Raw genomic sequence first — 72,089 nt, forward strand, 5'->3', positions numbered from 1 at the left:
GGTGCTTACTTAACATTAAACCCATTAAAAAATAACAGAGAACTAAATTGCAGAAAATTCTCGACATAACCATCACGGAACAAAAATGTCATATTCCCAAAATCATATAATTTGATTAAGTAGAATTTTTTAAACTGAGAAAATCAAAATGTATGATTTTAGCGATTCATGTGAAATCGTTAGCACTACAAGGCTGATCTCGAAAATTTAAATTACCGTGGATTTATCTGCGCCCCCTTTTTTTTTTTTCAAGATTGCACCGAGAGAGTCTCGTTTTGCTTACTCGTAAATATTTTTTGAGTGAAAAACAAAACTACTCGATCAATTTATATGATTTTTGGAATATGACATCTTCGTTCTGTGACGGATACGTACATTATAAAGTTGTGATTTTTATTTTTAATATTTTTCTGTATTTTTGTTTTAAAAATAAGTTTAATTCTATGTAAGCACTATAATTTATTTTCGGTTCTGTTAAAAAAAAGTTTAAGGCAAGCGAATGCAGGATTGCAGGACTGATTGGATTGGACGTCGAATATTTTAGTGACAAGTCAGCAATTAAGTAGATTAAAAAAGACAAAAAAGAAAAGAAACTATAAATTAAATAAGAAAGAAAAAGTAGCAGGTGTCTGAGTGATACGGCCGCAATGATTTTTTTCTGCGTGGGTATATTGAAATAATCGAATAAACCGCCGTTAAATAAATAATCTACTTGCTTAAAAAATAAGCAATCCGTGACTGAAACTATGAACAACTGAAGAAAATAAATAAATAAATAAATAAATAAAGCAATAAAGCATGTGTCCGGTTGTTATAGAGAGGATTTAAAACACAGAGATTGTGAACTCTATTTATTTTACGGATGCACAGACGTGCTAAAAAAAAAAGAAACACAATTAGAAAACGCATTCGTTTTTAGAAACATTTAAAAAACTTTCTTTCAAATTGTAATTTTAAAAGTCATGCAAAGTTGAAGACATTTTTTTCAGTATTTATTCAGGTCGGCATTTATGGCGGCAATTAAAAATAAAGAAAATACAGAAAAAGTCTGTAGTTATGTACATACCAGTCACGGAACGAAGATGAAATGTTCCAAAAATCACGTAATTTGATCAACTATTTTTCTTTTTGTTAAAAAAATAAAATTTTACGATTAAGCGAGTAGTAGTGTTTTCGCCGGCCATGATTAATTCCGATGAAATAAAAAAGAGGACAACTCAAATTGACGTGTCAAAGTGAAAAATCAGTCTTATGTTCAATGCTGTTTAATAGGGAAATCGCTAAAAATCGTAAATTTTGATTTTCTTAGTTTTAAATAAAACAACTTTATCGATTTTCGTGATTTTTTTAGAATGTGAGATCTTCGTTCTGTAACGAGTATATACTGTGAGAAATTCCTTTCCTACACACTCAAATTCCTCCCCGCAGAAGCAAATGAATTCCACAAACAAAAGCCATACCTTTAAACTCAAAATTTATTCACAAATAACAGCAATGAAAGTTCTTTCGTTCTGGTATAGTTCTTTTGCAAAACGGTGGCCCGATTTGCTTCCATACGCATGGAGCCTTTAGTTCGAATTCCTATTGTTGGAATGTTAGTTCAGTGTTCCTTTGGAAGGATCCATGAATGTACATGGTAGATTCGGCTGGAATGTTGGCGCCTATAATTAGGCATATACGAGACACGCCGGTCTCTAGATGAATTGAGATAAGATCCATTAAACCATGAATAAACCGTGAAGAAATGATCTTTTAATGCAATCCTGTAATTCGGATAATTTCCACCTTATAAAATTGTCTCTGCTTGTAGAGATGTGATCCTTAGTTCACCGACAGTTTGGTGATACAACATGAAGGAATTGTTCCATACCGAATCTTTCTGCAGACTGAAAAATCAACGCATGAATACAAAAGAGGCGTCAGGTCAAATCACCTGACACATTCAAATTTAAACCAATCACAGACCGGCTAGCAAACCGTGTAGGCGGCCTAAAAGAAACATGGTGGTTGAATGTGGAATTTCTCACAATACATTATATAGTCTTTTAATTGCTACTATAAGTGCCAATCTGAATAAGCACCCTTTTTCTAACAAAAGTTAAATTCAACTCTTTTTCTTTTTAAATAAATGACAAGTTTCGGAAAACGTAAAACTGAATTTCACATGAAAACAATGGTATCTAGGTATTCCTCACATTTCTAAGATGATTATCAAAAAATTACGAAAATCAATAAGGTAGAAACTTGTTTATTAAAGAAAATAAAAATAGAATTTGATGCAAACGATCGTAAGACGGGTCGTAAGATGGAGAGTTCAAAAAGGAGATAATTTTCCGTGTCGATTTAAACAAAATGGCCACAATTTTTCACCTGTGTACACGATTAAAGTTGTTTTGTCTTTTTTAATAATTCAGTAATATTCAGGTAATTTCGACTGCATAATTTGGAAGCTACCATTGTAATTTATTAGAATTGACAAAAAAAAAAAAAATCATTTGAAACCATTGTTTTTTATCTGAAAACTCAATTTATCGACTACAATATTTTGTCCTAATAGTGTAGAAGCGCCCAAATGTCTTCATAATATTGAATTTAAAAAAAGGGGGGAGGTTATGGAAAATAAATAGCTTGTAGTGACCAGTTAAAGCAAATCGCTCATCACATAATCAGAAGAATTTATTTGGCCAAAATTTATTCATTTCAGGAACAATTTGATTTTCTCACCGTTCACCCATACAGTTCTGTCGGTGCACAGAAGCATGGCTGTGATGCATTCCTTTTACACATAAATCCATGGGACTATATTTTTGTCTATTTGTGTATGTAGACAGTGAACGGGTTGGAACATTCTAAAAAGCCCATATAAAAGAGCCAAAAACAAAATAGTCTAGACAGCGTTTCCATGAGTCACTATCGCCACTGCCCATAATTATCACTCACATCTGACTCCATCCGAAGGCGTTAAAACTGCACCGCCAAGTTCAAACTGCAACGGATAAATTAGTCAATCCTTTACCAATGAATCTGTTGCCAAGGTCGCTGGAAAAATGGTAGGATCCTTCTACTGCTCCAGTAGATATCTCACTGTTGATGCAATTCTCTATCTATAAGTAAGTACATCCAAGGATGGAGTACTGCTGCCATATCTGGGCAGGAGCTGCTAAAAACAGTCTATCCTGCCTTGACAGAGTACAAAATAGACTCGTAGCCTAGTGGGGGATGCCCTTTTTTCTTCCCTGCAACCTCTCTCCCACAGAAGGGACGTTGCGAGCCTGTCGTTGTTTTATCATTATTTCCATGGGAAGTGCGCGTCTGAGCTCCAATCTCTGGTCTCCCCTCGCCAATCTTTCACGAAAAACACCCGTCTAGCTGAAACCACTGTCAGTAATTTTCTCCACTATTTATCTGTGCCTAAATCAGAATGTAGATTCCATGAACAAAGCTTCTTTCTCAGAACTGCATACCTGTGGAACTCTCTTCCGTTTGCCTGTTTCCCACCTGACTACAACTTGGATGTCTTCAAGTCCAACATAAACAAATTCCTGATGAACCGCTCCCTTAAGTAAAACATTTTATCAGATTTCCATTACTAGCGATTACTATGATACTATCCCATTGATTACTGTACACGCAATAACCCTTATCCTCGAGTGGCCTCTGGGCCTTAATAAGTGGTGACTTCCTTGTAAAAAAAAAAAAAAAAAAAAATGAAGCTCACACAAATAACGAATGCTTTTCCTAGCAAAACTCTTATCTTCCTGGTATACCTTCATAAAATATGTTGACACTAACAATTTCCTCAGTCGAGGAGGATTTCCTCAGTCATGAAAGACTTCCAGCAAATACTCTTACAATTACACAAATATTATTTTGTCACTTGGATCTGTATCAGCCGAAACTTGCTACAATCACAATCACAGGTGTTCTGGAATATTCTAGCTTGTTTGTTATCACTGCGCATGGCACACAACATAGTTCCTTTATCGTATGTGTGCGACTGGGCAAACTACGACATTGTAATCCTGCGCATTCTGATAATCCACGGGCGTTGAAACGGTGATTGCTATGTTAATGTCTCTGCGGAAGATTTGTTCTGGCCGTATGTAGCGGCTGCTACACTAGGTGTATCAGAATTTTTGGGGAATTTTTGACACCCCTAACACAAAACTGCGAATAAAATATAAAAAACTCGTAATTTCTCTTTTTAAAGTGGATTGATTATTTTCTTTATGGAATATACTTCCAAAATAAACTATTAAAGTTGTTTTAAAATAATACAAATATTATTTTTTATCTTTAAAAAACAGTGTTTATAAAGTGCCGGCGCGCATTCATGCAGCCATTTTTTTTACGTAATGAAATCAACTGAATTTTACGAGTTAAATTCTTTTCAATTTTTAAACTTTAAAAATCTATCAGAATTTTTCTATTGGTTCAATTTTTAAGATATTTTCAGGTTCAGTGTGAAATTTTATGCTCTTTCCAATAAACCGAATATAATATTCTAGACAAGCGTTTTTTTTTTATTTTTAATTCACCCTCTCCCATTTTGAAATGTTTATTAAAATGAAAATAATTAATTTTCTCACCTCAAATTTATATATCACAAATTGAAGATAAAAGATCAATAAATAAAATAAGCTAATTTAAAACAAAAAAGAACAGTTATTTGCAAATTTACCTATAAAGTCCAAAGTTTAAAACCATTTTTTAAAAACCACGTTGATTTTTTTATGTGAAACGTTATAATCTTGTTATATTGTTCAGAAAATTTCGTAGAATTACGACAATTTTTTCTATTTCATTCAATGTTTTTTTTTTTTTTTAGATATTTAAAAAAAAAAAAATTTCACTCCATAAAGACGAAATAAAATATATTAAATCAAAAACTCATGTATTTCTTTAAGAGAATAAAAAAAAAAAATCAGTCGACTGTTTTTTTTTTTTTATCGGCAAAAACTGATAAGTGAAATGGGACTATTTTTAAACTACGGTGGCCCATATTTACTAACTTTTGTTTACAGCCAGCAATATAAAGGGAGATTAATTCTGGCGCTTAAGACCGTCAAAGTTCTCAGCTGGAAGAAAAGGCAGAGTTTGTCTCCCTTTATTCCAGTTGTGAAACATCTCATGTCGCAGTATTTTTTAATACTTGCTTAAAAAAGTATTTTACTTAAAACATGGAATATAAAATATAAATATGGATAAATTCTTAACAATGAAGAATGGAAGTACCCATTGAATAGTATTTTTTATAGGTAAGTTATTTTTTGGAATTTATATATGCATATATTTTATTGAAGTAAGTTAAAATTTGTTGATTTTCCTTAAATCTTTTTTAAAGAAAACCGATTTAAAAAAACAAATATTGCATGATTTGCTATTAAATCTGTTATTTTTTTTTAAATTTGGTCTTTGCTCCGTTAACTGAAAAAAAATTAGGGTTTGAATTACATTTTTCAAATAGTTGTAAGCTTCGAAAGATAGGAGGTCGAATTATTCAATTTTTTATCACGCATTTTTAATGGCGATTTCTGACACTGCAATCGCTACACTTGTTTGCATGCTGAAGAAACATATATGACTGGACCACGTGAAGGTTGCCAACATCTGCTTTTGTAAGAAAGGATTCAATTTATTTGTTGACCATTCTTCTCTGGTCGTGACCTTTAATATTGACCTAAATGCTTTCTCAAGACTGGCTAGCTGGTAGTCAGTAAAAAGAAAGGTTTCCCCATTCAAGGTTGTTTGTAAACAAAATGTTAACAGTAAAATATTAAATGACCAATTTTGTTAATCTTGTTAATTCAACATCGATGATAACTGCAACAAAAGGAAATACAATGAGGTCTAAATATTTTTTAGACTAATTCTAAGCTGGTTTTGCATTTATATGCTTTAATGTCGCCTGCCCTTTTCCATTATTTATTTATTTTTCTGCTATTTTTATTTATTTTTTTGCTATTTTTATTTATTTATTTATTTTTCTGCTATTTTTATTTATTTATTTATTTTTCTGCTATTTTTATTTATTTATTTATTTTTCTGCTATTTTTATTTATTTTTCTGCTATTTTTATTTATTTATTTATTTTTCTGCTATTTTTATTTATTTATTTATTTTTCTGCTATTTTTATTTATTTATTTATTTTTCTGCTATTTTTATTCATTTATTTCGCGATTTTTATTTATTTATTTTGCGATTTTCTGTTATTTTTATATATTTATTTTGCGGTTTTTATTTATTTATTTTGTGATTTTTATTTATTTATTTTGCGATTTTATTTATTTATTTTGCGATTTTTCGGCTATTTTTATATATTTATTTTGCGGTTTTTATTTATTTATTTTGCGATTTTTATTTATTTATTTTTCCATTTATCTGCTATTTTTATGTATTTATTTTGTGGTTTTTATTTATTTATTTTTTACTATTTTTATTTATTTAAATATTTTCTGCGATTTTTATTTATTTATTTATTTTTGCGATTTTTATTTATTTATTTACTGCGATTTTTATTTATTTATTTTTTGCGATTTTATTTATTTATTTTCTGCGATTTTCATTTATTTATTTTTTTGCGATTTTTATTTATTTATTTTCTGCGATTTTTATTTATTTATTTTGCGATATTTATTTATTTATTTTGAGGTTTTTATTTATTTTGCGATTTTTATTTATTTATTTATTGCAATTTTTATTTATTTATTTTCTGCGATTTTTATTTATTTATTTATTTTGCGATTTTTATTTATTTATTTTGCGATTTTTATTTATTTTTCCATTTATCTGCTATTTTTATATATTTATTTTGTGGTTTTTATTTATTTATTTTGCGGTTTTTATTTATTTATTTTTTGCGATTTTATTTATTTACATATTTTCTGCGATTTTTATTTATTTATTTTCTGAGATTTTTATTTATTTATTTTTTGCGATTTTATTTATTTATTTTTTGCGATTTTTATTTATTCATTTTTTGCGATTTTTATTAATTTATTTATTTTCTGCGATTTTTATTTATTTATTTTTGCGATATTTATTTATTTACTTTGCGGTTTTTATTTATTTTGCGATTTTTATTTATTTATTTATTTATTGCGATTTTTATTTATTTATTTTCTGCGATTTTTATTTATTTATTTTCTGCGATTTTTATTTATTTATTTATTTTTTGCGATTTTTATTTATTTATTTATTTTGCGATTTTTATTTATTTATTTATTTACGGTTTTTATTTATTTTATTTTCTGCGATTTTTATTTATTTATTTATTTATTTTCTGCGATTTTTATTTATTCATTTTTGCGATTTTTATTTATTTTTTGCGATTTTTATTTATTTATTTTTTTTTCGATTTTTATTTATTTATTTATTTTCTGCGATTTTTATTTATTTATTTTTGCGATTTTTATTTATTTATTTTTGCGATTTTTATTTATTTATTTTGCGGTTTTTATTTATTTATTTTTGCGATTTTTATTTATTTATTTTGCGGTTTTTATTTAGTTATTTTGCGATTTTTATTTATTTATTTTGAGATTTTTATTTATTTATTTCCTTTGCGATTTTCACGTAGTAAACTACTGTCATTTCTGGTTTGCTTCGTAAATCGTAATCTAAAACATTCGAGTCTATACCGCTCCTTTTCTAGAGAAAAGCAACCAAAGATTTTAGACGGAAGAGTTTGCAATTTGCATTTTATATAATACACCTTGTATGAAACGATTATTACTGTTTTGAGCTTCCGTAGCAAGCAAAAAGCACAGTTGTCGCGCTTTTCTGTAACTTGATTCTGTGAAAAAAAAAAAAAAAAAAAAGTCTCACAGAAGACTTCAACACGGTCACAGCCAAACAGTGAGTTATGTTTGCTTTTCTTTTGATTAGATTTCCGAAATAACGATTTATTTCCTTTTTACAACGATAAGTTATGGCGAAGATTTATGTTTTGTTTTGTTAAATGTAGATTTAAACTCTTCGACGATTTAAGCAGTTTATTTTAAAAGAAAATATGGGTTGTTATTTAAAAGTGTTTTCGTTCGATTTCGCTGGATGTAGAATTATTTCTATCGCACCGTTTGCTTTTCCCAATATTTTCTTTTTCCCTTTATATATATAATATATATATATATATAGGAAAAAGTTTTATAATTTTTTCCTGTTTTTTTCCTAAAAAAGAGAGAGAGAGAGAGAGAGAGAGAGAGAGAGAGAGAGAGAGAGAGAAAAAGACTTAAGTTAAAATAAAAAAAAGTCCGTCTTTTTTCATTTAAATCTATCAAGTTTCCTTTTTAATGTCCAAACTTCAAAAATGAATTTAATTCTAATTTTATCAACTTTAAATTTATTTCACTTCATTTAAATCTTAACGATTTCTGATTTTTCTGTTCCGTGATTTACGAGTTGTTGTGACAAAAAAGAAGACCATATGTTTTGTGTTTCTAGACTTTTTTTTTCTTTCCTTTTAAGTTTTTATTTCCTGTGATTTTTTTTCTTCTCTTTCTTCTTCGTACTTTTGCAGTTTACAGACCGAACTATTTTATTTAGATATGATTTTCAAGTTAAATTAAATTTTTACGCTATCTTGCTTTTTTATGAAATTGTTAGGTGAAAGTACAGAATAGTTTAAAAAAAAAAATCCCCGGTATTTTTTTACGACCTGCCCCAGTGCCCCATCGCCCCAATATAGTATAAACACCCCCCTCAACCTCCCCATGTAAAGAACGGCTTTCGGAATAAACACCCACAACCTTTCCATGTTAAGAACGGCTTTCGAAGTTGGGGGGGGGGGTTAATTCCGAAAGCCGGTCTTAACATAGGGAGGTTGGAGGTGTTTATACTACGCTGGGGCAGTGGGGCTGGGGCACTGGGCAGGTTGTAAAAAATACCCAAAACCCTTCTCCACATTAAGAATGGTTTTCTAAATTACGCAGTATGGTCCGTAAACTGCACACATACCCAAATTAAATTCGTTCGTATTATTACAGTTTGAATATTTTCAAAATCATTTCACATTTCAATACTTGTGCAGTTTATGGACCATGCATGCCTTTTTTTTTTTTTTTTAAGGATTTTCAAATTAATTAATTCATTAATTAATTCAATTTTTATGGCATCTTTGTTTATAAAATTGTTAGGTGAAAGTATATAAAGTTACAAAACCCTCTCCTCATATTAAGAATGGTTTTCTAAACAATAACGTTACTGTTTCAGTATCCTGAATAAGTACCCTTTCCGGCGGACCTGAACGAGAACCCCCCCCCCTATATTAGTGTCCAATCAAAAATAATCCATCGAAAAAAAAAAAAAAAAAATAGCAAAAAGTTGAAAGCCGTTCTTAACATGCGGAGATTGGGGGTGTTTATTCCGAAAGCCGTTTTGGGGATTCTCGTTCAGATCCGCCCCCTTTTCTTTTCGTGATTTTTATTCGTTTACCCTGACACCCATTTTTAGATAAAATAAAACCTTAAATTTCTCGGTTTATGTTTTTTTTTTTTTAATCTTTATTTATTTATTTATTTGGTGCATGTTAAGATGGTCGACAGATCGATTTTTTTTAAAAATATGTTGTTTTAAGCAAAAACAGCAGTATTTGTTTTGTCGAAAATTATGATATATTAAAACATTACGGAAATTCACAGAGTAGAAAATTATAGTTAAAAGTAATTTTTACGGAAAATTGAAGAAATAGCATTTTCCCTAGATGTGAACACCTTGAATATGGCGAATACCGGGGACATACTTATCTCCCCTTTCGCTACCGTAATGGCTGATGTTTTGTTTTAGCCAATAGCGATGAACTTTTTTTAAACAAAAAACACAATCGCAGTTGTTCTACTCGAATTTTCGTAATTTTTGGATATATTACTATTTTCGACATAACAATTAAGTAAATAGTGTTGTTTTTGCTTAAAACCACATATTTAAAAATCGATCGGTCAACTCTATCTTATCAAGCATCATTTATTTTAGTGAAATTCATTTTTTTTTTTTTTTTTTTTTTAGGAGGTCGAGATGTATGAAAATCGACCTTACAACTAAAAAAGTAGACACAAAGGCAAAACAATAACGGCAAATAGCAAATAAGAATAACAAACACTAATATTTGTTTAAAGACGATGGATATTGTTTTTTTTATTTACCGAGAAACGAAATAGTACATTGGTAGGAAATGAAGATCGTATTTTCAGGATCGGGCTCTGGAAACTGGTAGCTGGACACTAATGGGCTCTGGAAACTGGTAGCTGGACACTAATGGGCTCTGGAAACTGGTAGCTGGACGTTGGTGGGTTCTGGAAACTGGTAGCTGGACGTTGGTGGGTTCTGAAACAGGTTGCTAGATGTAATATGCAAGCAATCCGGAATAATTTTGTTCATGGTTTTGTATCTCGTGCTGAGCAGAAGGTGCCTTTTGGTATAATGGTCAGAACAATCCCCTATTTATGTAGGTCAGGCTTAAGTAGGTTATTATACTCTGGAAAGGGTAGCCAGATGCGAGCGGGCTCTGGAAACGGTAGAGTCTGAAGAAGGCGCTAGAGGGAGCTGGAGTTCGCTAGTTGTAGAGAGTAGTCTCAGAAGGCAGGTAGTAGTAGTTTGCATATAGGTAGTTTGTCGTAGTTCGCCCTAGAATCGGGTTGTTTGATTCGCAAATAGTAAGTTATTGTAGTTTATCCTAAAAAGCGCAGTGTGAATTACTACTGCTACTGAGATCCTATGTCTGCTGGGCTAAAATGATTTGCCTAGGTACATCACAGTCACAATTTTGGATTCTTGGGACTACTGTTCTCATCTTGAGTGTTATTTTCACGTTTCGGTTGATGTAATCCGAATATATATACTTGCACCTTTTTGTTTTGTTTTTTTCATCCACAAAAAAAAACTGTATTTTTCTTATAGATTTATATGGATCTCTGAGGAGTTGTTGGTCAATCTATACCGTTTAACGAAACGCATGTAAGACGTACCATACAGCCTATGAAATAACGTGAATATTATTTGAATATGTTTGTGGTATTGGAATTCTTTACTAATGATATATATGCTCTGAATCTACAAATCCATTTTTATTGAGCTTAAATAATTGTGGCATTTTTTTTTTTTTTAAATAACTGTATTGAATATATACATTAAAAGTATATATCTTTTAATATCAACACGTGTGTGTGTGTATGTGTGTATATATATATATATATATATATATATATATATATAATATAGTATAAAGCTGAACGTCTGTGTGTGTGTCTGGTCACGAATAGGCTCATATATGGTTGACTATTATAGAAAACTTATCACATATAATGATAGAAGATGTATCGAGACAGGAATGGGTTTGATCTGGTATAATGATGATTCATTAAAATTGTGGGGTCTGCGTACGCGCCTGGTCCACAAAGTATGGAAATAAAAAATTTAAACATTAAAAAAAAACGTTTACAAGTGTTTTTGATATAGATGTACAAAATAATACTTTGATAAGTATGTTTTAACTTAAATAGGGATGATATAATAAAATTGTGAGGTCTGCGTTCACGCCTGGCCTCCATAGAATGGAAATAGGCACAAACTTTAATGATGACTTTTCATATCTATCTGCGTAAGTATACTTTGATAATTATGTTTCAGTTTAAAGAAATATGGTATAATAAAATTATGGGGTGTTTGTTTGCGCCTGACCTCCATAGAAGTGAAATATGTCACAAAGTTTAACAAAGTTTTTTAATATAGATCCACAGAATATTGTGATAACTATTTCAGTGTGGACAGGTATGGTATAATAAATTATGGGGTTAATCTATTTTATTTTTACTTTCATCATATTTTGCTTTGGTTTTGATACCCCTAAATTCGAAGCTATCTCTTTACAACTCTTCCTTTTCATGACCTATCATACTTTCATAAATCAGAGTCCATTTTCTGTAGACTGTTTTTGAACCGAGTCAACGACGGGTACTTTTGCTAGTATATATATATATATATATATATATATATATATATATATATACTAGCATTTACATATAGAAACAAAATAGCTTTAAGGCTCCTAATTCTTTTACTAGAATTGTCCGCAAGATAGAGTACTTTCTAAAATTAAATTGTGAAAGTTGCACTCTGCTTCAATTCTCAGTGCGGGTGACACTCAAAATACAATTGCAAATTATTGCTTAGGATTTGTACCCAGTCACGGCTGATGGAATGAGAGCATGCTACCCCCATGGATTGAATAAATTTAATTAAAAATTAAATAAAGGCTTAAGTTCGAAATTCGAAGTCTGCCTGAAATGTGAGAATAACACTCAAGATGAGAACAGTAGTCCGAAGAATTGAAATAATACGAGGAGGTATTATAGAATTTTATTTATGTAACAATATATATATATAATATATATATATACATATATATATATATATATATATATATATATATACATATATAAAAATTAAAATTACAATAAGTTTACCAAGATAATCAAAATGGTAAACTTAAAATATATTATAAATATTAAAGAGTTAATATTTACAAGTAAAGTAATCTCATGGATTGAATAAATTTAATTAAAAATTAAATAAAAGCTCAATAAAACCGAAAAGGAAATAGAGCTTATAATATGAACAAATGATTAATAAAACATGTTAAAAGACATCTTGAAAAAGAGTTAAAAACATATTTAATTTTAAAAAGGAAGCACAAGATAAGTGGATAGTCCTTAATCCGCGGAGTTTCGAAGAAATACTCTCCTTCTCATAAGAGGGCAGGAATTAGCAAAATGCGGGATCGGATTTTGCATGTAAAAGTATTTAATGAAACTACAAGTAAGTCACAGATCTTACTTGGTTAAAAAAAGGGTGAGGTAAGGGGAATAGGAGGTAAAAGAAAAATGATAAAAAGATTTCACATGAATGAATAGTCCGGTGAAGGGATTCATTCTTGGATTTTTTACCCTTCACCGGACTATCCATTCATGTGAAATCTTTTTATCATTTTTCTTTTACCTCCTATTCCCCTTACCTCACCCTTTTTTTAACCAAGTAAGATCTGTGACTTACTTGTAGTTTCATTAAATACTTTTACATGCAAAATCCGATCCCGCATTTAACTCTTTTTCAAGATGTCTTTTAACATGTTTTATTAATGATTTGTTCATATATATATATATATATATATATATATATATATATATATATATATATATATATAACTTTTGCTTTCTTAAGAAAATACTTGCTATCATGTTGATTCTTATTTTTTTTTGTTTATTAATGAAAATTTTATTTTTGCTGTATTTCATGTAAAATTATAAATTGGCATAAACCCAAACCAAAGAAACACACCAAAGATTTCATTATTAATCAATAAGGTGCTTATTTATATTAGTGATCTTGAACTAACGCATTTCAGGTGAAAACAGTATTGCATACTTATGCCTCATGTTGAAATTAGTATAAATTCCAAAAAGGACGAAAAATAAACCAGTAGTAGATGTGCTAGATGTATTTTTAACAAAATATCATCCACAATTTACATCCTGTTTAAAAATGGTGTGTCCTTAATTTAAATCAAGGGAGATAAGTCATACTGGATTGCCCGCACAACTTTTCCACATTAAAACATACAGTAAAACCTGATAATTTGATAAATTCTATTTTTACAGTCATTTTTTGTAATTTATACTAACTAGCAGTTCAGTCCGGCTTTGCTCAGGCCCTATGTACTCTTCATAAGTTTATGTGCATACGTGTATATATTTATATATATATATATATATATATATATATATATATATATATATATATAGATTAAAAAGTTTGACTCCTGTCCAGGTAACCTGTATCTAAAATTTCAAGTGTTTAGACCCAAAATCGGTGAAGGAGTTTGGTAGAGTCTACAAAGGTCAACTCTTTCAACTTTGACCTCTTGCCAGCCAAATTTTCCCCAAAAAACTGATTAAAAAGCTTGCTGCATGTCTAAATACCCTTTATGCAAAATTCCAAAATTGGCTGAATAGTTTGCTAGAGACTGCAAAGGTCAAATCTTTTGAACTTTGACTACTTGGCAGCCAAATTTTCAGTCAGAAACCCTATTAAAAAGCTTGCCGATATCTGAATACACTTTATGTAAAATTTCAAATGTTTAGACCAAACATTGGCTGAGCAACTTGCTAGAGACCGCTGAGATCAAAGTTTTTTTAACTTTAACCCTAATTTTGATCTCTTAACATTTATTGTTTTTGGCTCAAATCAAATTAAAAAGTTTGATCCATGTCTAAGTAACCTACATCTAAAATTTTAAGTGTTTAGACCCAAAATTGGCGGAGGAGTTTGGTAGAGTTTTCAAAGGTCAAATCATTGAACTTTGACCCCTTGACAGCCAAATTTCTGGCCAAAAACCGATTAAAAAGATTTTCCCAAATCTCAATACCCCTTATGTCAAATCTCGAGTCTGTAGACTGAAAATTGACAGAGTAGTTTGGTAGAGAAATGAACACACACAGAAAGACAATTTCACTTTTATAGATATATAGATTTTGTCGTCATGATACGTAAATATGTAATGTTTTCACCTGAAATGCGCTGGGTTAAAAAAAATCACTAATTTAAACAAGTAGCATAATCACCCATTCTTAAAAGTGTTTGTTAAATAAATTCAGTGCTTCAACAGGAGAGGACCCATATTGACCTGAATGTTTCCGACTGCGATTTTCAAAACATACCGGAATGGGAACAAAAATGGATGGCTATATTTAATGCTGCCAAGACTAAGCTTCTTTCCTTTAATAATTACTAGAAACCTTCTCAACCACTAATAGCTCTGGCTAAAGATACATTACCTGAAACTACTTCGTTCAAAATCCTCGGCTTAACGTTCACAGGGAACATGAGTTAGAACAGATACATCATGAGCATTGCCAAGGCTGCTACGAGGAAGGTAGGTTCTTTCTACCGTGCTAGGAAGTATCCTGTATCTCTACAAGGCCACCATGCGCCCATATATGGAGTATTGTTACATTTTGGTTGGTGCATCTGCTACTAGTCTCTCACTCCTGGACAGGGTTCAAAAGAGAGTCACCAACCTAATAGGTCCTGAACTGTTAGCTCGGCTTCAGCCATTGTCCCATCGACGAAATGTTGCATCCCTCTGCCTGTTTTACAAGTATTTTAATGGTGGATGCTCTCACGAACTACAAGCTCTTGTACCTCCTCAATGTAAATACCCCCGACAAAAACCTGACAAGCAGCAAAATCCCACCCCTACACAACATTAGAGATCCCCAGATGCCAGAAAGCCTTCTACTCTAACATTTTCCTCCTCAGAATTGCTAGACTTTGGAATTCCCTTCCAGGTTCCTGCTTCCCCAACTGTACTGACATGCAGAAATTCAAGTGTAACGTGAACTGACATCTTGCTGCCCAAATCCCTACATAGTACCCCTGCAATCATGTCCTAGATAGTAGCCCCCTTATATCCAAGTGGCACGGTGCCTTGTTTGGGTTGAAAATACAATACAATAGAAAAAAAAATGTGTCTGTTTCCATCTCTTCAAACTGCATCTCCTCTGAGCCGCAAGGTTGCAGAGTACCGCAAGGCAGATCGAATGATTGTAATTTTGTGGACTCTTTTTCAGTTTTTTTTATTTATGGCTTTTAGTCGATAAAAATAGCTGCTAAAGAGTTTAAAAAATTTTTTTTTAAATTAGAACTTTGCTGGCATAAGTCAACTTAGTGTTCTCTTATGCATGCACAAATATACATTTATACGTTAAAGTTGGTTCATTTTTAAGTATTTCTTATCCGTCTGACGATAACTCAAACGGTAACGACTAGGACTGGAGTGTTAAATGTTTTGGTTTCAATTTTAACTGATGACACAGAAGTCATTTTTTCTTTTTTACTTGTGACATTACTACTACATATGGAGTACAAATATAATAATCAATAGAGAGTTGATTCTTGTGATAAGGTAGAGAGCTCTTTAATATAAGTTGCCTCCCTTGGATTGATGTTTGGGTGGACATCGATTATCTTCTCTTCTCTATCTCTTCTTCTCTTCTCTTCTCTCTCTATATAAATAAAATGAACTCATTTTTTCCCGTCTGATTTTGACATTAATAGGATTAAAAATCAAGATATTTCATGCAAATATAATATGCACAAACGGCAGAACAATATCTGAGGTGTGTTATAGGCTTATTATTTCTCAAATTCCTCGATAATCTTAGATTTCTATACTTTTTCTGCTGAGAAGTCACGGCCAAAATCGGTTAAGATCAATGGAAGTGGTAAAATATTTTCTCTCTAATAAATTCCTCCTCCCCCTGCCACCACTTAACACCGTTTGGGGATCGTTCACAAGGAACAGTTGAGAAGAGAACACCGGTTTGGCTTCGTAGTTCTTTCATGTGAAGTTATTTAAAATCACTAAACTAAGCTGCAGTGCTCTGTGGCGTAGTGGTTAGCGTGCTGGACAATTCACATTATATTTTCACGTTCGCGCCGACCTACCGTAGTCGTTTTTTTTTTTTTTTTTTTTTTTTTCCTAAACAACTGGAATGGACTTTTCTTGGTGGCCGAACTGTTAACGTTGCAGATGTTTTTTTTTGTTTGTTTTTTTTCACACTTTATTTTCCTACTTTTACTCATGACTCCGGGTTTGATCCTTCCTACTTACCTACCATAACATTTTTTAAAACTCCCCCCCGTCCCGGAAACAAACACTCGGGCAACGCCGGGTACCCCCGCTAGTGGTTGAATAAAAAGACCAAGTAAAACTCTCCTGGTGCATTCACTGTTATAATTATTTTTCGATCCACTGTAAAATATTATAGCTCTATAATCTATAATATAAATTTCACCTGTTTGTTTAAATGTATGTTTGTATATCTGCCTAAAACTTTTGACAGAGGCGCCGGATTTTCACGAGATCAGTATTGTTTTGAAGCTCGACCCTTCGGATGACAAATATCGAAAAATTGGCTAAAAATATTAATTCCTTCATCCTCAATTGGGCCCCTTTCTACAGGGAGGGGTCGCTTTTTTCGCTGATATTTTTGAAAGTCATCCCCTCTTTTTGATTGGCTAGCTTTAATTTAAACCTACGTCACTTCCGGTTTGGTGATGGGCGCAACAGCTAACATGTCATGATATTTTTTTTTTTTTTTTTTTTCACTTTCTTTTCATCCTTTGCGGTATGGGTTCGAGCCTGCCGACATACTACCACTTGCTGGGCACCCAGGCTATTAATAAATAAATGAAAATTGCATAAATTAAAATATCATATTTAAGCATATTTTACAACCGAGCAACGCTAGATGCCCTGCTAGTTTGTTGATATATTTACTTTTCGTTGTGATTTTTATTTTTATGGTTAAACATATGCTATAAACAACGTTTATGATTTTAAAATGTATATAAATAATTTTTTTTTCGGTAATTGTGGCACAAAACACAAAACCTACCTTTTTAAAATCTTGATTTCTAAGGGTTTTATGGTGTGCTGAAAATGAATATCACATTCAAAATTGGGGCCAGCAATTAGTTTTCATGATTCTGAAAAGATACTTTTCCGCATGTTTCATGTAGTAATGTAATGTGGCAGCCATATTTGTAAAATTTTACTTGGTTTCTACCCTAATATTTTCGTTTAAAATGACAACTTATACAAGTTTTCGGATATGCTGAAAACGAATATCGCATTTACATTTTCCACAAGTAAGTAGTTTTCCAGATATTAAGCAATGTAATCCTTTGCTATAAGTGGTGGCCGGAAAATTACTTATTTGCACAAAAGTGGTGGCCAGTGTTGTACGTGCAAGCATACACATATATATTTAAAAAAAAAAAAGAAGATTAACTCTTCATTATGTTGAAAATTCATTACGTCATTTTTGTTTTGAACAAATATGGCTGCCACGTAATATTACTGCATGAAACGTGCAGAAAAGTATCTTTTTAGTATTGTGAAAACTAGTTGCCTGCCCCAATTTTAAATACGATATTCATTTTCAGCATGCCTGAAAACCTTTTGGAAACAATTTTTTTTATTTTTTAAGGTAGGTTGTTGATTTACCAGGCCATAATTTGATAGGAATTATTTTATGTCAAGATGGGAATTTATCATGTTCGATGCAAGAAATGAGACAATCACAAAACAACAAACACACACACACACACACACACATATATATATATATATATATATATATATATATATATATATATATATATATATATATATATATATATATATATATATATACACACATACACACACACACACACAGAAACTGGTGATCGTGTAGTGTTTTCTGCTCCGTACTGCGTAATCGACGTACAGACAGACAGACTGATAAAAATTATATAAAAGAAAAGAGACAGCTCTTACGGGCAGAAGCCATTTTCATTATATTAAAGAGGGCATCATTTAATTTTATTAATGTTATAAAATTAGAATCTTTGATGTTCTCGTTTAACATTTTTATTGCAAGGTTTGTCATATCGAGTATTATTTCTGTGTGTACTCATCACCAACAGGCGGCGCTGCTTTCTTATAGAAATCAAAACTAATAAATATTCTTTTTAGATTCATATTTATTCAGTCTTATGCTCTTGATGCATACAACGCGTATTTCTTTCTCATGGTTTAGTGTTTTCTTTGAACAAACATTACAAAGAAAGAAAAAAAATTATTTTATTTATTTATTTATTTATTTTTGTTAAGAATCAACTTGTTTATCTACTCGGGCCAGGATCAAAGTGTAGTATCTGTTCTTCAGATGACACTTCAATTTCTTGTTCTCTGTCAGTCGAGGAGAAATCCTTCACGACTGAGATAATTAAAATTTTTTGTTCCTTTCTCCACATTAAAAAACGACCCGGGTGTCTAACTCTGCCCACGTGGGGAGGCAAAGTAAATAGGTACTCTACTTTTTAGTACATTGACTACTACTGCTATGTCCTTTGCTAAATACTAATGTTATGTTTTTTTTACAAGGGTGTCGCCACTTATCAATGCCCTAAAGCTACTTGAGGATAAGGTTAATAAATGTAAGTTGGTAGTGTAGTAATCATTAATGGTGCAGGTTGGGTACAATTTGATTGTTTTAAGGGAGTGGTTAAACAAGAACTTGTTTACATTGGACTTGAAGACTACACTATTGTAGTCAGCCGAGAAGCAGAACAGTGTTCCACAGGAGGGCAGTTCTAGGAAAGAAGTTTTGTTCATGGAATCTGCATTTAGATTTAGGCACAGATAGAAAGTAGGTGAAATTGTTGATAGTGGTTGTTGCTAGTTGAGTGTTTTTTGTGAAAGTTTGGCAAGGAGAGACTATATATTGGAGCTCAGACGAGCACTTGCCATGAAAATTATGATAGAACAGGGATAGGCTCACAATGTCTCTTCTGTGAGAAAGAGATTGCAGGGAAGAGAAAAGGGCATCGCCTACTAGGTTTCGAAGCTGTTTTTGAACTCTATCAAGGCAGGATAGGGAGCACCTAGCAACTCTGCTAAAGAGCTCTCACTTGGTCGTCGTTGATGGTTCATGCAAGATAATGACCCAAAACATTCGGCTAAACTGACTAAGAAATGGCTTGAGGACAATCATATTAATGTTTTGGAGTGGCCATCACAAAGCCCAGACCTTAATCCAATTGAAAATTTATGGAGAACATTAAAATTGAGGGTAATGCAAAGGAAGCCTAAGAATCTTATTCAATTGGAGGATTATTGCCAGGAAGAGTGGGCTAAAATTACTACTGAAGAGTGCAACAACTTGGTTGTAAACTATGAAAAGCGACTGAGGAAGGTAATCAAGGCCAAAGGCTATACAATTGATTATTAAATAAATCGTGCCAATAATTTTGAACAAGGGTTTTTTGCAATTATGTTTGTTGTTCCTTTGTTATTTATTTTTTCTAAAATCCGATTGCTGCATCGGAAAGGCCAGTTAAAAATACATAATATACTTTGTTATTTTCTTTAATTTAATCCCTTTTTTAGAATTTATTAGACAAAATTTAACTTTTATTTTACCGTGCCAATAAATATGATCATCACTGTACTTCGCTCTTCTACAGATAGAAGATTGCATTGGCAGTGATATACTTTCTGGAGTGGTAGAATGATCCAACCTTTTTTCACACTATTTTGACAAAAGATTTGATGTATGTGTTTCATCAGACCCAGAAACTTGTCAAGTTATGGTGCTTCCCCAAGATGAGAGCGATTCATTTCAATTGGGGCCTGATGAGGGTTCAGAGCGATTATGATGAAAGGAGAGAAGCTTGGTTTTACCCACGTTTTAACATGTAGTTAATATGTAGGGACCCAACATGTTGTAAACTCCATCACAAGAAACATAAAAGGAATAACTTGATTCGCTTTTTTCCTTAGTGAAACCACCAACATTTATTTACAGACATTTGTGCACTGGTCTTTTCCTGTTGCCCTCGGCCACCATGCGTAACATGTTTATCTGTCTTTCTCTGATGTGATTTCGAATGCGCTCTCTTGAATCTCTTTCGAGTACCACTTCTTTCTCTGATGTCATCCCCGAGTCTTTCTTTTTATATTTTTTCTTCTTCCTTGTTGTGATGCCACTTTGCACACGGCTCGGTCATTTGCATACAGATGCTATACGTGTGTCCACACTAATATCGGAGATGAATTATTTAAACTAGCAAGACCGATAGAAATTCCACAGTTGTTTCTTTCATTTGAAGTATTATTTAATGTATATATAAGAAGAAATTAAAGTTTATAGAAGGCAGAACAATGTAAAGGTGTGACGGATAGACCCAAACTGATGCAACATTTTATTACAAAAATAGACTATGGTCGGAGGGGGGGGGGAATGAGATTAAATAAAAAAAAAAAAAAAAAAAATTATGAAGATATGGAAGCGGTATCTTACACTAATGTCTAAAAATGCCGACAGAAAATACATCAATGAACAATAAGAAAATAAACTGGCCAAATTAAGGAATCACCGATTCATCGCACAAAAGAGAGAGAGATATAGAGAGAAAGCCAGAAGTAGTCAGACTTACAAATGTCCTTTATATGGAGTGTTCAACATGTATTCGCGCTTCGGATGACTGTTCATAACCTGTGGTATTTTTGCATTCAGTTTATATGCTGTTTTGGTATTCTATCTCTCCGCTCCATGCATTTTTGGTTCGCTGTGTTCCTTCATGTTTGCACTGTCGACATTATCTCCTTTTCGCTGTTCGCATGGGATTCTCCCCCATCCGTTCTCCACGGAAGCCTTGTCGAGAGTGTTGAAGGATGTCTCTTTTTTTTCCTCCGTCTCTCTCTCTCTCTCTCTCTCTCCTCTCTCCTTTGTACTTCGCTTATCCTTCCTTTTCCTTCTTTCTTCGTTAACTTTTGCCGCTAAGCACCAGGAACTAAAAGGGGTCAGAAAGTGTGCTGACCAGATGACCTCGTCAACTTGCTGACTCATCCTTAAGGGATGGGGGTGGTGTTGGTATCTGTTGAACGTTTTCTTCAACTCTCTCTTCCTTTTTCTTTCTCATACACTCTCTCTTTCTCTCTCTGTTCTTTTCCTTAGGCGATAATTAAACAACACACAAAAAAAACAAAAAAAACAAAACAAAAGATACACTCTCCATCGGCCTAAAATTAAAATTTAGAATTTTCTCTTTAAAACACATAATCTATTTTAAGGATTATGTGGCATAGGTAGTATTGAAAATTGGTCCTGGATATGACCTTAAAAGACATCCAGTGATGAGGACCCCCGTTTGGTGGCTGTGGGGAAGGTGAAGTTGCCTCTTAGTTACCATTGCTTCCAGGTCCACTTTGGCCCAGAGTGTTAATACCTGTTTGGATATTTCAGCGTTACCAGATCAGGCTGTCTGAATATACCGGTTTCTTGATGAAAAATTTACCAATATATTGATATTTTCTTTTTTTTTTTCTCTTTGCAAAACTCAATCATGTTCTGCAAAGTCAAAAACAAAAAACAATTTTCTCCTACAAAATAATCAAGCCAAACTCCATATTATATATATTTGAAAATATAAAGAACTTGAAGCATTAAAAACTTAAAAAATGACTGGATTTGGCATTAAATCTCATAATCCCACTCCTAGACAAGGTTCTAAAGAGAGCCGCCAACCTGATAGGTCCCGAACTGTCATCCAAGCTTCAGCCTCTGTCCCATCGATGAAATGTAGCATCCCTCTGTCTGTTCTACAAGTACTTTAATGGTGAATGTTCCGACGAACTGCAAGCACTTGTACCCCCTCTACGTAAATACCCCCGACAAACCCGACAAGCAGCAAAATCCCACCCCTTCACAGTTGAGATCCCTAGATGTAAGAAAGCCTTCTACTCCAGTAGTTTCTTCCCCAGAATCGCTAGACTTTGGAATTCCTTTCCGAGTTCTTGCTTCCCCAACTGTATTGACATGCAGAAGTTCAAGTGTAACGTGAACCGACGTCTTGCTACCCAACTCCCCACATAGTACCCCTGATGCTTATGTCCCTAATAGTAGCGCCCTACGTCAAAGTGGCAATGTTCCTTGTTTGGGGTGAAAATGTAATAAAAAAAAAAAAATTAAATAACCTGAAAAGTGTTGATAAACAAAAACAACCAACCAACCAACATCTTCCTGCTGTAGGAGGGAGATAAATACCACCAATCAGATCCATATATCCTCATGGAACCACAAGTGACCTCACATGACCCTAATCACTTAACTTAAAAAACTGCTGACTAATAATATGTGAGGAGTATGTATGCACTCTCTAAGTGCTTTCATTGCAGTAATGAATGCCTAATGAACACCAGCTGACCAACGGTTTATTATTTGTAATTTATTCATGGCTTGAAATAGATGTTTTTTTTTTCTTTCTGTTCTATATAATTTTTCATTTTATTTTTTATTTTTTTTCTGTTCTATATAGTTTTTCGTTTTCTATTTTTCCTTTTTCTTTTTTGTTCTATATAGTTTTTTCTTTCTCTTTCTTTTTGTTGTATATAGTTTTTTCTTTTTTCTTTCTTTCTGTTCTATATAGTTTTTTATTTTCTTTTTTCTTTCTGCTCTATATAGTTTCTTTCTTTTCTATATAGTTTTTCCTTCTTTTCTTTCTGCTTGCTATGTATAGTTTTTTTTCTGTTCTATATAGTTTTTTCTTTTCTTTCTTTCTTTCTGTTCTATATAGTTTTTTATTTTCTTTTTTCTTTCTGCTCTATATAGTTTCTTTCTTTTCTATATAGTTTTTCCTTCTTTTCTTTCTGCTTGCTATATATAGTTTTTTTTCTGTTCTATATAGTTTTTTCTTTTCTTTCTTTCTTTCTGTTCTATATAGTTTTTTATTTTCTTTTTTCTTTCTGCTCTATATAGTTTCTTTCTTTTCTATATAGTTTTTCCTTTTTTTCTTTCTGCTTGCTATATATAGTTTTTTTTCTGTTCTATATAGTTTTTTCTTTTCTTTCTTTCTTTCTGTTCTATATAGTTTTTTATTTTCTTTTTTCTTTCTGCTCTATATAGTTTCTTTCTTTTCTATATAGTTTTTCCTTCTTTTCTTTCTGCTTGCTATATATAGTTTTTTTTCTGTTCTATATAGTTTTTTCTTTTCTTTCTTTCTTTCTGTTCTATATAGTTTTTTATTTTCTTTTTTCTTTCTGCTCTATATAGTTTCTTTCTTTTCTATATAGTTTTTCTTTCTGCTAGATATAGTTTTTTTCTTTTTTTTTTTTCGTCTGTTCTATATAGTCATAACGTAAAAAGAAAAAAGAAAGACAAAAACAATGATTCCATGTCTTGTTTTACAGGTTTATATTTGTTCAAACAAAGCTTTCTTTTTTTTGCTGTTCGGGCTATCAATTTTCCCTTACTACAAGGTCAAGTTCAGATCACCCCCCCCCCCCGGGATACTTGAAGCGACATAAAAAAAAAAAAATAAGAATCCTGGGATATTTTTCTATCTACTCATACGTACATATAACGATGACAGTGTTGCATATTTTACTTATCGGTGAACATTCATTAGCTCATTTGCATATGTGAAAACTTGACTGATTTATTCCAACAAAAAAATTCTAAACCCTACCGAATCCTAGTCTAATTTAGATTTGGGGTAATTTAAATGAATTGTATAAGGCATAACATGGCCACAATCTTCCATTGAACTTTAAGGGAAAGAACATAATAATCCCACGTGCAGTGGCGAAATTTAATGAACATCCCGGGAACATCAACCTGAAAAAACAGTTGGAAATGACTTGTATACCATACTTTACTTTATTATCTGTAATATAAATCTCACCTGTCTTTTTAAATGTATGTATGTATGTATGTTTGTATGTCTGCGTGTATATTTGTGTGTGTATATGTGTATTGGGGTGGAGAGGGCTCCCGTAAGCCGTGGTAAAGGCAACCTTTCTAGGAGAAGCAAATCTCTGATTTAAAAAACCATAAAGCGGAAGACCATTACCCGCATTAAGCTGGTCTGCAGTTTAATTTGTTGCTGGCTATCTTGCTCTTGCTTGTTGTTGGATCTCAACATTTTGAACCGAGAGAGAGACTTAGCTGTCGTACAAAGCTAAGACTCTGTAACATCATATTTGTATAGATACTCCCTCAGGCATTTGGGCTCATGGATTTTAAATGTCTGAGGGAGTGGCACTCGCCTGACAAGACGTTGCAATCATCATGTCTGCCTAAAACTTTTGACAGAGGCGACGGATTTTCACGAGATTGGTATCGTTTTGAAGCTTGACCCTTCGGACAACAAGTATCGAAAAATTGGTTAAAAACATTAATTAATTCCTTCACCCTCAACTGGTCACTTTTCTACAAGAAGAGGTCGCTTTTCTTTCGCCGATATTTTCGAAAATCATTCCTTCTTTTTGATTGACTAGCCTTAATTTAAATATTCGCCACTTCCGGTTTGGCGATTGGGCGCAATGGCAAAGACGTCACTTTTTTTTTTTCACGTTTTTTTTCTCCTTCGCGGTCTTGCCTACTACCACTTTTCCTTTTTTTTTTTGCTCAACACACACCTCTAAACACCCAGGCAACGCCAGGTACCCAGGCTAGTATAGAATAAGTCAGAGAGTTGCAACCTTGGTTGAAGTCAGTGTCCCTAATGATGGAGGTCTGAACAAAGCTGAAAGGGAGAAACAGACTAAATATCAAGGTCTCATGTACGATATGAAAAGAAACTGGAATCTTAAAGAGATATCAATCATACCTATTGTTATAGGTGCCACAGGGCTTATGAAAAAGAACCTGAAGTCCTACCTAACTAATATTCCTGGTGAACCAAGTGCAAAAGAGATCCAAGCAATTGCACTTAAGAGAACAACGAGGATACTAAAAAGAGCTCTCAGTTGGTTTCAATAAAAAGCAGGGCAATGTCTCATACCCAACGTTACAATCATCAAAAGAAGAAAATTTTTAAAAAATTAAAAAAATCTAATGTAGCAGCAAGTCTTGGTAACATGTTTACCGGAAAAAACAGTTGGAAATAAGTCCTACACCATCCACTGTGAATACGAAATTCCTACAGCTATATACCTAGAAAATGTGGCTATTAAGCCTGACGTAGGGGTATGGGACAAGAAGAAGAATGTGGCAACCCTAGTTAAAGTAAGCATCCCTAATGATGCTGGCCTTAACACAGCAGAGAGGGAGAAAATAATAAAATACCAATAACTTATGTACGACATGAAAAGAAACTGGAATCTTAAGAAGATATCAATCATACCAGTCATTATAGGAGAAACCGGACTAATGAAAAAGAATTTCGAAAACTATCTCGCGAATATACCCGGTGAACCAAGTGCAAAAGAAATAGAAACAGTAGCACTTAATGGGACGGTTAGAATCTTAAAAAGATCTCTCGGTTGGAGTAACTAAACTAATGGAAGAATGTTTGGCATCCGGTAGAAAAGATAAGTGATAAGAAAATGAAAACAAGAGAGAAAAAGGGGGGGGCGGTATTTTCGTGTTTCCTGATCGGTGAACAGCCAGTAGTTCATTATCATGCGTAAAAACTTGATTACCGCCTGATATGTTGATTCCACTTTGACAAAAAAATTCTCAACTCTTCTGAACAGTGACCAAACCAGCAAAGTCTCCTGTTTTGCACACACTCTTTATATTGTCCAGATTTCTTTTTCCTCTGAGATTATCAAATCTAAATTTGCCTTTAAGACTTTCATTACATATCCATCATATCATTTGCGTATCAATTCTTTCCATGCAATGCATATCTTCAACCCTCACTGACTAGGCTTGTCAAAAAAAAAAAAACAACAAAAATGCTTACTTAGTTATAATTAACAAGGTCTCTTTTTCTCTTCCGCATCTATAAAAATGGCTCTCTTCCTCGATTCAGTTTTCCTAGTGGCACCAACGGAAGTGATTGTTTTATAATTTTTTGTTTTACTGGTCTATCACTATCCCCACACCCACCCACCCTTTTAAAAAAGAAAATCAAGGTAATCCCAGGGGGCAGGGGTTTGATATCATAACCACAGAACAGATAGTATCCCTTCGTCCTAAAAAATGGAGGAGAATGATCTCATGACTACAAAACAGATACTACACTATTTCCCCCTCCTTCCTGTCGGTGGGGCATTAGAATACACCGACTGCCCCCCCCCCCCTGCAGAGGGTAAAAGTCCCTCAATGGGGGTCCTGGATATGACCTTAAACTATATCCAGTGGTGAGGCCCCAGCTTGTGGGCTTTGGGGAGTGTGGAGCCACCCTTTAATTACCATTGCTCCCAGGTCCACTCTGACCCAGAGTGGTAGTACCTGTTAGGGTTCCAACTATGGATTAAATAGAAATCGACTTGAAAACAACAAATATATTCTATTAAAAATTTTTTCTTCAAAATCTTTGGATTCGGCATTAAATAACCCGAAAAGGGTTGATATGCCGTAAAACAAAAACAACCAACCTTCCTAAATCGAGCATCGGAAGATAGCACATTAGTCTAAAATGGTATAGTAAACTAAATTGGTCATTAGAAGATAATACAATTAATAAAGTAATAGTATAGTTTCGGCTTCAGATCTACATTAGTAATCGATTAAATGTGCGATTTTGTTTCTTTCTGGTTATTTTATGCCGAATTCAGTAATGTTTGTTTATATCATTCAAACATTACCGTGTTTGAATATATGGTTAAGTGTTAGTTTTATGCATTTAGAACTGCTTTAACGCTTCATCGCTAACTCATTTTTCGACCAAATTTCAAACAATTATTGCAGTTTATAGATAACCTTCTCAGCTATATTGTGAAAAAATATTTTCAATTTTCGTTCAGTAAAACAAAAGTTATGATGAATTTACTGGCGTTAAAAATCGTAAAAAAAAAACAAACAAAAAAAACGTAAGGAAGTGAGCAACGTTTTTTTCTGACTCGTTCCATAACAACCATAACGCTTTAGTGACTATTGTTGCTATTAATTCACTGCTCTCGCAAAAAGAGAAGTAACAAGTGAAACAGAATAAAAGCAGACGAGTGCCGTACATTGTTTTACATATGTCTTATGTTTATGGGGGCAAAAAAATAAGACTGAATTTAAACAAAGAACAAGTGAATTTACTGGAAGTCTGCAAAAATCATGGATTACAATAGAAAAATGCGAACATGAAAAGTAATATGGTTAAGCTTAAACATGGAAAAGAAAAGGACAAGATATTCTAGTAAAAAAATATAAATTTATAACTTAAAATATTGCAGCATTAAGAATTAAAAAAAAAAAAAAATTCAATTTATAACATTATATAATCATTTCTTAATGCTGCAATATTTTAAGTTATAAATTTATTATATTTTTTACTAGAATATCTTGTCCTTTTCTTTTCTAGTTTTAACAACTAGTCCTTTACTTTCCCATGTTTAAGCTTAACCATATTACTTTTCATGCTCGCATTTTTCTATTGTGATATGTAATAGTTGTATCGTTGTTTCTTCAGTAAAAATTCACTAAAACTGTGGTGTTTATCAAAAAGTGCTCAATGGAAAGCAGAGCATGATTCTAGTATATTCACCCGTCTAGCTGAATCCACTGTGAAAAATTTCCCCCACTCTATATCTGTGGCTAAATCAAAACGCGGATTCCATGAACAAAGGTTCTTTCTTAGAACTGCACGCCTGTGGAACTCTGTTCCGTCTGCCTGCTTCCCTCCGGACTACAACTTGGATGTCTTCAAGTCCAATGTTAACAAATTCCTAATGAACCGCCCCCTTAATTAAAGACCCCGAAAAAGGGTTCGTTCGCCCTTTGGAAGATCTTGTTTTTAATCCTTCAGGGAGACTAGCCACCCTCCTCACCAAACAAGTCTGGTGGGGGAGCCAGTTTAGTCGACGGTGACCCGACCATGAGGCAGGTAGTACTAGGTTACATGGTACCAGTAGCATATGATATGACCGGACACACATATATATATATATATATATATATATATATATATATATATATATATATACACAGACACACACACTCATATATATATATATACACACACACTCATATATATATATATATACACATACACACACACACTCATATATATATATATAAACACATACACACACACACACATATATATACACACACACTCATATATATATATATATATATATAAACACATACACACACACACATATATATATATATATAAACACATACACACACGCACACATATATATATATATACATATATATATATATATATATATATAAACACATACACACGGATATATATATATATATATACACACTTTATTCTGCATCTATAAATGCCTCTTTTCATCCATTCAGTTTTCCTAGTGGCACCAACGGAAGTGACTGTTTTATATATTTTTTAGTTTTGCTAGTATATCACTATCCCCACCCACCCCTTCAAAAAATGAAGGTAATCCCTGGGAGGATGATATCATGATCACAGAACAGATAGTTTCCCTTTGCTCTAAAAAAACAAAATAGAGGAGTTAATGCCTAGAATGATGGTCTTATGACAAACTTGAAGGGGAAAAATGTTATGTCAACCCAAAGTATAAAAAAGTATCGCAATTCTGATGGCAGGCGGGAAATGCCTTGTCGGCAGCATAACTCTAACAGTTACCACCTGAGTGACACCTCCCCAGACATGGTAGCAGTACTCTATATTAGGATGTCTCTGACACTTATATAGCTAGAGGATCTGACTGACTCATTCAAATTACACAATAAGCACATATAAAAACAAAACTCATTTTTATAACCAATTTCCTCAAACATTTATGACCTCCTCTCTCTGAGGGTCGTTCCAAAAGTAAAGCCTCCTATTCTTTTTCTTTTCTTTTTTTTTTTTTTAACTAAAAAAGTTGAAGAGCTACAAAGACGGGAAAATGGTACCATTAAAACTAGCGACATTTCGTTTGTTCTCCAGAATTTATTTTTAGTAATCACATAGTAATCCCAATTCTTAATGCACTCATGCCAGAAATTCAATGATGCAAGATGCATCTCTGCTTCTGATGCATGACCATGACAGGGGTGCGTTTTCAGAGTCTCACACCGTCAATATCTGCAACGGAGAGATGAAACTTTTAGGTCATGGATGCAGGAGTTCAGTCATCATGACAATGCAATTTACAATTGTCTGTGATCTATTCAGGTAGAATAAAAAAATGGGGAGAGCGGCATTATTTTGGAACGCCCCTTGTATTTTATTTTTATTTTTTGTAGATTCTGTTTTGGGTAAAGGGGACTCAAAGTCCACAGCAAACGGTGTCAAATAAAAAACAAAAATTCTATTCTAAAATAAATAAATAAATAAATAAAATAAAATAAAGGAATCTATGAATATTTCATAAAGTAAAAATTTTTAGGTACTTGTACAGTTTAATCAAGACATTTAAAAAATTAAAATATTGAGAAAAAAAATTATATTCTATGTACTTGTTATGGAATAAAGTTTTCATACAAAAAAAAACCACTTGATTTGATCAAGTAGGGTTTTTTTTTTAAAGGTAAATCAAACTTTAATGAGATTAGTCAATTGTTGCGACCATCTTGCTTATTTCGCGAACGAGAGCGAGTGCCTTTAAACGAAATAAGTCATTAAAAAAGGACAAAATGAAAAAAGGCTTTTAAAAAAGGGGCAGAGAAACTCTGTAAAATAAGTGAAAAAAGAAATTATCTAGGTATTTTCTTTTGCACATATTTCAAAATAATTTCATCAAATTGTGATAAACTTTAAGTGGTGATTGAAGTTATCTCTCCTGATGCTCCTCTCCTCATCTGCGAAATATAAAAGATGGCCGTGACAATTGATCAATTTCATTAAAATTTGATTTTCCTTTGTAAAAAAAAAAAGCAAAAATAAAAAAAAACTTGATCAAATTAACTGATTTTTCTTTTATGAAAACTTTAGTCAAAAACAAACATATAACAAATAAATGTTATCAAAGGCAAGATAAGTTACTTTTCTAACTAACTGGATATGTTTTTAGAGTTTTTATTTAATGTAACATGTTTATTCAGCTTGAAAAACATACAGTGTTTACCGATGTATTTGAAAATTAAAAATGCCGCTCGACTCTCTTTTGAACACGGTAAGTTTGGGAAAATTAGTTAAAAATAAAAAAAACTATACAAAATACTGTTAAAAACTAGCTCAATATATATTACCGTGACATATATTCGGTGGGTTTTCGAGCTGAATAAACATGTTACATTAAATAGAAATACTAAAAAATTATCCAGTTAGGTAGAAAAGTAACTCATGTTGCCTTTGATAACATTTATTTACTATATGTTTGTTTTTTGACAACTCTTTCGAATCTATGTGTACAGTAATACACATCCCAAACTTCATTCCATAACGAGTATGTACAATATATATATATTTTAAATATTTTCATTTTTTTTAATATCTTGCTTAAACTGAACAAGTACCTATTTTTATAATAGTAAAAACAAATTTAAAACGGTGAAACGATAACATTTTATTTATTATTTTATGCAAAAAATAATTAAGTATATTGTGAATTATTATATGACACTGTTTGCTGCGGACTTCGAGTCACCTGTTCTTTGGATTTACCCAAGCTTGTTTTCTCCGGAATAAATTGTATGATTGATTGGTCAAACAAATGCTGGCTGACATAGTTTGCCATCAAGATCAGGTGCTTGAAACAAGGGAAAAATGTCTTTCTAGGTCATTATTATTTACTTGCACGCTTGCGTTGGGAATTCGTGTAGATTTTTTTTTTTTAATTTTATTTTTAAATTTTTTTGTTTTATTTTTTTTTTTCGGCGGACCTGAAGGAGCTTTTTATTTTTGTCTTTTTTTTTTTTTTTTTTTTTTTCAATTTTTTTCCGTGGATTAGTCTACCAGATTATAAATATATATAAAAAAAAGATTAAGTCAATATTTAAATATTTGTAGGTGAGTGCTCAATTAGCAGTGTCAGAAATTTCGTGAAAATAGTGAATAATTCCACCCCATCTTTCCAAGCTTATAACTCCTCGAAAAATGTAATTCAAGCCCTAATTTTTTTTTTCAATTAAAGGAGTAAGGACCAAGGTTTTATTTAAAAAAAAAACCAAAACAAAACAATGTGTTTTTTTTTTTTTTAAAAGGTTTTAAACTTCGGACTTTACAGGTAAATTTCTAAAAAACTGATTTTTTTTTTTGTTTTAAATTTGAATATATTATTTATTGACCTTTTCTCTTCAATTTGTGATATATAAACCTATTAAACATAAATTAATTATTTACTTTTTAATAGACATTTCAAAATGAGAGGCGTAAATTATTCGACCCCCTATCTTTCTAAGCTTATAACTCCTCGATAAATGTAATTCAAGCCCTAATTTTTTTTTCAATTAAAGGAGCAAGGACCAAGGTTTCATTAAAAAAAAAAAAAAAAAAGACAAAAAGAAAAAATGTGTTCTTATAAAATAAGGTTTTAAACTTCGGACTTTACAGGTAAATTTCTAAAAAACTGATTTTTTTTTTTGTTTTAAATTTGAATATATTATTTATTGACCTTTTCTCTTCAATTTGTGATATATAAACCTATTAAACATAAATTAATTATTTACTTTTTAATAGACATTTCAAAATGGGGGGGGCGTGAAAATGGGGGGGCGTGAAAATGGGGGGGCGTGAATTTAAAAAAAACGTTTGTCTAAAATATTATATTCGGTTTATTGGAAAGAACATAAAATTTCACATTGACCCTGAAAATATCGTAAAAATAGAATCAATAGAAAAATTTTGATAGATTTTTAAAATTTAAAAATTTAAAAATATTGAGTTTAAAAATTTAAAAATATTGAGTTCGGAAAATTCATTACTGTTTTAAAAAAAAAAAAAAATATTTTTATTACTTTTAAAACAACTGTAATAGTTTATTTTGGAAGTATAATCCATAAAGAAAATAAATAACCCACTTTTAACAGAGAAATTACGAGATTTTTATATTGTATTCGCAGTTTCGTGTTAGGGGTGTCAAAAATTCCTACAAAAATTCTGATACTGCTAGTGCTCAATTTCTAATCCAACGATCTAGTAAATTGATCACCCATTTTAGAACCACTCAACGTTTTTAGGCCAAATTTCGCGAATTTAACCTCTTTTTTATAAGTAGTTTGGTCGCTTTTTAAAAATTTCGCTTTTTCCGATTATTTTATTCACATATTTATGATTATCTTTAAGTTTCGTCACCCGACTTTTACAACGGTTTTGCCCGAACGATTTTTTTTTTTCTTAATTTTTTCTTTTTTTAAATACGCATTCTTCAAGTTTCGTCACCTAGCATTTACAATCTAAGGGCAATAAATGTGCGCTAGAGTACCAACTAAGGACTTACCTTTAAAAGTTGATTTTTAGGGGTGTGTATTCCGTATTATTTTCACTGATCGCCATGTTTGTTTTTGCTCGGACATTCAATTTTTTGTTCAAAATCTGCTAATTTGATAATCTGTAGACGAGTGTCCATTCGGTAATAATCAACTGAAATAACTTAAAAAAAAATGAAAATATAGAGGGGTGTCTGCATTATTTTACATGCAATTTTTGGTGTTTATTCATATTGGCACTTATGGCAGTAATTAAAAGTAAAGAAAATACAGAAAAATCTGTATAGTGTACATACTCGTTACAGAACGAAGATGTCATATTCTAAAAATCACATAAATCCATAAAGAATTTTTACTTAAAACTAAAAAATCAAAATTTACGATTTTTAGTGATTTTACTACCAAACCACATTGAACATAAGATTGATTTTTCACGTCAACATAACGATTTGAGTTGTCCCCCCCTTTTCTATTTCATCGCCGACGAAAATACTACGACTCGCTTAGTCATGAAATTTGATTTGATTTTTTTTTTTAATAAAAAAAATAGATCAAATTACGTGATTTTTAGGATATGTCATTTTCGTTCCATGACTAACTAGTACGTACATCATACAAACTTTTCTGTATTTTTTTTTTCTTTTTAATTAAAAAAAAATTAATTTTATTTCTTGGATTTAATTTTTTTTTTTTTTTATATATTTTCGTTTAATTTAATTTTTTTCTTTTTGAAAAATTTTTTTAATTTAATTTAATTTAAAAATTTTTTTTTTATTTTAATTCTTTTCTCGTTTAGATTTAATTCTTTTAATTTTTGTTTGATTTAAAAAATTTTTAGATTTAATTTTTTTCTTTTAAAAATTTTTTTTAGATTTAATCTTTTTCTTTTTAAAAATTTTTTTGGATTTAATCTTTTTCTGAGATTTAAGTTTTTTCTTTTTATTTGCAATTAGTTTTTACGTCTATTTGTCCATATTTACTTCCTTCCCACGGCAGAAAGATGTGACACAAGGTCAGTAGGTGGAGAGTCAAGCCAGCACCCTTAAAGGAGGAACACTCTGACCTTTTATAAATTGTCTGGGCGGTCCCAGAACACAATACCACGGGGCTGCTTCTCAGTTAACTATAAAATCGCCGTTTTCAACACTAATGTAAACAAGTTCGTGTTTTTACCATCCTCTTAAATAAACAAACACTATCCAAGTTCCACAGTTTCCTCAATGGCTACTTGACACTCATCATTAATTTTTATCCTCAAGTGGCCTTCGAGCCTTGATAAGGAGTACCCACTCCTAATATATATATAGTCATCCACATACAGTACTATTTCCTTGTATCACAACTCATCAGTGCGGCTAGACAAGCACCTTCCCTAGCCAACCATGAACTATCGCGTTGATAGTCGGCAGTTCTACCCATCGACTCACAGGAGCATCGCCTGCAAATGTCTATTTCAAAAAAACATTCGTACACCACTTTTATAGTGCTCAAGCCGCTTGTCTTTTTATTTACAAACAAAGAATGAACCATGCATTAACAGCCAATTAAAGTAGTGGCTGAAATTATTTACGACAGTGCTCTACCCAAAAAGAGGGAGCTTAAAATATATGTAGTCATCCACATATATATTGTTTTTAAAATATAATTATCCACTGACATGTGTCGGTGGATAATGATATTTTAAAAACAATATATATGTGGCTCCCCATTCTAGGGGAACCAAATTGGTAAAAGAGAAATTTATTCCCAACTCACATTTAGGTAAAAAATGCACTTTTGTATAAATAATTGAATTCATTGAAGACGTATCGCAAAACAAAAAAAAAAAAACATAACATCTATATAGTGGACTCTGTTTATATGAATACAAAATTTTAAAAAGTAACGCTTTAAAGCCAAACAAGTGAAGAATCTCTTTCAATAAATAAAAATATTTATTTATTAGAATTAAATTTGATCAAGAAAATACAGGGTTTTTTCTTTTTTTCATGCTATGGCAATCGTAAGGTTTGGCATGTCTTCCGTGTCTGAACCTTATACTTCATCAACATCTGGAGGAAAACACCCTCGCCATAGCACGGAAGAAAAAGAAAAGAAAACCTGCATTTTCCTGATGAAGATTGTGTTGTAAATCGAAATATCGAATTTAATTTTAATAAATAAATATGTTTATTTATTGAAAATGATTCTGCACCGTTAAATTTTTAAATTTTGTACTTGGATTTTTATCTATTTGTCGATTGTTCCACCGATGCTCATGCGTGAATCGTTCCCATGATTATTTATGTTAAAAATAAGCAGGTTTAAAAAAACGCCCTTTAAAGATCGTGTCCAGCTGGCCTAACGGTTATCATACTTGACTCGCTGTCTTTAGGTTTTGGTTTCAATCTCAGCTTGAGTATGAATTAAAATGCGTATATTTTATGATCAAGCAACGCTGGGCGACCTGCTAGTATGAATAATAAAACAACTCCAATGCAAACACATTCTGTGGATGACGGTTGGGCTTTGGGTGTGTGTGACATCATCACAGGAAAGAACCCTTTTAAGGGCTAACATCCACATATACAGTTTCTCAAAGCCTTTTTGTCATCGGCTCATCTCGGTCTGCTCAGAGCCACAACTTGTCTTATACCAGAAATTGTCCTTGAGTGTCACAAACCTAAGACTGTCTGTAAATTGCTCTTCACTGTTAGACACTGTCACAAAACTCAGTGTCCGTAAATTATATCTAAATGCGTTGAACTCTACATGCTAAGGTCCACAGCTACATAATTGTCTGTCAAGGCCGTGTCTGTCAAACTGGAAAACTCTCCTCAACTGCCGCAAACCCAAAACTGTCCATAAATTGTTTTCAACTGTCGTAAACTGTCACAAAACTCATTGTCACTTCTAAAACTAACTCTAACTTGTTTGGCCCTTTTTTCCTGTTCACTTGATTAACAATCCTATTTTAGCTCTCCTTTGTGTGCGTTGGTGAACAACTTCCCATACCTTCATTCTGCTGATAAACTTATTCCTCTTTTTCTGTATAAATAAAACAGTAGATAATGTAACGTCTGCAGACCAACCCATGTTGTGTCCAGTTTCAGTCGCAAAGAAGATCAAGACAAAGAATAGGAAATAACTCCAACTCACTCGTTCTTTACAACATTTATTTCCTCATGGTTATGGCCATGACGTCATCCACATGATCTCGGACGTTATCTCATCTCTCTTGTGATCGTTCTCTTCTTTATAGTCTGTTTTTTTTCCCTACTAGTGACATTACTTCCACACTATATTACAGATGTATGTATCTGAGTGTGTGAAAATATTTAACCGATAAACTCTTAAACTACTGATCACTAGGTCTATGACAACAGAATAATCTTTTCATTGGTTTGACTCAAGTATATATCCGACACAGTTAATCAACCGAGAACCACATCACTGTATATAAAAAGCATGTAAGATATCAACGGATACACACTCGAGAGTCAAAACAATGAAAAGAATATGCTGTTGTCCGAGCCTTACTGATCACACATGACACTGAGATTAACAGGAAGTAGTAATCGTACGCTAACGATGATTTATAACGAGTAAAATCTTTGGATAGATGAATAAAGCGAACAGAAATGTGTTGGCAAGTTGAAATGCAAAATATTTGTCTTAATTTACGCATACGTAAAACTAATAGCTTAAAGTGGTTTAATTTTAAAACTTTCTTATCTGTCGGGTTAGCTCAAACAGCAGGGAACGTGGCTGGAATGCTAAATGATGGGGTTGGAACGCTATATGTTTTGGTTTTAGCTGATGACCCCCAAGTCATTTTTTGTTTTATTTTTGAAACCAGTATTATAGATTAGGTACAATATAATATTCAATAGAGAATTGGCTATGTAATAATTAATACAAGATGTGCATGAATTAAAATATATCTAAGCATATTTTACGCCCTGCAAGGTTGAGTGGCCCCTGTTAATATATATATATATATATATATATATATATATATATATACATTAGTGTTTGAACGATTAATCGGAATTAGGAATCTGAAAAATTGTAAACATTTTGGGGTATCAGAATCGGTAAAAATTGTGCATATTTTCCAATACTAAAAACGATTCTTTTTAATTGTCTTTATTATTTGAATGTGTTCAAAGCAAAATCTTCCTTTGTTGGTAATAATTACAAAATAATTATTTATTGATTTATTGATCCATTTATTTATTTATTTATTGCGGACTATTATCCTCATCCTCTAGTTGTTCTTTCACAATGTTTCGGCCAACTATTCCTCCAGCCTTCGTCAGGTGGTTAACCTTCGGGGCTTATGGCACAGTGGATAGACATTGAATCTCTACAGTTCCAGGTGAGCATTGTCTGAAGATAGCGGTTTCAATCCTGCCCAAAGCTAGCCAAAGGCTTGGTTGGCTAAAACATGGTGAGACGACAACTACTATGGATGATAGTAATTGCTGAGGATGCAGTTAGACGATTCGGAGTTCTTATACCATCGTGGTTAAGCACCTGATGAAGGCTGGAGGAATAGTTGGCCGAAACATTGTGAAACAAAAACTATTAAAAGATGAGGATAACAGTCTGCAATAAATAAATGGATAAATAATACAATAAATAAATGGATAAATAATACAATAAATAAATGGATAAATAATACAATAAATAAATGGATAAATAATACAATAAATAAATGGATAAATAATACAATAAATAAATGGATAAATAATACAATAAATAAATGGATAAATAATACAATAAATACTCGTCTCAGTAAGAATTCCAATTAATTTAATATTTATTGATTTTTAACTACTAGTAAAACTAAAATCGATAGATGATCTCCACAAATGTATTTTTTTCGTTTAGGAAAATATTTTCACACTTATGCATTTTTACAGTAAATGCGGGGGAAAATAACAACTCTAATTTTAAATATTTAGAGATTTATAAAGAATCGGAATCTGGAATTTAGCGCAGAATCTGTAATACATTGCGTGTCAAATTATTAACAAGATAACATTTTTTTTTTACCAGTTTCAGAAACTTACCCGTAGTTTCGTGTCAAAAGTTTCGGAAACGTTGACAATGCTGAGCTGCACGTACTGTGAAATTTTCGTACTGTTCTGTGCAATGTAAACAACTTGCCATCGTAATTGCTGAATCCACGGTATTTGAGGTGTGTCAAATTATTAACAAGGAAGTTTGTTTTATCAATAAAATGGGTCGTAAAGGTGGTTTAGTTAGTTCTGAAAAGCGTACTATTACAGAACAGCTAGCAAAAGGTAAAACTACCATCGAAATATCAAAAATGATAGGAAGGTACCATCAAACTGTGAAGAACTTTGTCAAGGACCCTACAAAGAGAGCTGATAAAGGTAAATCTGAAGTTGTTTCCCATCCTTCTCTACTCCAAATTAAACGTGAAATTGTTAAGAACCCTGGGCAGACAAATCAAGAAGTCTTTGACCAAGCCGATTGAAGAATATCTCAAAAAGTACTCGATGTCGCCTTCTGAAAGAAGTGGCAAAGTCTGTTAAGCCTTTGACAAAGCCTCCATTAAAGCAACAGCACATACAAAACCGATTGAAATGGGCAGAGGACAATATGAAAACGGATTTTTCCAAAGTTTTGTTCATGGATGAAGTTTGTGTCACTCTTGATGGCCCAGATGGTTGGAGCAAGGGATGGGTCCTAGATGGACGACATCGTCATCAGCGTTTAAGGCGCCAACAAGATGGTGGTGGTGGGATAATGATTTGGGCTGGGATTATCGGAGGTACTTTAGTTGGTCCATGGAGAGTCCCAGAAAGCAAAAAAGTGACGTCAAATGCTTACATAGGTTTTCTGAAGGAGCATTTTGAACCATGGCTGAAGAAGGAAAAGTTGACGTTCAGAAGAACCATTATTTTATGCAGGATAGCGCTCCCTCGCATGCAGCAAACAAAAGCAAAGAATGTTTGCAACAACTGGGATTCCCTGGGCTACAGAAGATGGAGTGGCCTGCGAATTCACCAGATTTGAACCAAATTGAGAACCTTTGGAGTATCATGAAGCGACGTCTCTATGCAAGTGGATGCCAATTTAAGAGCAAAGATAAGTTGTGGGATACTCTCCAAAAGGTACCGCGAGTTGTGGGATGCTCTCCAATAGGTATCGCGAGTTGTGGGACGCTCTCCAAGAGGTATCGCGAGGAATAACTGTTGACGAAAACACAAATTTGACTAATTCTGTGGACCAACGTCTTTTACAAGTCATTCATAAAAAACGAATCACATATTCCCTACTAATTTTGTCAATGAAGAAATTGCTATGTAGTTATTGTGTTCTAAGGATTTTTTCTAGTTCATTTAATGTTTGAAAATTATTTCAATAAACAAGTTATGGGTATATTGTGTTTTTTTTCTCAACCGCGTTAATAACTTGACACACTGAAATCAACAGATATTCCTATCTTCTGACGTAGTTTCACTAATACTGCTTTAAATACTTTTATTTTCTGACTGGAGTAGCTGAATAGTATCGTAAGCATTTTCTCAGTTTCATGGATTTTTATTCACTCGTTCCTTAAATATTTTAAAAAATGTAAACTCGTTAGTAATTTGATACGCAGTGTAGTATCAGAATTGGCCATCACTAATATATATATATATATATATATATATATATATGTAAATTATTATCTTTTTCTCCCTCTTTTAAAAAAATTTTGAACATTATATTTTTGTAATGTATTTTTAAAAAATTTTTTTTTTTTTAAATTTTTAAACAGCCAGCAAAACAGAATGAAGGTTCATTTAAAAGATCGTCTCCTGTTGGGGTTCATTTCTTGCACATACTGGGTCCATGTTCTCAGTCAACATGGCTTTCCCCCAGGGGTACCTCCTCCATCTGGTATGCCGCCACAACAATACCAGCACAATCAGCAGCAGCAGTATCAGCATCATCAGCAGCAGCAGCCACCACAATATCAGCAGCAGCCACCTCAACAAATGCAATATCAGCAGCATCCGAATATGAACCAGGGGCAGTTTCAGCAACCGCCACAGATGATGCAACAACAGTATCACCCACCTCCTGGAATGCAACAGCAGCAGCATCAGGGACAACAGCAGCATCACCAGGGACAACAACAACAACAACATCATCAGGGACAACAGCAACATCACCAGGGAGGTCATACCCACCAACCACATGACTTTAAAAGAGAATCTCATGACCGCGAGTAAGTTTGATAATTTTTATATTAATAAAATTGTATTTCCACTTTTTGTTTTAGATGTAGGAACATATGCATCTTGCAACACATGAAACAGTTAAAGTATGCCATCGTTTTCAATCTGTAGCCATTACAAATATTTTTGAGGGAAAGTAATAAGTCATCAATTAAGATTTACGTTGTTTCTTAAGATAGTCAACAGATCGATTTTTTTTTTTTTTTTAAAATGTTGTTTTAAGCCAAAACAATATTACATACTTAACTGTTATGCCGAAAACAGTAATATATCCAAAAATTATGAAAGTTCATAGAGTAGAACAACTGCTACGGTGTTTTTAGTAAAAAAAAAAAAAAAAATGAAAAAAAAGTCTCTTAAAACAATCCATCAGCCATTACACTGGCGAAAAGGGAGATAAGTGTATCCCTTGTATTCGCAATTTTCAAGGTGTTTACATCTAGGAAAAATGTAATTTCCTCCAGTTTTCTGTAATAAATTACTTTTAACTATAAATATTTTTCTACTCAATGAATTTTCGTAATTTTTGGATGTATTACTATTTTCGACATAATTAAGTATGTGATGTTGTTTTTGCTTTAAAAAATCGATTTTGTCAACTCTATCGCAACAAACACAAGATTTATGTTAAAATGACAAATTCTCAAAAATGGTGAATAGTAAAATGATTTCATTCAAGGGAGACAACTATTTTTTTTTTTTTTTTTTGATGATTGCAATTTAAAAAAATTCGTTCTTAGAATTCAATTAAAAAAAAAAAAGTTGCTTATTCGAACTAGCACTTATGGCGGCAATTAAAATTAAAGAAAATACAGAAAAATCTGTATGATGTACATACCAGTCATGGAATGAAGATGAAATATTCCAAAAATCACGTAAATTGATCAAGTAATTTTATTTTTATAAAGAAAATTATTTTTAATGGATTAATGGGAATTTTTCGGTATTAAACCATGAATCCCGTTTGAATTATTGGGTTAAGATAAAGTCAACAAATTGATTTTTAAAAATGTTGTTTTTAAGCAAAAACAATATTATGTACTTATTTGTCATACCGAAAATAGTAATATATCCCAAAATTACGAAAAATTTATTTTCAGTCAAAAAGTAATTTCAATGGAAAATTGGGTAAGATCGCATTTTTCTTAGACGTTCTAAAGCAGTGGAGGCTACACACAGGGGACATAACTCCAAAAGAATATTTTAGATTACTTGTGTCATGTGTGCAGTCAGCACCAACCCTATTCAGGGTTTAACTGGCTTCCTCCGAAGGAGGAAGTTTCATGGGAGTATGAAATTCACAAGCGGTCCCCAGTCGCATGTATATCCCCGTTAGGGGAGATGACGACGTTAGGTTTTTGCAACTTTTTGCAGGGAGGTGTTGACGTCCTCCTACATACAGCACCTGGACTTCCCAAATTGGTCACTCATTTTAGTAATGACCAGGCTCAACGTTGCTTAACTTTGGTGATCTGATGGGAACCGGTGTGTCAACGTGATTGTCGTACACTTGTGTAATGGCTGCAATATTTGTCTTTAGCAATAGACTTTTTTTTTTTTTTTTGTCACTAAAAACACAATAGCAGTTTTTTTACTCAATGAATTTTTGTATTTTTCGGATATATTTCTATTTTCAACATGACAATTAAGCATGTAATATTCTTTTTTCTTAAAACAGTATATTAAAAAAAGTCGATTCGTCGACTATAGCTTAACAAGTACCATTTATGGTTCAGTTATCTCCCTTGGTTTGACTTATTTTTTTTTTCCATAATGGTGGGCGAGATAATCATAAAATTTGCTGGTGCTACCAGATCAGGCTGTCTGAAGATATTGGCTTCCTGAGAGGAAATGCATTTCAACATTGATGATTTTGTTTTTCTACTTCCTTTTGCAAAACCATAATCATGTTCTGCAAAAATACCCCCCCCACACTCCTTTTCCTTCTTCCCATTTTCCCCTTCTCTTTCTATCACCCACTTTCCTGACTGGTTTCCTAACTTAAAATGCACCAAACATTAATACTGTGACCCTTTTCTTTCTCCCATTTCCAAACTCATTCATGTGCTGCAAGATAGGCAACAAAAATGATAAAATCCACTATAAAACAACCAAACCAAACACTACAAACTAGCGATTGAAGATACAAAAAGCTTGAAGAATAAAAACTTTCTGCAAAATTACTGGATGCAACATGAATACTATTTCCAAAATAATTTGATTTGGCATTAAATAACTCGAAAAGGGTTGATATGCCGTAAAACAGCCGAACCAAACTCTAGAAATATATATTTGAAGATATAAAGAACTTGAAGCATAAAAACTGTTTCCAACTGGATTCGACATTAAATAGCCTGAAAAGTGTTGATATGCCGTAAAATAAAACACCCAACCAAATCAATGCTTTCATTTTAACCGTACGAATGTGGCTTCTACGTCTTCTACTTACTTTGTTTTCTTCTCCTTTCTGATAATTCCTTCTGATTGACGACATATCGGCCTGTTGAGTGAACCTATCGCATCTTTATGGCGAGGAGGTTCGAGAAACACTAGAACATAAATTTTGATTTTCTTAATTAAAAATAAAATTACTTGATTAATTTACATAATTTTTTGGAATATGACCTCTTCGTTCCATGACAGGTACATATACTATTATATTTTTTCTGTATTTTCATTTTCAAACTTTTATTTTTAATTAAGTTTAATTCTAAAGAAGAACCCATTTTCTTTTATTTCTTCTAGACACATAGCTGATCATCTGAGAGACGTCGTCAACAAACCAGTGGAACAGATGACTGAGGAAGAAATGGAATTCCATTACTTTAAGTTGCATGACTACGACAACAATAACAAGTTAGACGGAACAGAAATCACAAAGGCTCTGACACATTTTGAAAGAGGTTGGTAATTTGTCAAAAAAAAAAAAAAAAAAAAAAAAATGTTCAAGGTTTTTTTTTTTTTTTTGGCCCCCACGTAGCTCTAAAATGTCAGCAACATGCCCTCTCCCTACGTTCTCTAGTCTATTTATTCGTTCCACTTTTCCTCGGAAATTACTGGGCGGATCTGACTGAAATTTCCTTATAGTTAGCTTTGCTCGGGTGTAAAATACGCCTAGATATGATATTTTAATTTTTTCAGATTTCCTATATATTATTATTATAGTCGTGATTTTAAAAAAAAAAAAAAAAGAAAGAAAAAGTGTTTGGGTGCCATCAGCTAGAATCGAAATCAAAACTAGCATTCAAAGTTGGTGACGTTACGACTGTGTCAGCGTGACACGCATATGAACCGATTAAAAATAAACTAAGATGAATGTACAGAATGTTTAATAAATTTTTCAATTTTGATCCATTAAAAAACAATTTTAACCAGCTAAAGACCCATAAAAGAACTGCCCGTAAAAAATCCAATTATTTGAGGCCCCTAACGTTGCTCTATGATTTTTAGTTTTGGAGAAATAGTTTGGAAATATGGAGACCGACCGACAGGCATATAGCTGTTTATCTATCTATATATCTATAAAAGTGAATGTGTATCTGTCTGTCTGTGTGGCTACATTTCCCTATGCAATAACTCTGTCAATTTAAAGTCTACAGACTTGAAATTTGATATGCAGGGTACTGAGATTTGGGAAAATCTATGTGATTGGGTTTCGGCCAGAAATTTGGCTGTTAAGGGGTCAAAATTCAACAATTTGACCTTTGAGAACTCTACCAAACTTCTCCGACAATTTTGGGTTTAAACACTTGAAATTTTAGATATAGGTTCCTTGGACATGGATCTAACTAACTTAATTTGAGCCCCAAACAATAAATGTTAAGGGGTTATAATAGGGGTCAAAGTTAAAAAGATTTGACCTCTGCGGTCTCTACCAAATTACTCAGACAATTTCTGGTCTAAACATTTGAAATTTTACATAAAGGGTATTCAGAGATAGGGCAAGTTTTTTCATCGGTTTGGGTCGAAAATTTTTAGTTACCAATATTTAAATGTATGTATGTTTGCATGTCTGCTTAAAACTTTTGACAGAGGCGACAGATTGTTACAAGATCAATATCATTTTCAAGTTCGACCTTCAGACGACAAATATCGAAAAATTGGCTAAAAACATTAATATCTTTATCCTCAACTGGGCTCTTTTCAACAGGGAAGGGTCGCTTTTTTTGCCGATATTTTCGAAAGTCATACTCTCCTTTCGATTGTCTAGCCTTAATTTAAACCTACGTCACTTCCGGTTTGGCAGTGGTCGTAACAGCAAAGACGTCAGGTTTTTTTTCCCATTCTTTTCCTCCTTTGTAGTCTGGGTTCAAGCCTGTCTTCCTACTACTGAAATGCTAGTATATTAGATTTCCATATACACCCGTGCAAAGAGAAAGATAGATTATTTGGGTTCTAGATGCAGGATTTTCAGCTTAAAACAATTTGCTTTCTTGTGCTTGGGGATTTCAAACTAACTCTGTGGTTCTCCATATTCACAGAGCTTGGATCTCTATGTTGGCTCAGTCGGAAGGGGGTGGGACGCAAACAGGGCAGATCCACAATCGGTTTTATGAGATCTGTAATTTTGATCCCCATCTCTTTGAGATTAGCATTTCTTCTGTCAATTGGAAATTAACATTTCTCCTTTTAATTTTCTCTCTTTTTTTTTCTTTCTTCTTTCTTTCTCTATATCTCTTTTTAATTCTCTTTCCTTTTCTAAATCTCTTTTATTTCTTCATCAAATTCTTTTTTTTTATCACCGTTATGGGAGACCTGTAACATTACAAGAACAAACAAAATGAATATTTGACTTGGCACCATTTTTTTTTTTTTTAATGCAAATGAAATGCATTTATTTGTGGTTCCGCCAAAACAATGCACTTCACTATGATTTGCAAAAATCACTTGTGCTTTTTAAAAGTCTCTCTCCTCGCGTCAGCCAGCACTTTCTCACCCTCAACTTTACACGCCCATCTTGCCCGCTTCTGTCTTTCCATATACACCCGTGCAAAGAGAAAGATAGATTATTTGGGTTCTAGACGCAGGATTTTCAGCTTAAAACCATTTGCTTTCTTGTGTTTGGGGATTTCAAACCAACTCTGAGGTTCTCCAAATTCACAGAGCTTGGATCTCTATGTTAGCTCGGTCGGAAGCGGGTGGAGCGTCCATCTTGGCACGCTTCTGTCTTTTTTGCTCAACCACATGCTGTCCTTTTTTATCTTGCGATGAAGCTTGTGCACACTTGTTAATTTGCATATGCGTTTTAACGACTGCTGCTGCTAAGATTTTCTCACACGCACTCTGTTAGGGTTCCTGTGTCGACATAAAACACAATTTATTTTTCAGATTTTTTAGATTCTGGTCGAGCAAGATTATTTATCACCAAAAATGTCCATTTTACTTTGTTGAGAAATTAGTGTTTCCCAACCCTCTGGGCATATAGTACATCTTTGGCCAAGTGTCAACACCCTCCACTACACCTAATCCTTAGCCCGTAAGGAAAGTAATTTGGCGCTGTCCGGGTGCATGAAAATACTGTTAATTTTTACAGATAGACTTTATCTTTCTTTTAACATTACGGTTCTCTCTGCAAACATGAAATCATGATAAAGATTCCAATCTTGAGCATGACAGACAGAGCCTGCTGTGCCGATGTTTAGACACTTATTTGCTTTTTTTTGTTTTTTTTTTAACTTCAGAAGGTCACCAGGATCCCAACCAACCTGTCCGTACTCTTAGCGATGACGAAATAGCTGAAATTGTCGATGCTGTGTTGAAAGAAGATGATCTGAATGGTGATGGGTATGTGGAATACTCAGAATTTGTCGTCGCACAGCGCAAGGCTCGTGCAAACGTGCCAAAAGCACCGAGTCACCAACCACAGGGTGGTCAACATTAACATTCCATATTCATTTTGTATACCATGTTTTAATAATTATATTATATATATATATACCATGTTTTAATAATTATAAAACAAAAAATGCATACAAATATATATTTTGTTTCTTTCTTTTCTATTTGTAATAAATAAACTTTTAAGACAAACTGTAAATAAAACATCCTTAATTGGTTCTCCAACAACGGAGGGATGGAACCTAATGAATTCGCTTCCGTTCATCTATTCATAATTTTCTCAATAACCATGCCTTGGATTTTTTTTTAATTTTGCACAAACATTAGTCATGGTGAAAGTAAATTTTTGCCAGAACCGATTTTCCGGGATAACTGTGTTTACCCCCTCTTAGGAACCATTATAAGGGTAAAATGGCCCCAAAATCATTCATCCGTTCATTTGTTTGTACTCTTCTCAATAAATACACTTTGGATTTTTTTTTAAATTTTGCACAAACATTAGTCATGGTGAAAGTAAACTTTTCACTCGTGGAGGGGGGACCTTGCATGCTTTGCTTATGTTTATAGTTGTATGAGATTATGGATATAGGCATCCCTCCCACTCCCATCACAAGTATTAGGAAGTGAGTCCTTGGGAAAAAAAAAAAATTTTTAATTTAAAAAAAATTTTTTTTTAACTAATATTAAAAATAAAAATAATAATTATAAAAATAATAATAATGAAATAATAATAAAAATAAAATAATAAAAATAATAATGAAATAATATAAAAATAATAATGAAATAATAATATAATAAAAATAATGAAATAAAAATAATAAAATAAAAATAATAATGAAATAAAAATAAAATAAAAATAATAATAAAATAATAAAATAAAAATAAAAATGAAATAATAAAATAAAAATAAAATAATAATTAAGTAATAATAAAATTAAAATAATAAAATAATAATAAAGTAATAATAATAAAGTAGTAATAATAATAAAGTAATAATAATAAAATAATAAAGTAATAATAATAAAATAATAAAGTAATAATAAAATAATAAAAATAAAGTAATAATAAAATAATAAAAATAATAATAATAAAATAAAAATAATAATAATAAAATTAAAATAATAAAATAAATAAAAAAAAAAAACTGCCAGGATGATAGTAAAAAAAATGATTCACCATGACTCACTGTAACCCGATGATCATCTTTGTAATAATACTATGATAAAATGTAACATTGGAAACCAACACATTGTGGCCTTAGTCGCAAAGCAGACAAAGAACAGAAGAATTTCAACTTGGGTTTTTTTGTTTTTTTGTCCCCCGACAAAAGGAGGGTTGACTTGTAAATTCACTCTTGTCTGTCTGCACTTTTCTCAATAACTATGCCTTAGAATTTTTTGAAATTTTGCACAAACATTAAACATGATACGAGTAAAAAAAAAATAACAAAACAGATTTTTCAGGAAAACTCCGGTTGCCTCCCTAGGCAACCGGGTTAAAATGACTAAAATTGACATTTTGGGCTTAAAAAAAAAAAATTGATGCCTTGGATTTTTATAAAACTTTCTGAAAAGTTGTAACTAACTGATTTCTATATAATTTAGTTTGTCCAAAATTTTCTGTGTATGTCTATTTAGCAGTTTTGCATGGTGCTGAACCGAAATTTAAATATGTTAAGGCCTTGGGGACTTTTGGAGTAAATGGACTTTTTTTTTTTTTCCATGGTGCAGAACTCAGATTTACATATGTTAAGGCGTTCGTTCATTTTCATCAAGATTTGATGTCCTCTGGGTACTTTTGGGGCTAAATGGAGGGGGGCAAATGCTGAACTTAGTCATTGTTTTTATCCCTTGTGCACTCACGGGGGACCATTCTCTCGTTACTGCTGTGACGTCCCTCAAATGTTATTCTAGTCTCTAACGTGATTTTCTTTTTAAAGTTTTCATTTTTCCCTACCGGTAACGTTATTTTGCATACGCACGTCCACTTGGTGTAAATCGATTAAGCTGTGGGGTGTGTGATACCGTCACGTAGTGTAGAAAAAGGGGCCTCAAATGTCCGTTGCTAACTGTGTGGTCATATCGATCCCCAATAATTTTCTTAACACAATCTATTCTCACACACCTTTCTCTTTACGTACTTCAAAGCTGGCAACTGTTCTCATCTTGAGTTTGATTTTCACAAAGTTTCAGTCGATCTAACCTCTGACCTTCTTCAGGTGTATCTTGTCAAACTTGGGAATTTTGAGCAGAACCCTTCATTTACTTCACGGGGGTAGCATGCTCGTGTTTCACTGGCTAGAGGTCTCGAGCAATTTGCAAATGTATTTTTTGGTCGTCCACACTGAGGATATAACCTTCAAGCTTCAGGAGAATCACTTTTACAATTGAATTTTCCCAGTACTCTTACCGCTGCGTTACGGGTCCTTGCGCACCCGTGGCGCAGTGGTTACAGTACCGGGAGAACCAATTCTCATTTCAAAAATTCAGAAACATCAACTTGGTACTTTCAACTTGCAAACCCAAGACAGTTTACAAACGCTTCCTAACAGACTAACTAAATATACTAATCTCTATTGTCTAAGCTTTTGTCATACTCACTGCCACACCTTGATTAACAATCCTATTTCAGCTTTCATTTGTGCGCCTTGCTGAACAACTTGTTCTCCATTTTATTTCTACTAACTTCACTTCCTATAACCTTTGTTTTGCTGATCAAATTATTTTCTGAAATGGATGTTTTAGTTTGCTTGAAACATTGTGCATAGTGTGAAAGGAGTTGTGTTTGAAGGCTATGTCAACGCTGTTCATAGGAAACACCATGGACACAAGTTAGCATATAAAAGACTGACAGTATTAGAAGGAATTTTCAATTATCTTGCATTTATTTGCCAACAAAATGTGTCGTATAAGATTGTGGTTAATGTTCTTAATTTTCAAGAGTAGTATTTTTTTTTTTTTTTTACAAGGTGGTCACCACTTATCAAGACCTGGAAGCCATTCAGGGGTAAGGGTTATTGTAAGTACAGTACATTAGTGTGGATATTTAAAGTGTCTACTTAAGGGGGCGGTTCATCAGGAATTTGTTTACGTTGGACTGGAAGACATCCAAGTTGTAGTTAGGAGGAAAGCAGGCAGACAGAACAGAGTTCCACAGGCATGCAATTCTAAGAAAGAAGCTTTGTTCATGGAATCTACGTTTTGATTTAGGTATAGATAAAGAGTGGGGAAAGTTTTTGACAGTGGATTCAGCTAGACAGGTCTTTTTTGTAAAAGATTGGTGAGGGGGGACTAGAGATTGGAGATCAGACGAGCACCTGCCATGGAAATAACGATAAAACAAAGATAGGCTTGCAATGTCTCTTCTGTGGGAGAGAGGTTGCAGGGAAGAGAAAAGGGCATCCCCCACTAAGCCACAAAGTCTATTTTGTACTCTGTCAAGGCAGGATAGGCTGTTTTTAGCAGCTCCTGCCCAGATATGGCAGCAGTATTCCATCCTTGGACTAACAGTGACAAAATAAAAAACATATACAACTGTTTGGTGAGTCTTTCTTGCTGAACAGTTGTATACATTTTTTTTTTCTTCTATTATCTTGGGATCTCATCACACTTGGCTGGTTCTGGTCCCTTTGCTGGAAATCACTGTTCAGTTTCTCCAGCATTAACTGCTCCAGACATCTACTGATGATAACATCTAAGACCATCTCCATTCCTGAGATTTACCTGCAAATAACCCTGGATATTGTTTTTCTCTTAAAGCAGGACTTTTCCCCATTCACCGAAGTACTTATTTTTTTATTTATTTTTTAAAAATTTCTTGGGTGATCTGACTCCGGTCAGAGATATTTTCAATTCTCTGCATCCCCCCTCTCTCCTCCCCAGCCAAGCATCTATCACTGCAACATAACGTCCACCATTCATTTGCAACAGCAAGACATGCTGTACAGCACATGCATATTTATCATATCCACTTTTTTTTTTTTTTTTTTTAAAAACCATGGAATGTAATCTATCACCACTTAATCTGGACTTTCAGCTGGTGCTTAAGGAATGCAATCAGATCCTAATTAGTAAAAAATTCAATGTAAAATATGTTTAGCGGCAGAAGATGTTCAGAATTAATGAGCTGTCACCTCACTGACATACCTTTAGTGTTATAATTAGGGCTATGACGAGAAAATATTCTTTTCATTATTTTGACTCGAGCATATATCAGTTAATATCTTATGTTTTTAGATAGTGATGTGATTCTCGATTGATTGTGTCAGATATATACTAGAGAGTCAAAATAATAAGAATATTCTCTTGTCATAGCCCTAGTTATAGCTAGGGCTATGACAACAGCATATTCTTTTTCTTGTTTTGATTGTCAGGTATATATCCATTGATATGTTATGTTTTTATGTAGAGTGATGTGGTTCTCGGTTGAGTAATTGTGTCTAACTGTCATATATATATATATATATATATATATATACACTCAGAAGCAAAAACAATGAAAAGAATACGCTGTTGTCATAGCCCTAGTATTATAACAGAACACTAGGAAAATAAAATGTTTAGAAAATATGTATTGAGAATGCTAACGAGGAATGTTAACTTGATAGAATGGAATTTTCTTCTGACAATTATGATTTCACTTGAAAGGAATTTGGAATCAAGAGGCCAGTTTGGAATGTGGGAATAATAAAGAATGGATTATGTGAAAACCATCAGGTGATGATGTAATAAATTGGAACAAATCTTAGATATAGATGTAAAGTTTAATTAGTTGGGGAACAGTCAAGTATCGGCCTTTAACAGGGCAGGACAATGTACTTGACCTTTGGACAAGATCAAAGTGTAGTATCTGTTCTTCAAGGGCTGCACTTCAATTTCTTGTTCTCTGTCAGTGGAGGAGAAATCCTTCACGACTGAGACAATTTTTATTCCTTTTCTCCACGTTAAAAAACGACCCTGGTGTCTAACTGTCCCGTGGGGAGGCATTGTAAATAGGAACAGGGCAGAACATGGAATGAGGTAATTCACTCGATAAGAGATGGAGGGGGGGGGTTAGACAATGGTGAAATTGCAACTCCAACAATAATTGAAGAATAAAAGATTATGCAATCTAACTTTGGTGGTGTTAAGAGATGACAAAAGGTATGCTGTTTATATATAAATGTAAATCACTCCTCCTCCTCCACACACAGGAACACAAATGAGACGTTATATGCACCTGAACGTTTTTGTTATGTATGTTACAAGAAAGGTCCCCTTTTCTTGCAAGAAAAACATTAACTAAGTAAAAATGAGATTAGATAGACCGAGATTCGAACCTTGTAAGCAAGGTTCAGGAATAGGGTCAGAAATGGAATGTAGAATTTCGCATTGTTCAATTTAATATAAAATAGATATGTTTGAGTAAAATGAATTTTGATTGTTCAATTCTTTTTACGAAAGCTGAATTAAAATGAGATCAGTTAAAAGAACGAACAATAGCAAATTTAAATATGTTGAAAAATAAGTTAGGTCGAAAAACAGATTCTTTGTCTGCAGAAATGGTTTGGACATGTGCGAACCATGCATGTTTAACCCACGTGAATTTCCCCACGTGTGTGTGACACGTGTTTGAAGCTATACATGACGTCATAGCAGAAAATGAATTCTCAATATAGTTTGCTAGTTTTAGGAGATTAGAGAGAGTTGGAGACAGGAGGCAGTCGAGTCCGGATCGAATCAGAAGAGGGTCCTCCCTTTGGAAGCGAAGAGTTAGAAAGTTTTAACCATGTAGTTGACTTTGAATTCCTGGAAGTCAACATCATTGTGACCGGCCGAATGTAATAAAAGAACACATCATATTTTGTAACTGCATCTTCGTGTTGTGTCATTCTTCAACAATTAAAGGTAATGTGAAACATAATTATATATGAACATTGTGTCCACTCATCGTTATAATGAACTTTGTGTATAAACCATTCTAAGTAATGTGCCCCCCCCTCTCTATCATAAGTAATGACAGCCCCCCCCCCCGTCATAAAAACTGATAACCCTCCTCCCTAAATGTTATAAGAACCACAGACTAAAATGTATAAATGTCTCTCACTCCTCTCTCTTCTCCCCCCTCACCAATATACATGTCCGCCGTCTAGTAAATATGAACGTCCTCATCCGACTCCCTCTAATAATGACAACCTATGCAACATGTAAAGACACAGCAATATATATATATATATATATACATACATACACACACACACACATACACACACACAGGATTTACATCCTTTCCACTATATTACACAAGTACCGTCCGAATTTGAAGTATTCAAATAAACCATGCTGAATCTAGAATTGTGTTGCCATGACAAGGAGGTGTAAGACAATCCAAGATAATTGTGTTTAGTTGTTAAAATGACTCAAACCTAGTGCTCAACTCCATTCAGGGTGGATCCTCTTATCCTGCCATCCTAACCATCAGATAAGTGCATCATCAGCAGCCCTCTACTAATTCTCTGGAGTTTCTTTCTACAAGACGGAGCAAGGAAGCTTTTTAAGTATAGATCAATACTTTCTGAAGAACTATATATCAACCTATGACGCCCCTCGACTAAATGGTTGGGACTGAGGTCAGGAAAGGTCCTCTTGTCCATAGCATTCCACACAGATTCTTCTAGCAAAGTTAATTTCAACTTTAGGAAAGCTAGTCTCTTGGAACTCTGGCATCCCAAAGCCTCACTCACAGACATTAAATACATACACACCTGTCTAAACCCAATGCCTCAAAAGGAAAAACAGAAAAGACCAAAAAAACAAATGACACAAAAAAAAGACAAAAAAAACAAAAACAAAAAACACAAACAAAAGACAAATAAAAAGACACAAAAGACAAAGATACAAAAAAGACAAAAAGACAAAGCCAAACAAAAAAACAAAAACGACACAAAAAAGACAAAACAAAAACAATTGAAACAAAACAAAAAAAAACAAGACAAAAACGACAAAAAACAAAGACAAAAAACAGAACATAACAATTGACGACAAAAAACAAAAAACAATTGAAACAAATCAAACAAAAAAAAACGACAAAAAAAATGACAAATAAAAAAAATGACAAACAAAAAAAACAAAAACATTATAACAATTGAGACAAGTGAATTTATTCAATCAAAATGTCCAATTATTTTCATGTTTTTTGAGATGAGTTTTTCAAGATGAAGAAATTTGTTAATAATGATTGCATGACAAACTGATGATTAAAAAATTTAAAAAAAAATTCTGTCTTTGCTGAAACATGTTTTGCATCCATTTGTTTGTTGACCATACAATCCCCCCTCCCCAATTTCTTTACAGATTCTTTTTCCCCCACAAAAGAGAGAGAAAGAAAGAGAGAGAGAAAAGTCTTCCATAAACATCGCCTTTTGTGGACAGAGAGCGTAAGTTTGGGATTGCAAAGTTAAAAGGAATCAGCATCATTATTATTCCAAAGAGGTAAAGATCAAACATGGAGATCACAGATTTGAGGAGTATCCTTCTGCCAGGACTTGAGTTTCCAGCTGTTAATCTGAATAAAAAAAGAAAAATTAACTTGTATTTTCTGAACGATTTGTTTTGATAAAAAACAAAACTAATGCAATTCAAACAACAAAAGAATTATCGGTGAAAGAAATAAATCAAAAGGTTTAATTGAAGTAATTATTTCAGAAAATGACATAAATATTCAATAGAATTTGCCAATCATATTTCTCGTTCGTTCCAGTTTTTCTAGGAAACTACTGGGTTTATTTATCTAAAATTTTGTATGCGCCTTTGTTATAAGGTACAGTGAACTAAGTATTATGACATTGGATTAATGGATATTTAGCCAGGGTGACATCAATAAAATTGGAGGCACACACACACACACACACACCAGATGGACTTTGATCTACATTCTTGTGTCCTTAAAAAATTGACCTGAACTGTAATTATCACCAACCAAAAACAAAGAACTTTTCATTTCAGGTCAGGGAGTTAGAATTATGTAACGACAAGTTCCGCCATTGCCTCTCTCTCTCTCTCTCACACACACACACACACACACACACACACCACTAAACGCAGTTGTTCTGGCCCGTCTCTCTTGTCAATAGCCAGCAATGAACTGTAAAACTTGTATGCTGACAAAATTCATGTGTGGATTTTGAGGACAATGACAAAAGAATTGTAGGGTATATAATTTCGCAAGCATTTGAAAAGTGCCAACTAGAAGATATATACACATACAATATATATATATATATTACTAGCAAAGATACCCGCACTTCGCATGAGACTTTGCTGTATGCTCGAATATAGCAAAGTCCCAACCTTGACGTCGAGAAATGGTTTGCACCATCTCTAGGTCAGAAATCATCATCATGTCAGGTTCGATTATGATCACTCCAGTGGTGTGGGCTGTAGGAGTGTGTGTGCGTGTGTCTTGGAAGTTTTTAACCTTTAAAACTATACAAAAAAAAAAAAAAAAATTTTTATCATTCGTTAGAAAACTTTATTCAGTAAGTCATTCAATCACCTGCAATCACTGCATCAACTTGCTCTCTCGAATTCACTATAGTACCAGTAATAATTTATTTTTTAAGAGATCATCAGTGGTTTACCATGAAATACTGTTTTGGGGGTTTAATATATATATAATTATTAAATACCTACAGGCACTAGTGTTTCATCCTTTTGGGAATCATCAGTGCACGGTGTCACAATTAACATCAGTTGATTGATTCGAACCCGGCGACAAATGCCATTCCTGACTTCATTAGCAATAACCGCAAGAAATACTGTTGAATTTTAAACATTTATTTTTTGAAATGGTTTTTAACATCTATCAGTGTGATCTAATCATTATATGATAATCTATGCATAAGAGCTAAATTGACCGGTTATATATATATATATATATATATATATATATATATATATATATATATAAAATAAAATAAACAACAAAAACTTTATATTCCAAAATACATGATGTTGACAATTTTATATTTTATTCCTTTACATCAATAGTTCTTGACAGTGTCTGTTTCGGAGCGCAAAATCAATCACTTAATTATTATATCAATTAGTAAATCTATTATACCCTTAACTCGTCAGAAGAAATAGCAACAATCAATCCACCAAAAGGAATTAAAATGTGATACGACATGGTGAGAATCCGAAAATTTGGAAGAGAAGCTGCAGTTACTTTTATATTTTACCATTACGCCATCTTGGATTTTAATCAAAGAAAGTCCTTGAATGCCACTCTTCGTACTAACCACTTAATTTATTTATAACTCTTCTGACAAAAAAAACATTCTATTTAATAACTAGCGGGGGTACCCGGCGTTGCCCGAGTGTTTGTTTCCGGGACGAGGGGGGGGGGAGTTTTAAAAAATGTTATGGTAGGTAAGTAGGAAGGATCAAACCCGGAGTCATGAGTAAAAGTAGGAAAATAAAGTGTGAAAAAAAAAAAAACATCTGCAACGGCCACCAAGAAAAGTCCATTCCAGTTGTTTAGGAAAAAAAAAAAAAAAAAAACGACTACGGTAGGTCGGCGCGAAGTGAAAATATAATGTGAATTGTCCAGCACGCTAACCACTACGCCACAGAGCACTGCAGCTTAGTTTAGTGATTTTAAATAACTTCACATGAAAGAACTACGAAGCCAAACCAGTGTTCTCTTCTCAACTGTTCCTTGTGAACGATCCCCCAAACGGTGTTAAGTGGTGGCAGGGGGAGGAGGAATTTATTAGAGAGAGAATATTTTACCACTTCCATTGATCTTAACCGATTTTGGCCGTGACTTCTCAGCAGAAAAAGTATAGAAATCTAAGATTATCGAGGAATTTGAGAAATAATAAGCCTATAACACACCTCAGATATTGTTCTGCCGTTTGTGCATATTATATTTGCATGAAACATCTTGATTTTTAATCCTATTAATGTCAAAATCAGACGGAAAAAAATGAGTTCATTTTATTTATATAGAGATTACTAAATTCATTAATTCTCAGTTATGTATACCTACTTACGAGAATAATATCACCACAATATACATTATAAATTACAAATCAGGATACATGCCCTTATATGAAACTAAAACTAATTTACAAAAAAAAAAAAAAAAAAAAAAAAAAAAAAAAAAAAAAAGAGAGAGAGAAAAGGAACCATGCATACTAACAATCTCCATCTTTGAATCTACTACCTAAATTTTCTATTTAATAATTAGTACATTTATTATTTCTAAGTTATATATACATACTTATGGTAATTATATCAACAAAATTCTAAACCACCAGATATTTACAAAACCTAAACTTAGCTACAAAAAAAAAAAAAAAAGAAGCCAAATATTCGTACTATCAAATTAATTTATGGTATCTTCATAACAAAATGTTTTATTTAATAATTAGTAAATTCCATAATTCTAATTATGTATGCATAATTTTGAAAATAATGTCAACCATATTATAAACTATCCTAGCTGTTTATATATACGAAACTAATTTAAGCTTCGAAAAGACCGATTTTCTTTTATAATAGCCAAATTACATGACCAAACAATCCACCCAAAATGAAAACTAAACATAATTCAGAACTATTTTAATCATACACGTCAAGACGTATACTAATAAATTTTTACTATGATACATTTCAAAAATTATGTTAAGTTGAGAATAATTTGAAAATTCTTTTACATAGTAACATCTTCACCTTTCAATTAACTTAATAAAATGCAGGCCGAGTTACTTCCTTAAAAGACATTCTGAGATTATATTTATTCATCTATTTTTCTCCAACGTCTAGACATCCATATGAGCTAATAATTCATTTTTCATTTTAATATAGTTATAATGTCTTTAATTCATTATTATTTACTAGCGGGGGTACCCGGCGTTGCCCGAGTGTTTGTTTCCGGGACGAGGGGGGGGGGGGAGTTAAAAAAAATGTTATGGTAGGTAAGTAGGAAGGATCAAACCCGGAGTCATGAGTAAAAGTAGGAAAATAAAGTGTGGAGAAAAAACAAAAAAAACATCTGCAACGTTAACAGTTCGGCCACCAAGAAAAGTCCATTCCAGTTGTTTAGGAAAAAAAAAACAAAAAAAAACGACTACGGTAGGTCGGCGCAAACGTGAAAATATGTGAATTGTCCAGCACGCTAACCACTATGCCACAGAGCACTGCAGCTTAGTTTAGTGATTTTAAATAACTTCACATGAAAGAACTACGAAGCCAAACCGGTGTTCTCTTCTCAACTGTTCCTTGTGAACGATCCCCAAACGGTGTTAAGTGGTGGCAGGGGGAGGAGGAATTTATTAGAGAGAAAATATTTTACCACTTCCATTGATCTTAACCGATTTTGGCCGTGACTTCTCAGCAGAAAAAGTATAGAAATCTAAGATTATCGAGGAATTTGAGAAATAATAAGCCTATAACACACCTCAGATATTGTTCTGCCGTTTGTGCATATTATATTTGCATGAAATATCTTGATTTTTAATCCTATTAATGTCAAAATCAGACGGGAAAAAATGAGTTCATTTTATTTATATAGAGATTAGAAATTAAATCGACTTTTTTAAAAAAAATTATTTACTAATTTTTCCGATACAAAATGATAGCATTATGGATTATTACAATCGATAATCACGAGTTATTAAGTTCTAATGTCATATCCACTAATGTTGAATTATAAATTAATTAGTTATTTCCAGTTACTCTAATTTGTTATTTAACTATTTGATCATACTATTACCAATATCAGCACCATCAATTATCTATGTATAAAGAAGTGATTTAATTTTTACATTTCAAAAATTTAACTCCATATTACATACGAACCTCTATTTTTAATAAACGTTTTGCGAAACTAATTCCTAATTTAAGTGTAATTTTTGTTATCTTCTGATGAGTTTTAAGGGTATAATAGATTCACTAATTGATATAATTATTAAGTGATTGATTTTTTGATACGAAACAGACACTGTCAAGAACTGTAAGGATCAATTGATGTAAAGAAATAAAATATTAAATTGTCAAAATCATGTATTTTGGAAGATAAAGTTTTTGTCATTTATTCTATATATTGCTCTGTATTCACATTGAGCTTCTTATATAAGGATTGATATATAATAAGAAAAATATATTTCTACAGAAATATATAACGGGGCTATAACGTATCTAACAGATTAAAAAGTCATCTGATTTTCGAAGCGATGATCGGTGACATTTTTTTTTTTTTTTACTTTTGTTTTTATTTTGCAAAATATTAATTCTTTTGGGGAAATCATATACAGGAATTTATTCAGCAATATTTTTCAGGTTCATCAATAATATAAATCTCACCTGTCTGTTTAAATGTATGCATGTTTGTTTGCCTGCCTAAAAGGCGACAGATTTTCACAGATGAGAAATATATAATAAAAAAAAAACAAAAAAAAAACTGGGCACTTTTCTACAAGGAGGGATCGCTTTTTTCGCCAATATTTTCGAAAATCATTCCTTAATTTAAACCTTCGCCACTTGCGATTTGGCGATGGAGGCAACAGCAAATATGTCACTTTTTTTTTTTCCTTCTTCGCAGTACGGGTTCGAGCCTGCCTGTCTACTACCACTTTTTATTTATTTATATATATATATATATATATATATATTTTGCTCAACACACACCTCCAAACACCCAGGCTAGTCTATATATATATATATATATATATATAAAAGCGAAAATGTGTGTGTGTGTGTTTTTATATGCTACCAAGATGATAATATCTAACACTTACAAAACGACGTCGTAAATTTATTTTATCTCAACTACTTTCATCTTACAACAAAATTCGCGCTGTGAATTCGTTTTTTCTGCTCCTGGTCAAAAAGTCAGGTAACATGTTAAAGGTAGAAAAAACAATATGATCCATTATAATCTCTATTCGTTTAATATTATTTGTTTAAATATTTAAGTGTAATATATAAACTACTCCTCCTGATTTCTGGCTTTGGGGCTATGTAAAGGATAGCGTTTATGGCAAGAAGCCTGATACAATAGCGTCTTTAAAGTTATTTATTGAAGAGGAGATTGCGCGGATATCAGCTGACATGATTACACGTGTTACACAATCAGTGGTTAATCGCTTCCAGCGATTGATAGAGAGAAATGGACGACAATTAACAAAATAAACATATTTCATGTTTGTTTCATTTTATATTTCAATGTATGGTACTTAAATATACGTGTATTGCTAATATCGTTTTTCTTTAAAATGTTACCTGACTTTTTGACCACCCTGTATATTTATTTTGCTCAACACACACCTCCAAACACCCAGGTTAGTCTATATATATATATATATATATATATATATATATATAAAAGCGAAAATGTGTGTGTGTGTGTGTTTTTATATGCTACCAAGATGATAATATCTAACACTTACAAAACGACGTCGTAAATTTATTTTATCTCAACTACTTTTATCTTACAACAAAATTCGCGCTGTGAATTCGTTTTTTTCTGCTCCTGCTGCTGCTATGGCGTGGTATTTGGCCTAGAAAACCACCTTCGTTTTTAAATACTTATTCTTGACTCTTTTCAAAGTCCCTGGCTTCATGGCGTAATGCTATGTCATCAGACTATTAACCTCAAGGCTTCGGGTTCGAGCCTGCCTCCCTCCCAAAACTTAATTTTTAATATTTAAACAGGGTTATTACTTTTAGTTTCCATCTACCCCCCCAACACACACACACACACACACACCTTTTTCTTTGTAGTTTTTAGATTTTTTAAAAGTTTTATTCGATAACATTTGCATTTTCTTTTTTAGTTTTTGTTCTTGCGATTTTAAGAAATTTTAACATCGTTCGTTTGCATCATGTTCGTTTATTGTTTTGTTTTTTTTATAATATTTAAACAGGGTTATTACTTTGCTTATTCTTTTGTTTCGATTTACCTCCCAACACACACACCTCTAAACACCCGGGCAATGCCGGGTACCCCCGCTAATGTATATATATATGTTTTGAGGTTAATGCTGAGAAAAAAAAAAAAGGGTCAATTTTTTAAAACTTTGACCCCTATTATGACCTTTTAACATTTATTGTTTAGGGATCAAGTAAAGTTAATAAGTTAGATCCATGTCCAAGGAATCTATATCTAAAATATCACGTGTTTACTGTTTAGACCCAAAATTGTAGGAGGAGTTTGGTAGAGTTCTCAAAGGTCAAATCGTTGAATATATTAAATATTATTTTTTAAAGCAGTTTGGCCTTCAAAATTTCTGTTTGGCCTTTTTCTTCACCGATGAAATCTGGAGACGCAACGGGAATTTTCGGCAAAAAAATGTTGTTACTATGCACATCTATGTAATGAAATACAATTTGTGGCAAAATTTCAGGAAAAACTAATGGATGGTTATCTCGCAATAATGTATAAAGGGCAAAATGTGTGTTTGTATATCTCACAAAAACTTTCGACAGAGGTGATGGATCCTGACGAGATCGGTATCATTTTGAAGCTCAACCCTTTGGACGACAAATATAAAAAAATTGGCCAAAAACATTCATTCCTTTGCCCTAAATTGGGCAGTTTTGTACAAGGAGAGGGGGGGTCGCTTTTTTTCCAACATTTTAGCAAGTAATCGTCACTGATGGATTGACTTCGCTCAATTTCAACGCTCTTGACTTCTGGTCATGCAATGGAGACATTGGCAAAGGCATCAACTTTTCTTTTTTTTTTTTTCCACCCTTCATGTTACAGGTTTGAGCCTGGCTACCACCACTTTTCTTTTATTTATTTATTTTTTTTTTTTTAAAATTTATTGATTTTTTTTATTTATTTATTTTTTTATTCATTTATTTTTTTTATTTATTTATTTATTTTTTTTTATTTATTTTTATTTCTTAACACCTCTGCCTACTGTTGTTTTTAATGAGCTGTAACTTTAAATAATAAAATTCTACCCAATTTCTACCACTACTGATCATTACACTTGTTTCACTGATTACCTTACACTCATTAACCCTTATCCTCGAGTGGGCCCGATAAGTCGTGACTCCCTTGTTAAAAAAAAAAAAATTTCTGAAAATAAATATTTGCCAAATAATCTGCAAAAATCAGAAACCAATGTTTGCAAAATAAAAAAAAAAAAAAAGAAAAAAAAAAAAGAAAATCACAAATTAGACAAAATACAATGCCTTAATTTGGCAAGTGACTGCTTAGAAAATCAGACAAAATGAGTCAATAACATTTGACAGTGATTTTGGGAGCTAACTGCTTCAATATATATATATATATATATATATATATATATATATATATATAATATAAAGCTGAACGTCTGTGTGTGTGTCTGGTCACGAATAGGCTCCTATATGATTGACTATTATAGAAAACTGATCACATAATGATAAAAGATGTATCGAGACACAGGAATGGGTATGTTTGATCTGGCATAATGATGATTCATTAAAATTGTGGGGTCTGCCTACGTGCCTGGTCCACAAAGTATGGAAATAAAAAATTTAATTAAAAAAAAAAAAAAATCGTTTACAAGTGTTTTTGATATAGATGTACCTAAGAATACTTTGATAAGTATGTTTTAACTTAAATAGGGATGGTATAATAAAATTGTGGGGGTTGCGTTAGTGCCTGGTCTCCATAGAATGGAAATAGGCACAAACTTTAATAAAGACTTTTCATATATATCTGCGTAAGTATACTTTGATAATTATGTTTCAGTTTGAAGAAATATGGGGTGTTCGTTCGTGCCTGACCTCCATAGAATGGAAATATGTCAGAAAGTTTAACAAGGTTTTTAATATAGATCCACAAAATATTGTAATAAGTGTTTCAGTGAGAACAGATATGGTATAATAAATTATGGACTTTATCTATTTTATTTTTACTTTCATCATATTTTGCTTTGGTTTTGATACCCCAAAATTCGAAGCTATCTCTTTACAACCCTCCCTTTTCATAACCTATCATACTTTCATAAATCAGAGTCCATTTTCTGTAGGTTGTTTTTGAACCCAGTCAACGACTGGTACTTTTGCTAGTATATATATATATATATATATATATATATATATATATATATATATATAAATATATAAAGATTTATCTTAAGTAGGACTATGTTTATGTTTCAGGTAGAAAACGAAATAGGCATAAATTGATCAGTGAAATTTAACAATGTCCAAGCTCAATTTTTGTATGGACTTCTGTTACCATAAAGTGCAGCAAACTAAGTATTAGGGTATCTAGTTAATGCAGAGTTAGAATTAATAGAGATTAGTATTTAATGAAAAATTGAAGACAAATTTGACCATATCAATTTGGAATAAAGCACCTATTCTACCAGATATATAAAGTACATTTGTGTGATACTTCATAAAAATTGGGCCAGCAGTTTTGGAGTCCACAGGGAATGAATTCACACACAATTCCTTTTATATAATAGTAGAGATATACACATACATCCATATCATTAGTTAATTCATTCTAAAACCAGATGTATTTAATTCATAATTACAATTTTTATTCAGTTTTTTCCCATACATATGCGAGTCATTCCAAAAGTAAAGCCCCTATTTTTTTTTTTAACTTAAAAGTTGAAGAGCTGCGAAAACAGTAATGGTACCATTAAAACAGGCTACATAATTTAATTTTATACAATCGCCACCATTATGGCACATCTGTTTTTAATAACGGGTTGCTTCCTTAGAGTACAACACTGTCAATATTTACAACAGAGAGATGAAATGTGTAGGTCAGGAATGCATAAAGTCAGTCATCATAGCTTGCATACCCAAAACATCTAGTTTAGAATTAATTTTTTTCATGGCTAGAATTGGTTGGATTTAAATGTATAAAGACTGTATTCTCCTGTCTTATCCGTCATCCCCCCATGCTACAAAGTTAAACGATAAAAACAAACAAAATGCCGGCAACTAACGATAAAAGAAAAAATGCCGGCAACTAACGATAAAAAAAAAATGCCGGAAATTATTCTCTATTAGAGTAGATAAACTTAGGACTTTATTTAAGTAGTATACTTAATATATACTATTACTGCAAGCTTGCCTGTATTGAAAATGCTTGCTTCCTTGCTGGCCAATCAAACCATCTAATATAGTTAGCCTTATGTTCAAGTACATTCGAAATATAATACAGTGCAAAGAAACAGTTACTCATGAAAACGAACCTCCTAAAGTAAAACCTTGAATAATTATCTAAACTCGAATGCAAATTAATATTAAGCCGACTTTACAAATTGATAATAGTTAATTATTGGATTTTAATTAATTATAAGGTGAAACTAATGATTCAAACTCGATAGATAACGACAAACTTTCACCCATTAATATGAGAGGGGAGATTATCATCAAGTGTCCTGAATTGTTAACTTAGCACCAGACTTACTACTTAGATACAAATAAGTCACTTGTACCCATTCCTCCCCCCCCCCTTTTTATTTTTAAATGGAGAGTAGATAATACAGTGGATGTGTTATCGGCAGCTCCAGTAACTTTCGCTTCTCCTATTTTGTCATTCAGTCCTCATTCAATGAGTGATTTTTCTGACAAAGGGTGAAGAAAAAGCTGCTTACAGGTCGGTAGTACTTGGTGACCAGTAGCCTGAGATGTCGGAAATTTTTCTGTCTCTGTCTGTCCTTGTGGCCATGTCACTAGTAAGGGTGCTGGAGGTAAACGTTTTGTCTGGGCTGACGTTATCCACCTGATAGTCAGGGACCCGAACCTTGGATTAACCACTAAGGAGGCTGTCCTATCAGCAGGCGCAAAGTACTGGGACTGCTGTATTGCCATTTGGTGAGTGGATCTGAACCATGCAGTAGTCTCTGGTGGGGCCTCTCGATGCCATACTAGTGGGTAATTGTTACGGCTTTACCTTTTCGTGTGCTACAAAAAAAAAAATTTTCCTGTCTTTTTCTCTCTTACTTTCCCTCTCTGTACTGCTCTAACCAAGTATGCCGACCTATTTCACAATCCCAAAACGTCAACATGAAATATCTCCAGAATAAAAACTCGATTAAACCTAGAACCCCATCTTCCAACGTAGACCCCTACTACCAGGTCTCCTTCTCCAACATCAGGGGTCTACGTTCCAACCTTCCAGAGGTTGAAACCCAATTACAGGAGATGAAACCGGACATATTATTTCTAAGTGAAACTGGAATAGGGCCGACCACTTCCCTAGATGAGTTCATAATTAACGGATACTCTAATTTAACAGCTAAATCTGACACCCAAGATCACCATGGGCATGGAATATGTGCCTACATTAAGAATGGCTTCCCGTGTGGCAGGCATATCTCTAGAGAAGATCCTAATTTACCCTATATGTGCTTCAGGGTTGCACTTGCTAACACCACTGCATTTATATTTGCCCTCTATAGGCCCCACAACAGCGGAGTTACTATCTTTAAGAGCATATCTGAGAAAATAGACCACATACTGTCTTCACATCCCTCGGCTAACATCCACATCTGTGGTGACTTCAACGTCCATAACGTGGAATGGCTGACCCATTCAAATAAGACAGATGATGAGGGGAGGTTTTGTCATGATTTTGCCATTGCTTACGACCTCATTCAGATTGTTTTTGAACCCACCCGTGTGCCCGATACACCCGGTCAATATGCAAGCCTCTTAGACCTTTTTCTCTCAACTTCCCTTGAGCTATGTTCATGTTCCATTCTTTCTCCTCTAGGATCCTCCGACCACTCCTTCGTATCAGTTAAGATAAAAACGAAATGTAAGAAGTCCCCAGATGTACCCCTCCACCGTACTGTATACCGATACTCTATGGCTGACTGGGATAGCTTCCGTACATTCATATCTGATTTACCTCTGCACTCCATGTTTAAAAAGGAAGTGTCCTCTATAGAATCAGATATAACCAAATGGTTAATTGTAGGCATAGACCAATTCATACCATCTAAAAAATTCCAACAAAAACCTAACAGCCAGCCATGGTTCTCCCCAGAATGTGCTGCTGCTATTGCGCACAGAAATCACTTTTTCCATAGCTACCAACGTAATAGATGCACTGAGACTAAAGCTGCTTTCAGCAGGAATAACCTTAGCGACACACAATATGGTTTCCACTCTGCAAGATCTACAGCAGATGTGCTGATGGTTATATCCCACAGGATTAGTGAATCTCTTGACAAAGGCTTCCTTTCTAGAGCAATTGCTCTTGACATATCAAAGGCCTTCGACAAGGTATGGCATAAGGGTCTACTTCACAAGATTTCCAGCTACGGTATAACTGGAAATGTTTTCTCAATCATTAAATCATTTCTCTCCGATAGGCTCATAAGAGTAGTGGTAGATGGACAAAAATCGGAGGCCTACAATATAAATGCTGGAGTCCCTCAGGGGTCAATCCTAGGCCCAACTCTCTTCCTGATCTACATCAATGACCTCCCTAAACACATACTTAAATCATTCGTTGACATCTATGCTGATGACACGACCATCTACGGCAACACATCAAAGGCTGTAAATGACAAAGTTCTCTCTGATTCTCTCTCCTCTGATCTCGAGCGCGTGGTTCAGTGGGGGAAGATGTGGCTGGTTACCTTTAATGCATCCAAAACCAAACTCCTATCCTTACATCATCAACGCTCTGATCCCCATCTGGCATCAATTGTGATGGATGGCTCTCGTCTGGGTGAGGCCCCGTGTTTTGACAAGCTTCTGGCTTTGACCTTTACTCCTGATCTGAAATGGAACACGTACATCAAGTCTGTTGCCAAGGTCGCTGGAAAGATGGTGGGATCCTTCTACCGCTCCAGAAGATATCTCACTACTGATGCAATTCTCTATATAAAAGCCAAGTACGTCCAAGGATGGAATACTGTTGCCATATCTGGGCAGGAGCTGCAAAAAACAGCCTATCCTGCCTTGACAGAGTACAAAATAGACTGTGGCTTAGTGGGGGATGCCCTTTTCTCTACCCTGCAACCTCTCTCCCACAGAAAAGACGTTGCGAGCCTATCCTTGTTTTATCGTTATTTCCATAGCAGGTGCTCGTCTGAACTCCAATCTCTGGTCCTCCCTCGCCAATCTTTCACGAAAAACACCCGTCTAGCTGAATCCACTGTGAAAAATTTCCCCCACTCTTTATCTGTGCCTAAATCAAAACGTGGATTCCATGAACAAAGCTTCTTTCTTAGAACTGCACGCCTGTGGAACTCTGTTCCGTCTGCCTGCTTCCCACCGGACTACAACTTGGATGTGTTCAAGTCCAATGTTAACAAATTCCTAATGAACCGCCCCCTTAAATAAACACTTCATCAAATCTCCACACTAATGTAATGTACTTGCAATAACCCTTATCCCTGAGTGGCTTCCGGGCCTTGATAAGTGGTGATCACTGTAAAAAAAAAAAAAAAAAAAAAAAAAGACTAATATTGCAGTTTGCAACCCCCTATGATCCATTTGGGTGGAATAAAAAAAGAAAGAGAAAGGGAAAGAAGGAAAAAAGAGAGAAAGGGGAAAAAAGAGAAAGGGGGGGGGGGAAGAAGAAAAATGCAACGCCAGAAACCTAATACCATTCTTATTCCAAAGTTACATGATAACACGTGAAACGGACTTCAAACACCTGTTATCCGAGTATTTCTACCAAAGTAGAGATTTCTGCAGAGAAAATGTCCGCATCGAAGGATCACCAACTTCAATCGAACAAACTGCTTGATGGTGTGCACTTGGTAACTTAGCTCAACATCACCAGTTAATCGATCAAGCTTCTGACCACAGCTGCCTCACCCATGTATGGACTGCTGGGTTTGCATTCGAGACCTGGATAACTCAATCTTTAGAGAGGTCAGTACCAACTAGGCCCTCTCTGCACAGATTTTAACCAACAGGTCAAGGAAGGAGGAAACATGGAGAAGAGTGTTAATGAAGACTAACGAGACCTGTGAAAATTCCACAGAGGACTCATCCATATGTAATATATTGATGTTGGCATTCTGTAGATGTTCAGTGTAAATGGAGACGTTCTGATATTATTGTATCTTTTTTGTTAAAACTGCAAAAGTATTTAATCTAAGCTAGCAAGGATGCCCGGCATAGCCTGATTATAAAATATGCTTAATATGATATTTTGATTTACGCAGATTTTGTATATACTATTATAAAGTTAATCTTTATATATTTCTTATAAAGTTGTGATTTCAAACATAAAAAAATATATCCATATGACTTGGGTGCATCAGCTTAAATCGAAACAGAAACCAAAACTTGTGTACAGATAAATAAATATATATATATATATATATATATATATATATATAATTTGAGTTCCTTCAGCTAGAATCGAAATAAAAACTTAAAGAATTCTTAGTAAAATTATTCATAAAAAAGAAAAAAAATTAGATGAGTGCCAATTATAATCGAAACCAATTATTGCTTCTTGGCCTTCGGGCCAAGATCAAAGTGTAGTACTGTTCGTCAGATGCTGCACTTTAATTTCTTGTTTTCTGTCAGTGGAGGAGAAATTCTTCACGACTAAGACAATTTTAATTTTTGTTCCTTTTCTCCACATTAAAAAACGACCCTGGTGTCTAACTGTCCTGTGGGGAGGCATTGTAAATAGGAACTATAATCGAAACCAAAACAAAAAACTTAAGAATTCTTGGTAAAATTATTTATTACAAAAAATGGAAGGTCATAACTAGAATATTCTTTTCAGTGTTCTGAGTCTCGAGTATATATCCAATGCAGCTAGACACAGTTAATCAACCACATCACTATATAAAAGCATATAAGATATCAACGGATACACACTCGAGAGTCAAAACAATAAAAAGAATATGCTGTTGTCCTAGCCTTAGTCATAACAACTAAACGACAGTCACTCGGAAGAAAAAAGATGTAAACATGACACACAAATTAAAACACACGCGCGCGCGGTATCGCATTGATGTATAGATGAAATGTTGGATGTGGAATAAAGAAATACTTACAATCAGATTTTCTCAGTTGGCTTTGTTGTTTCAATGCCTGGAGATAAAAAGAAAGGGTGCAGGGATGATGGGGAACAAAAGAATTGGAGAAACCAAATTTTAGAGTATCTACTGCATTCGTACATGCAGGCATTGGATTACAAGAAAAGAAAAGCGTCCAATGAAAGAAAGCATTTTTTTTTTAATAAAAGAAAGCAAAGGTTATTGGGTGTAAAGTTTATTAGTGGAATTCATGTTAGGATTAGTAAAGAGATGAAAACTTAAGATTCTATAATAAACAAATATTTAAAAAGAAATTTTATATATAGTCTTGGAAGTTTTTTAACTTTTAAAACTATACAAAAAAAAAAAAAAATTCCATTTTTATCATTCATCAGAAAACTAGTCAGTAAGTCACTTAATAATATATATATATATATATATATATATATATATATATATATATATATATAGTGATTTAAAAGGTTATGAGGGTTTTTTGAAGCATGAAAAACGATGTTACTTTTTGTATTTAATATTTTTATTGTTATTTTTTTATATTTCAAGCGGACCTCCGCTCTTGGTCACAAAAAAGTATCAAAAAGAAAAAGAAAACCGTTGAAAGAACTGGAAATTTGTAGTGTGGACAGTGTTCATTCCTAGCAATCATATTCGAAAAAGTTCACACAAATTATTTTAGCCGTTTGTGGAACAGTACTGACGCGCAGAAGTTCAAGTGTAACGTGAACCGACACCTTGCTGCCCAAATCCCTACATAGTACCGCAGTAGTTGTTGCCCCTGATAGTAGCCCCCTACACCAAAGTGGCAATTTGCCTTGTTTGGGGTGAAAATGTAATAATAATAAAAAAAAAAAAAAAAAAAAAAAAAAAGACTGTTTTTTAATTTTTTTTTTTAATGTTGCAACGTAAAAGCGTTTAATTCAAATGGCAAAAAAGAGACGCAATTGATTTCAATATGTATAATGGAATTGAAATAAAATTGTTAAAAGAACGAACAATAGCAAATTTAAATATGTTGAAAAATAAGTTAGGTCGAAAAATAGATTCTTTGTCTGCAGAAATGGTTTGGAGATGTGCGAACCATGCATGTTTAACCCACGTGAATTTCCCACGTGTGTGTGGCACGTGTTTGAAGCCATACATTCGGCCGGTCACAACATAAATAAATAAAATGAATAATAATAATAAAAAAAGAAAAAAAAATCAATAAAATTAATATTAGTTAATAATTAAATGAGAATACAAATAGTCTCGGTTCTGTAATAATTATGTCAGCCTCTTTTAAGAAACTCTTTTCTTATTATTGAGCACTTTAAAGTTGAAATGAAAGTCGGTCACATAAGCTCGCATGAATAGATCATGTTATAGTCATTAGATCAATATGGCCGGATGTTACGACATTTAAAAAAAAATGTTAAAATTTCAGCGTTATTTCTCGTGGTTGAGATTGGCTGTGAGGTTTGTACCTTGCTAATGGAGTCAGACATGGTTTTGTGACCGGGTTCGAATCTCCCGACTGGAAGTAATTGTTTCACCCTGCACTGATGATTCCCAAAAGGATGGAACACTAGTGTCTGTAGGTATTTAAAAATTATTATTGTAATATACACATATATATATATACATACATTATTTGTGTGTGTATATGGGTATTGGGGTAGAGAGGGCTCCCGTAAGCCGTGGTGAAGGCAACCTTTCTAGGAGAAGCAAATCTCTAATTTAAAAAACCATAAAGCGGAAGACCAGTACCCGCATTAAGCTGGTCTGCAGTTTAATTTGTTGCTAGCTATCTTGCTCTTGCTTGTTGCTGGATCTCAACATTTTGAACCGAGAGAGAGAGACTTAGCTGCCGTACAAAGCTAAGACTCTGTAACATCATATTTGTATAGATACTCCCTCAGACATTTGGAATCATGGATTTTAAATGTCTGAGGGAGTGGCACTCGTCTGACAAGACGCTGCAATCATCATATACATACACACACACAACAGAAAAGAATAGACACTTATAGAAACAGTTTATTTCAATAAACAATTTATAGAATAAAATAAAAAATGGTGACAAATGTAATAACCAATACTTGACATTCCCTTTGCTGTTTTTAATGCTAGGACCCTTCTTGCCATTGATCAATTTACGAATATCATGAGGAATTTCCTTCCATGTCCGACACAATGCTAAAAGTTCATCATTAGAACATGTCTTCCTTTTCTTCTTGCGATGGTTCTGGTCTAATGCCCCAAAAGTTTTCAATTGGATTCATATCCGGGGACCGACTCGGCCATGGAAGTATAATAATTCCATTTTCGCTAAACCAAATGTTGTGTCATTCTATCAGACTGATAAGGAGCTCCATCTATATATATAAAAGCCAAACGTCTGTGTGTATGTATGTTTGTTTGTAACGCTAAAACTTTTGAAAGACGGAACCAAACTTGACAAATTTGGTATCATATCGAAGCCCCATCACCCGGATGACAAATATCGAAATTTCACGTCAAACGGACCACTAAAAGTTGGTCAACTGATCAGTTATCTTCGAGGGGGGCCCCCAAAAAACCTGCCATTATCTATATATATAAAAGACAAATGTTTGTTTGTAACGCTAAAACTTGAGATGAAAGATTCCTCTCCCCTAAGAATAAAACATATGTTCAATATTTGCTTTTGTTTTTTCATTGTTTATACGGTCCCGAGCAACGCCGGGTAGCCCTGCTAGTCTTCTTTAAATAGAGAATTAACCTGGTTCATTTTACTACTTGAGGACATTGGTAAGAGCACTTCATGTAATATTGAAACATATTTAGCAGAATTGATGTGAGATATATACATACAAACAAGGAGATGAGGAAATATTTATACGAGACAATCCCAGCCAAATAAAATATTTATACGAGACAATCCCAGCCAAATAAAATATTTATACGAGACAATCCCAGCCAAATAAAATATTTATACGAGACAATCCCAGCCAAATAAAATATTTATACGAGACAATCCCAGCCAAATAAAATATTTATACGAGACAATCCCAGCCAAATAAAATATTTATACGAGACAATCCCAGCCAAATAAAATATTTATACGAGACAATCCCAGCCAAATAAAATATTTATACGAGACAATCCCAGCCAAATAAAATATTTATACGAGACAATCCCAGCCAAATAAAATATTTATACGAGACAATCCCAGCCAAATAAAATATTTATACGAGACAATCCCAGCCAAATAAAATATTTATACGAGACAATCCCAGCCAAATAAAATATTTATACGAGACAATCCCAGCCAAATAAAATATTTATACGAGACAATCCCAGCCAAATAAAATATTTATACGAGACAATCCCAGCCAAATAAAATATTTATACGAGACAATCCCAGCCAAATAAAATATTTATACGAGACAATCCCAGCCAAATAAAATATTTATACGAGACAATCCCAGCCAAATAAAATATTTATACGAGACAATCCCAGCCAAATAAAATATTTATACGAGACAATCCCAGCCAAATAAAATATTTATACGAGACAATCCCAGCCAAATAAAATATTTATATGAGACAATCCCAGCCAAATAAAATATTTATATGAGACAATCCCAGCCAAATAAAATATTTATATGAGACAATCCCAGCCAAATAAAATATTTATATGAGACAATCCCAGCCAAATAAAATATTTATATGAGACAATCCCAGCCAAATAAAATATTTATATAAGACAATCCCAGCCAAATAAAATATACAAGATAGAGCAAGATAAAAATTGTAGGATTTATAGGTTAATTTTTTTTTAAGTCAAAATATTGAATTTTTAGACAAAATTTATTGTTTGGAACAAGAAATTTAAAGTTATTTCCTTAATCCATGGATTTTCAAGAAAATTAAGAAAATAACTTAAAATTTATTTCAAACAATTTTTTGTCACTCTACAGAATTTAGCTAATAATCCTACAATTTATATATTTACTATTATATAAAAGTCACTACGGGTGTGTGGGTGTGTTCCTTTCTTATAGGTTCCGAAATGGCTGAGCCTATCTTTTGCAAATTCCACACAAAGGTCATTTGTATGTCTGATAATGTTATTAATAGATGTTTTATACGGAAATTTATCCTATAAGTATGGAAAATCGAAAAAATCCGATCTTAAAAAAAAAACTTATAGAAAAAAA

General features: G+C 33.0%; 2 protein-coding genes across 13 annotated transcripts in view; one reads left to right on the forward strand and one right to left on the reverse strand.

Annotated features, from left to right (window-relative positions):
• Positions 1-7,562: 7,562 nt before the first annotated feature.
• LOC145256261 (uncharacterized) lies at positions 7,563-46,054 on the forward strand. 5 transcript variants are annotated; one of them, XM_080114924.1, is made up of 5 exons: positions 7,697-7,858; positions 39,614-40,066; positions 42,822-42,979; positions 45,758-45,975; positions 46,010-46,054. In XM_080114924.1, the coding sequence occupies exons 2-4, from the start codon at positions 39,627-39,629 to the stop codon at positions 45,955-45,957; spliced, it is 798 nt and encodes a 265-aa protein (XP_079971050.1). In that variant the 5' UTR covers positions 7,697-7,858; positions 39,614-39,626; the 3' UTR covers positions 45,958-45,975; positions 46,010-46,054. The 5 variants fall into 5 exon arrangements, with proteins under 5 accessions (XP_079971049.1, XP_079971050.1, XP_079971052.1 ...); XM_080114926.1 differs by lacking the exon at positions 46,010-46,054 and adding an exon at positions 10,895-10,951 and having other exon boundaries at positions 7,832-7,858; positions 45,758-45,998; XM_080114923.1 differs by lacking the exon at positions 46,010-46,054 and having other exon boundaries at positions 7,563-7,858; positions 45,758-45,998.
• A 6,976-nt stretch (positions 46,055-53,030) lies between these two features.
• LOC145256262 (breast cancer metastasis-suppressor 1-like protein) overlaps positions 53,031-72,089 on the reverse strand; it is a 145,168-nt gene continuing 126,109 nt past the window's right edge. For 4 of the 8 annotated variants that reach the window (XR_013863947.1, XR_013863946.1, XM_080114935.1 and 1 more), the window contains 2 exons: positions 67,906-67,942; positions 53,031-53,456 (listed from right to left, as the gene is read on the reverse strand). Coding sequence is in view for 4 of the 8 variants with exons in the window: in XM_080114935.1 (XP_079971061.1) it covers positions 53,452-53,456; positions 67,906-67,942 (42 nt within the window). In the remaining 4 variants the exon portion in view is untranslated. The remainder of the gene's footprint in view (positions 53,457-67,905; positions 67,943-72,089) is intronic. The other 4 variants (XM_080114937.1, XM_080114932.1, XM_080114930.1 and 1 more) reach the window with 2 other exon arrangements.

Source organism: Euprymna scolopes, chromosome 32, assembly GCF_053919585.1.
Source record: "Euprymna scolopes isolate OS-2025 chromosome 32, ASM5391958v1, whole genome shotgun sequence".
In the NCBI taxonomy this organism is placed as follows: Eukaryota; Metazoa; Mollusca; class Cephalopoda; order Sepiida; family Sepiolidae; genus Euprymna; species Euprymna scolopes.

Coding starts and splice junctions, on each gene's coding strand:
- LOC145256261 (XM_080114923.1), top strand. CDS start 39,627: ATGAAGGTTCATTTAAAAGATCGTCTCCTGTTGGGGTTCATTTCTTGC. Junction 40,067..42,821: donor AGAGAATCTCATGACCGCGA/GTAAGTTTGATA, acceptor TATTTCTTCTAG/ACACATAGCTGATCATCTGA. Junction 42,980..45,757: donor TCTGACACATTTTGAAAGAG/GTTGGTAATTTG, acceptor TTTTAACTTCAG/AAGGTCACCAGGATCCCAAC.